The following is a 66468-nucleotide window of genomic DNA, read 5'->3' as shown; positions in this document are numbered from 1 at the left end:
CATCTTCCATTTCTTCCGCTAGAATATAGTTTTTTTTTAATTCATCAATCTCTCCTTTTGATAAATTTCTAAGCTTTTTTTTCGTCATTAGTATTTCTGGTGGTAGTGGTTTTGCAGCTATTTCAATCTTTTCTCTTCCATAATCTTCTAATCTCTTAAATTCATCTTCTCTTCTCTTAAGTTCATCTTCAGGAACCTCAACAAGTTTATCTTCCCAATCTACCGAATGAAAATAAGGAGACGATTTTAAAGCTTGTTGTTTTCTGGATTCTTCTTGTATTCCTTTAGTTAATTTAGTAATACCCTGTGTCAGATCTTCTGATAAACTTTTTGGAAGTAACGCTAATTGCTCCTTAATTCCAGGTAATGCTTTTAACTGACTTGATAATTGTTCTTTTTGGCTTTCTATTTCTTCAGTAATTGGCTTATAAATCTCATTATACATATCCCGATTTGTAGCTTTTTTAATTTTTTCTCTCATTATTTCTTCTTTTAAATTTCTCATCTTTTGTCCGACTAAATTTTTTCTTATTCTTATTTCATTAAGTTTTGAATGCATTTATATAATAATGTAAGATAATGTAAGATATTGTAAGATAATGTAAGATAATGTAAGATATTGTAAAATAATGTAAGATAATGTAAGATAGTGTAATATTATTATATAATGGAAATTCCAAATTATGATGCAAAAAGTGATAAATCTAATAACTTTAAGCAAATTAAGCAATATCCTTTTATGCCGGATTCATGTTTTAGAATGTTAATATGTGGATCTTCTGGATCTGGAAAAACAAATACACTAATGCATATGCGACGAAAACCTCTTATATATTATGATAAATTATACCTATATGCTAAAAACCTAGAACAATCTAAATATCAGGATTTAATAGACCGCTTAAATGAAATTACAGAAAAAAAATAAATTAGATCCAAATGAAATACTTGAATATTCGGCTGATCCCAACCAAATTGAACCCTGTGATGATCTTGAATCAGAAAAACAAAAAGTAGTAATATTTGATGATTTTGTATGTGAAGATAAAAAGGTTCAAAATGAAATAACGAAATACTTTATTCAAGGACGTCACAAAAACTTTTGCGTTATTTATTTAAGTCAGTCTTACTATAAAACACCAAAAGATATTCGGATTAACTGTTCACCTTATATTTTATTTGAAAGTCCAGGTAAAAGGGAAAATGATATGATTTGTAATGAACAAAATATTAACCCTAACTCTTTTACTAATGCAACAAAACAAAAAATATGATTTCTTATATATTGACAAACCAAGGAAGTTTTTAAGAAGAAACTTTACAGGAATTATATAATTATTATATAATGGGAGTTTTTATGCCCCCGAAGGGAGGCATATAGTTTTTGAACCGTCTGTCAGTCTGTCAATCTGTCAGTCTGTCGGTTTGTCCGCAATTTTCGTGTCCGGTCCATATCTTTGTCATCGATGGATGGATTTTCAAATAACTTGGCATGAACGTGTACCACAGTAAGACGACGTGTCGCGTGCAAGACCCAGGTCCGTAGCTCAAAGGTCAAGGTCACACTTAGACGTTAAAGGATAGTGCATTGATGGGCGTGTCCGGTCCATATCTTTGTCATCGATGGATATATTTTCAAATAACTTGGCATGAATGTGTACCACAGTAAGACGACGTGTCGCGCGCAAGACCCAGGTCCGTAGCTCAAAGGTCAAGGTCACACTTAGACGTTAAAGGATAGTGCATTGATGGGCGTGTCCGGTCCATATCTTTGTCATCCATGGATGGATTTTCAAATAACTTGGCATGAATGTGTACCACAGTAAGGCGACGTGTCGCGCGCAAGACCCAGGTCCGTAGCTCAAAGGTCAAGGTCACACTTAGACGTTAAAGGATAGTGCATTGATGGGCGTGTCCGGTCCATATCTTTGTCATCCATGGATGGATTTTCAAATAACTTGGCATGAATGTGTACCACAGTAAGACGACGTGTCACACGCAAGACTCAGGTCTGTAGCTCAAAGGTCAAGGTCACACTTAGACGTTAAAGGATAGTGCATTGATGGGCGTGTCCAGTCCATATCTTTGTCATCCATGGATGGATTTTCAAATAACTTGGCATGAATGTGTACCACAGTAAGACGACGTGTCGCACGCAAGACCCAGGTCCGTAGCTCAAAGGTCAAGGTCACACTTAGGCGTTAAAGTTCATTTTTCATGATAGTGCATTGATGGGCGTGTCCGGTCCATATCTTTGTCATTCATGCATGGATTTTAAAATAACTACGCATGAATGTGTGACACAGTAAGACGACGTGTCGCGCGCAAGACCCAGCTCCGTAGGTCAAAGGTCCTAAACTCTAACATCGGCCATAACTATTCATTCAAAGTGCCACCGGGGGCATGTGTCATCCTATGGAGACAGCTCTTGTTAATGATGTAAAACAAATTAATCAACCTGATAGTATAAGTAAAGTTAAATTTGATATTGATTTAAGTGATTATGCTACTAAAAAACAATTCAAAAAACTTAAAAAGGAAACGGAATCGTATCTTCACAGAAATAAGGAACTTGATAACACAATGAACAGAGCATTAGATATGGGAGGTAATAACCTTATTAACCTAGAAAATCCGGATAAACCCAACGATGCAGTTTCAAGACGGTTTATGTTTAAAAAAGTTCAAAGTGTAATAGATGACTATAGTCTTGAAGATATTAAAAGTATAAAACAGACACTAGAAGCAGAAGTAAAGAATATTGAAGATTTAACAAAAGGTTTCAAAAAGAATTCATTATTAATAGTTCAATTACTAGATAAAATTGAAAAAGAAATGAAAGCTATGGTTGATTCTATTAAAGAACTTGAAGAGAAATCTGATTTGACAGATGAAAACATAAAAGAAGTATTTCGAGTCAATTTAAACATTTTATTCACTCAAATTCAAGAATTAAAAGATAGTATGATTAAACACGAAGAACTAAAAGACAAGATTATTGAAGCTGAGAAAAAGTTACAAAATATGTATCAGTTAGAAATCAGAACAGAAATAAATAAACTAAATACTGAAATGGTAAAGGGGAATCAAGATTTACTCAATACATTTTCAAATAAGTTTGCAGAATATAAATCTGAACTGGAAAAGGCAGCTTCACAAAGAGGTGATGACCATGACACTGCATTAAATAACCTTAAAAAAGAGCTCAATTCTAAAATAGAAAACTTTAAGAAACAACTTCGGATCTTGATTAGTAATGTCGACACACGTCACAATTTAAAATATGCAGACATAAGTAATATCACAGGTTTAATACAAAAAATTATCAATGAATTTAATGATAAAATTAAAACAATAATAAATGATCTGGACTTTGTAGTTGAAATATCAGCTAAACAAGGAGAATCAGTCACTGCTAATACCCAAGCAATTTCCAATAATGCTGAAGAAATTACAAAAGTAAAAAATGTTTTTCTAAAACAAGAAACACAATTAGCTAGAACAAAAAATACTCTTGACAATTTATCTGCTTCTGAAGTTGCTACAACAAAACGATTTGATGATTTAGCTGAAGTAATTCTTGAACTAAATGAAAATTATAAAGCAATAGAAGAAGAACTAGAAACAGTAAGACGTGAAGTATTTCTTTTTGAATATTATAATAGCAGACAACTTCATGTAAATCTTTTTTATACTCACGTTCAAACTCAGACATATGACATTGAAGATAAACAGTTACAACAAAAGGCATTAAATACCACAGATTTATTTGAATTATTTGGATTACGAGTTAATAAGATTACAGATTATAAAAGTTTTATTAAAACAAATCATATATATTCAGAAAATAATCGTAAAGATAGGGAAAGAGATGTTTTTCAAATCCAACAAGGTGGGGATTACATAATCGAAATAAATATTATCATTAGCAACTCTGATAGAACATTTGATATAATTGTTTTTGATTGGTGGGACGATCGCACAAGTGGAAGAGAGTATATAAAACCTGAGGTTAAAAATACAAAATTGGTTTTCAAGAAAAAAATTAAAATTAATTTAAAAAAAAAGAATGATGTTTACAATTCAACCAAATATTATTTTACCAATACCATTTGAAGGTTCTGGTAAATTTATCATAGAACCTGGCAGTTATGTCAGATTCTGTCTAGTTAATTAAAACTTAAATTACTATGTTTTATATAATGGGAATATTCAATAATATAAACGAAAAAGTAAGTAAAATAGAAAGACAATTATTAAGAAAACCTCCATTGTTTTTAACATGTTATACCGAAGATACCGATAGTGGATTATTTCAATGGAAAACTGTAAATGCTAGTCTTGGTTTAGTTCAAAATGGTAATAATGTAACAATTAATTTTAATTGTATTTTAATTATTCTTGTTGATGCAATTAAATTAGATAAAGAAGAAGCTAAATTACAACTAAAAAAAAAAGAAAATATAATTCTTCAAAGTTACGATGTAAAAAATAACAGAAAAAATGAATCTATTTCTATTAATTATGCTAATGAATTTAAAATGAATGATGTTATTTATATTAATTCTTTAAACGTTAAAAATATTCAGTTAACAATTTATGGTTCTATTATTTAAGAATAAGCTAATGTATCAATACCATTATCAAGAATATATCTTTTATCGTCGTAACATGATAAAGATGTTTTATTATAACATAACTGGAAAGATTATGCTTATCAGAACGAATAACTTTAAAGGTGTGATTACTTCGGGTTGAATTAAACAAAGTATCTTTATAATTTTCATGAACTATTGTTTTCTTTACAACATGTTTTTTAATTCCTTTACATTTTTTAATCTCCTGGTTTTCCTTCCCAGGCGAATTTTGTAATAAATATGAATACATTTTACTACGTAATCCAACAAATTCAACGATTGGAATGCCAGCAGCTTCATCTTTAAATCCAATTACTTTTTTATTATTGTCGAAATAAAATTTTGAATTACTATCGTAATCACTATTATCAAATAAATCTTTGTCCTTATAAAAATCTTTATATGCATCTTTGGTTTTTATTTCATAACATAATGAATCAGTGTCAGTGAATATAGCTTTGCTGAACTTCCGTACTTTTCCTTAATATAATTATAATGAAAATCATACATTAAATATTTTGATAAATCTAGAATGCACATTCCAACATAACAAGGTCTGTTTAATAACAAGCTTTCTTTTATTCTATGAATACCAAACAAATTCTTGTTAAACATCGTTGAACTAACAAATGAAGGTTTGGCAATATATTTTAATAAAAGGTTTTCATCATGAGTTAATTTAATATTAACCCTCTTGCGTAAATTCTCCATCGTCTTGCCGAATACAGAAATGTTCATTAACTTAAAAACGTCCTTTTCAAATGAATTTTTTGCTTTAGATCTTTTTTGAGTATTAAAATCAATATATTTTTTTAACCAAGGACTTTCGTCAAAAGTTAATATTCTATGTATTTTTGTTACTTTTAACCCTAATTGTGTATATAGTTCAAGATTTTTAAAATGAACAACATAATTTTGTTTTTTCATTAAAGTTGGAATTAATTTTTTTACATTACTTTTTCCTATTTCAAATTCTGTTTTAATATTTTTACTATAATTTGAAAGCCATATGTCTGGTATTTTAACTTTTTCAGGAGCCAAAGGATAATCATTATGTACAGTATGTAATTCTTTTGGATATTCAAGATCACATTCAACTATAAAGTTAGTTTTACCTTTTGCAATTAATTTCTTGAATTGTTTTTCGGATATGAATTTAAAGTTTCCAGAGGGCAAAGGTCGACACATGGCCCAACCGTAAAGATTATTGGCGTCGAGGTAAATAATGTATTTAGATTCTAATTCAGGATCATAATCTTTCATATATTTATTGTTTGCTTTACTGTATCTGTTTGAAATATAACTTATTCCTCCCCTCAATCCCTTTTCAATAAAACGATACATATCAATATCAGTTATTAAATCTAACTGAATTCCAGTCATTTTTAACATTGCATCCCAAGCTAAACCAGGACTACTAAAATAATGGCAAGGATCTAATTTGTAGTACTCTAAACATAGTTTACTAAATTTTCGAATTTCATCAGCTAAAAGTAATACGTCAGTTTTTAAATATAGATCGTGATATTCTCCCATTGTTTTATTTAAATTTATTCCAAACGTTTTTAGCATGCTCATATTCTTCATTAGATATGTGTGTTTCATTTAAAATTGAATAAAACTCTTCTTTAGGAGGTAATTCTGTTTCTTTGAATCTTTTAAATGAATCCATGTAATCATATGGATAAATACCTTTTGTTTTTAATAAATTAATGTTTTCGCAATTAAATTCTTGAGATAGATATTTAAATTCTGGAATATTTTTTACTAAGTTATCCAATGATTGAGACATAAATTGAAATGAATCAATAAAGACCAAGTCGGAAATCATAAATGCCATATATCTTTCCATATTGTTAGGAATAACATTAATTTCTTTTTTGAATTTTCCTATTTGTTGCATAATAAAATGACCGTCATAACCTCTTAAATTATGAAAAATAACAGGAATTTTGTGTGTTAGTCTAAAATTAATATTACATTCTGAGTGAGCACTTCCTCTGAATTTTCCTGTTATATGACAGTGATCACGTACTTTGATTGAATCTTCTATATATTCTTTTTCACAGATATGACAAACTTCTGTTTTTTAAATTCAATTTCGTCTTTTTTAGACATTCTTAGTTCTTTGTTAAAGTTAACTCTAAATATTTCCTTACAATATTCCTCTTCCTCAAGCATTTTTTCAATAAATTTGTAGACGGCGCCGGGGCCTCTGTAAATCTGGGTTGGTTTAGTATAACTGTTAACATAACAACAAACAACTTTATAGCCATAACCACAATCTACATGTATATGATTTTGATATGGTTCAGTAAATGAAGATTCAGGTGATGGTAAAGCAGTTAAAACTTTCTTAGTTATTGATTCAAAATCAGCATAAATTACAAAAGGTACTGCTAAACCCTTATGATAATTTTTAAATTGTACTTTACTTCCATCTTTTGGCATTTTTACGCCTTGGGTACCATTAATAGCTAAACAATTTGGTATGTGTTCGTTTAATATTCTTTCTTGAGAAAAACATTGTAAACATGATTTGCAGAAATGCTTTTTTTCTTTATGTTTTGTTTTGTTAAACATTAATCTATTAAAGTCTTTTATCCAAACATAATGGTTTATTTTATCTTTATTGATTAATAACATGTCACAGTGTTCTTCGTATTGATATTTTGATACGTACAATGGATAAATTCCCGTAGGTTCTTCATAACCAAATATATTAAACGAAATATCATTTAAAACTTCTATTTTAGGTATTTGATTTAATGTAACAGGAAATTTAATTCCAGTATAATTGAGTTATTCTATATGTTTTTTATATTTTGAACTTCTTTAGGGTTATTTTTAACAGGAAATTTATAAGCTAAATGACAACCATCTAAAACATTTATTATCATCATTCTTTTATTTATCAATCCTTCTTGGATTTTGAAATAATTTGGTTAATTTAAAATAACTTGAAGCAGCCCGTGGTGTATATTTATATCTATTTATATTAATGAGCATCAACTGACTCTATTCTCCAGCCACTTCCTTCTGAAATCCAGTTGCCAATTCTATTTATTATTTCATCAAAAGCTTGACATAAAGTTTTTTTTTATTTCGTTTGTGTTAATAATTTCTAAAGCCTTTGATTGAAAATAAGCTGATTTATATATTGTATCTGTTTTACTCATTTTCACAAAAGTTATTTTTAGTACGATATTTATTTTTATTCCTTTTAAAGTTTTAAGTTCAGATTTAAGTATTTCATAAGAGTCGTTTATAGTTAAATATAATTGATTCTTTGGATCTTGTCTATATTCAATCTTAATTTCGAATTTCTTATAATATTGCTTTGTAGATCTCTCAATTTCCATCTATTTATTATATTTAGAAAAAAATCTTCAAGCAAAATGAAATAAAATTAATAATATTTAAATTTATATCTCTTCCATTAACTTTTGATATTCCACATTTTACTCGGTTTGTCCCTTCACAACACATTTTTATTAACCCAGCATTAATACCAAGTTCTTTGGATGCTTTGTAAGTGCTTTTATATATGTTTTCTTCATTAGTGTCACAATCGGTTGCAATAACTCTTTTAGGGTTGTTTCGATGATTATTTGGTCTGGGACAATCACATAACCTTTCGACATTTTCTTCTTCAGTTAATAGACAACCACAGTCCCATTCAAATAAATTCCTTTCTAATAGATAAGGATCTATAACATTTTGTAATTTATCAATGACATGATTTTTATATTCATCACTAACTATTTGATCAAGTTTTGATTTAATAACGTTTCTTCTTTTGAGTACTTTTTTATATGAATTATTGTCTAGATTTATTATTTCTCCTAAAGTACTAGATAATTTTGACATAATCATTCTATCTACCTTTTTATTAACCATCTATATATAATATACTTATAGAAAAAATCTTTAAAAAACACACCTAAAGAACATTTAAAAAATGGTTAATATTATCTATATCTTTTGAATAAGATTTTAAAGTTATTTTTTCTAAATTGTTATCAACTGTTAAAATTTTAATACCTTATTGAAACATTCTGTTTAACCATTCTTCCTGTAATTTGTGTAGTTTTTCTAAATAATCTAAACCAACTCTGTTTTCTTCAGTTCTGTTTCTTTTTTGAAGTCTTTGAAAACATATTTTAGATTTAACATAAATAAAAGCATCAATTGGGGTTTTTCCATGTATTTTAATAACATGATCAATTAAGAAAAGATTGTATACTGCCCACTCGGGGTCATTTATAACATCGTTGTCGTGATATTGTTTTGTAAAAACATTGCTGTTAGTTAAATAACATCGTTCAAGAAAAGAAACACCATCAAAGTTTTAAGCAGAATTTAACATTTTTATGTGACTGTTTAAAGTTGCTAATTGAAAAGGAAATGAATATTTTAGAGGTTCTTGAGCAGCAAGTTCAAAAAGGTTATATGAATTTCCGCTTGGGTTCATAACATTTTGCCATTCATGAATTGGTTCTGGAATTATATTAAAATTAGGATTATATTCTTTAATAATATCTAAAAACGTACTTTTTCCTGATGCAATATTACCTTCAACTGATATAATTTTTCTCATTTATATAAAATACTCATAGAAAAAATCTTTAATATAACTCTTCTTCTTTTTTACTTTTATATCCGTTAAGTTTAAATTCCTTCATATATGTTTCAAAAGGCATTGAATCATTTTTTCTTTCTGCATGTCTAACAGTATTGTAAAAATATCCTGAATAACTTTTATCTCTTCTTTATTTACTTTTCCAATGTGTGCTTTTGTTATAAGTTGTTTTATTTTGTGGTGATGCAATTTTAAAATAGTTTTTTTGTCTTCAACTTTTAGTCTATTAACAAGTATAGTAATTATTGATGGAACAGCACCAGCAACTGCTACAAATATAGAAATGGCTGGAACAAGTGCTAATGCAGCTGAGCAACCAAAGATGCCTGCTGTAATCTGTAATCCTGTATTTACTCTTCCACAAAACTTATAACTTTTTCTGTAAGCGGCAGCTAGTTTAGTTAAGTGAATAATTAATTGATCTATTGTTTCTATTCCATTATTAGAAATTAGCATTTTTATTACTCACTTATATAATATATTTTCAATTTAAATTTCTTCCAATTCATTAAATGGTACCCAACTATTAAATTTTTCATTATAACCTTTCCATTTTACTAAAGCTTGTTTTTTCTTATAGTCTCGTCTAATAACTTTTTCTATTCTAAAAACTTCTTGTGCAGTAGGTAAAAGTTCTTGTTCATAAAATGAACCTTGAATTATTTCATTATTTAAATCTTTTATAGTGTATGTTCTGGGATTTGTATTATTAATTCCATGAATTATAAATATTTCTTCAGTCCAGTTTGGTGTATATCCTTTTTCAAAATGTCGTTTGAGTTTGCTTAAGCGAACACGATCATCAATTTTAAATTTTGCTTTACTCTTTGGTATCTTTAAATTACCATATAAATTAAAGTAAACAGTACCTTTATTTAAGTTTTTACTAGCTTCAGTCGGTGTCATTTTTATACTAGAATGTTTTCTTTTGTTATATTTGTCAACCATATCCTGTAAATTATCTAAATAAGTGTAAGTATTATTTGCTGTAAACTATTTCCACATTATTCTTTTTAAACTTCTATTAAATCTCTCGATTACTACAGCTTTTCCTTCATTAAATGTATGATACATGTTAATCTTATTTTTATTCAAAAATGATTCAAACTTTTTATTATAAAATTCTTTTCCTTCATCTACCCATAAATTTGTTGGTGTTCAACCTTCTGAAACTATTTTTTAAATGCTTCAGTAACAGATTCTCCAGTTTTATTCTTTAATGGAATAACCCAAGCATATTTACTGAATATATCAATAACGGTTAGCAAGTACTTTACTCCTTTATTATATTTTGAAAAAGCTTGCATGTCAACTAAATCAGCTGACCAAGTATCATCAATGTCATGGACAATCACTCTTCGTTTCCTAAATTTTCTTTTAATTGGTTTGTGTAATTCTTCTGCTAATTCATCACTCCAGCGGTAGCTCAGAGTTACCGGCTCTGTAGTTATTTCGGGGGCCTTTTTGAGTAAGCTCTTAGCTTCCAAGGACTTACGTCCAAGTAAATACTCTACCCCCTTTTCCCGTTTTTTGACTTTTGTCCAAGCCCAAGTTTGTATTTCGTTTTAATTGCAGGTTTTACAACTAAATGTTTTGCAATCTTTTCTCCGAATGTTTTTGATTTAGTGTTCTTTAAATTGGAAAGCATTTGCTTGTCACATGTACCTTTTCTTACACCGCTGTCGTAGCAAAAGTCATGGTCCATACATACTGCGTCTAGTTCATTAACAGGAGGTTCATTATCTAAAGGATTTCCCGGCCCACAATAGTTATATCCTGGAAGTGTCAAACCTTCCTAAGGTAATAAAGGTAACATTGTTTTGTGAATATCTAAATTGCCCCCTGTACTTTTAACAAACTTTGATTTCATTCTTCCACAAGATGAACAGGTAGCCATTATCATTCTTTTCCCGTTTTTTGTTGTAACATAATGAGGATTTATATTATCAGTAAATCTTCTTTCTTTTAAACAATATATTTTATTTTGTAAACTCATCTATATTATATGTATTTAAATTTAAATCATACAATATCAAGACAAAACAAGTACACTTTGTGGATATTATTGTTTATTTTTCATAAATATGTTACAAGACAAAGTACCGTTGTATGATTTACTATATAAAATACTAAAAATTAACAATCAAAGAGCAAATGAACAAACAATTATAAATTATTTTAATTAATAAGGACATTTTCTTCCGGATTTTTTTCTGTTTAAGTGTTGTTTTCAATTTGAGTGGACCTTGGTTTTCATTTTATCCCTTCAACCTTACGTCCATCAAAGATTTTCAGGGTATAAATGCACCGAGTTAGTATTTTAAGACAGAAACTTAGGGTAAGATCAAAGTGTGCTTAGTGAATCGGGCAGGCTAATTAAAATTGAAAAAATTGGGCCAGAACCCCCATTTCTTATACTACTTGTGCCTTCCGAAAAATCGTCTTAAACACTTAGAATATTCTAGAAATTAAAAACAAAAATCAAACCGATTGATTTTACATTTATTTTTAGAATTAGGGTCAATCTTTTTTTCAGTCCAAAAGAAAGTGCATGTTCCCGGTTCTATTTTGACCGTGTTATACATGATAGCGGTCGAGGACCTCTATATGTGGAAACCTTTTCACAAATGTTTTTAATGTCATTTATATCTCCTTTAGGAAGATATAAATGTTTCTAAGTCACATAATGATGTAGGAACAGCACTGATTAATATATTGAAACAATGTAATATAAAAAGGAATTAATTAGATCAATACATTCGTCAAGCTTAATAATAGACAGTCAAAAGATGTACCGTTTATCATACCATGACCATTTGTCATGTGCAACCGCCACTATGTTATAGGTCATATGGCGACTTTGTAGAAACAAAAACCTTCCTTAAGCCAGCTGTATGACTTCCTCACATGAAGAATTAAACACTCCGAGTGAGGCTCGAACCCACATAGATGAGAAGCAAGTGATTTGAAGTCAACGATCTTAACCACTCGGTCGCGGAGGCCCCGCAGCCGCTAATAGGTTATTAATTAAGAAATTGTATGCAGGTCAAAGATGAAATATTGTTACAGACGCCATTCATCCTTATAATATTTGAATACATTCTGTAACATACATACGGAAACAAAATTTCTGAATAATTTATTCCGTTTGTTCAATTAATTATTATCAATTAAACTTCACAGTAACACACTTACATATTAGCTTGAAACGTTTTAAAATCTTTTATCATTGGCACATGTATGTCTTAGATATAATTAGGCCAGAGTTCTTTGATTTTTCGTTACTCAGACCCGCCGACCCTATTTTCCGTCATTTTCGAAAAAAAAAATTAAATTTCAAAAAATTTCAAAATTATTTTCGGGCGACGATCGATGTTTTGCTTCATTCTGACGACAACAACGTCGATATTCGTCAGCGCATTATTCATCAGAGTCATATAGGCGCAATTTCCGCTCAAATGGAAGCGTCTCCCGTACGTAAACAAAACTTGTGTGAAATTTAAGATTGTCTTTGAACGATTTATGCGCGATGGAAAAACGGAATATTTGGTTTGTAACCTAGTATTTAGACAATAAAACAACGAAAAACAAATTTTGTAAAGGCCAAGAAGATGAAAGCTAGAAAATCTTAGCAAAATTTAGGTAACGAAACGGTTACGGTCAATATAACGGAGCCTCCAAAATTACAAAATGCTAGGAAAACATAGATTTTCCCGACGTAAATAACAACGGCAACATTGAATGTGAATTTGACATGCCTTTGGCAGTTATATATTACATGGGGATGAGGTATGGGAGCAACAAAGTGCTGCCAAACAAAGGAGTCTTCCGTTTCAGATTTTGGGTTGTTTTTTTTTTACCAGGAGGGAAAGTGGCCCAGGTCTGTGATTTGGAGTAAAAATAGCTTGGTATTTGGGCAAAGGGGAATAAAAAAACCCTGATATAATGTCAGTTTTTGGGGAAAACAACATGATTTAAAAGATTTTATTGAGAGAAGGACCCTATTTAACATGAAGGGGAAAAACATGTGATATGCTTATGAAAACATATTATAAGTTGCCTGATTAGAGGTATTTATCTATATATATTCCATTGCATACAAATCCTCTTCAGGGACCTATCTAGCTACTTATGCTTTCAGTCTTTTTCTGACCAGCGAATTTAAAATAAAGAGTGGCCAGACTTTGAATCACTTGCCCCTAACCACTGTGGGATCGAGCCCCACTCAGGTCAATATGTGAAAAAAGATTCCAGCTGGCTGACGGAAGGTAGGCCGTTCTACCCAGATGCTAATTCTTGACCGAGGTGATGCCCGAAGGGATACCCGGGGTCTTTCTGCACTATTTAAGTCTGGAAAGTCACCATATGATCTATAAAATTGTGTCAGTGTGACTTAAAACACAACAAATAAATATCAAAATGTAATAAAGATCTTGGTCAGAAAAGTTTGTGAATTAAAAGTATGTACATGCTAAAAATGAAACCAGCCGATCAGACCATTGAAAATTGAAAAGACAGATGGTTTGCTATTCTATCATCAATTTAATACTCGCTGGAGATGTTATAACCAAGGGCAAATAGTACTCATGCCCTAAGAGTGATTTAGTTAATGTTTTCATCAATTTTATGTTCAAGATAGTAAAAAAGTTAAACACAGAATGGTAATTTTCTTTGTATTACAGGTTAAATGCGTAATAAAGTAGTGTTAACATCCTTTCAGGCAACACATTTGAAGTGATCACACATATTGTCTGTTTTAGTAAATTTTACTGCCTTTTTTTCCCTCCTCCTGCCAACATTTTTCTGCCCAGAATCCGAGTAACAAAAATTTTTTAAAAATCTGGCCTTACATGAACGAAAACATTTTAAACGTGTGAAGAGAAATATGTTTCTATATAACTGAAGAACTTTCATGTATTCATCTATTTCTGCTATCTTTCAGTAAAATAAGTGTTACATTTTAAGTATTTTAAGGTTTTCACTAAATGGAATCTGAAACTGTCTCCATAAAATCATCATCAGTCATAATGCTTAATCATTATCATTCATCTATCGTCATTCACTTATTGGTCAAAGGTATTTCATTAATCGCGATTCATTCCTTATCATAATTAACTATTATTATTCATCATCAGTCATCATATCCATCCATCATCACTAGCAGCAGCAGCAGCAGCAGCAACAGCTGTTATTCAGTTATTTGACAAAAATGATAAGTAATAGCATTTAACAGAAGAACGTCATAAATTTGTATTTACCTTCTATCTCGGAATACTAGATAATACGCTATGGCAAGTCAAAAATTTTATATCAATATAGTTTAAAAATTAAAAAATAAGACAAAGAATGGAACACTGTTTTAAGTTATTTTTAAGAAAATTCAATTAACTTGATATATAATTTAAAAAGTCGCATGTTTGGCATTAGAATATATCATGCCCACATTTAACATTGTAGAAAAGTCCCATTTTCTAAGCTGGATATTTTTCCCAGTTAAATTTTAAAAGCGGAAGAAAAAAAATCAGTATTATCATCAACGTTTGATGTATGAGCGTTCATTGATTCCTTTTTTTTTTCACCGCCAGCAATAAATCTGATTTGTTTTTCTGAAAATGCCCAATCGGAATTTTTCAGTTTTTAAAATGTGCTCATGGTGAGGTATTGTGATCATTGTGATCACGCTGTGTCCGTCGTCTGTGCGTGCGTCTGTCCGAGCGTCAAATCGTCCGTCCTCAACATTTGTGTCCTCCAAAACCACTGAATGGATTTTGATGAAACTTGGCCATGATGTTTCTTGGGTGGTCCTCTACCAAAGTTTTTAAAACGGTTCCGCTTGGTTGCACATAGGGGCTGCCATAGCTAAAAATATAACAAAACTTCAAACGATATCTCCTCTTGAACCGATGGACCGATTATTATGAAATAATTTCACACAAATGGTCTTTATATCACCTTCGACCAAGATTAAAAACATGGCCGCTAGAGGGCGTGGTTACTTTTCCCTATATGAATATAGTGGAAATTTTAATAATCTTCTTGTATTAAACTGCTAGCCTGATTTTAGAATAAGTTTACACAAGTGGTCTTTGAGTGACCCTCTACCAAGATTGTTCAAATGATTGTTTTTGTTTTTTGTTTGTTTGTTTTTTTTTTTTGTTGTTTTTTTATTTGTCAAAAATAACATGGCCACTAGAGGGCGTTGTCACTTTTCCCTATACAAAATGTTTGTATATAGTGGAAACTTTAAAAATCTTCTTGTGTAAAACAGCTGGCCTGATTTTAGAATAATTTTATACAAATGGTCGTTGTGTGACCCTCTACCAAGATTGTTAAAAACATTTTGATTTGTCAAAAACATGGCCACTAGAGGGCGTTGTCACTTTTCCCTATATGTATATAGTGGAAATTTAAAAACCGTCTTGTGTTAAACTGCTGGCCTGATTTTAGAATAATTTTACACAAATGGTCCTTGTGTGACCCTCTACCAAAATTGTTCAATTTTTTTTATTTGTCAAAAATCATGGCCGCCAGAGGGCGTGGTCACTTTTCCCTTTAAGTATATAATGGAAATTTAAAAATCTTCTTGTGTGAAACTGCTGGCCTGCAAATCGTATTGTCCGAAAGCACAGGGCCTAGGACTTGGTATGTAGAATCATCTAGTGGTCCTCTACCAGGGTCAAATATCGCTCCGCCTCGGGGGTCACATGATTTATATTGACTTATATAGGGAAAATCTTTGAAAATCATTTTGTCCAAAACCACAGGGCCTAGGGCTTTGGTATTTTGTTTGTGACATTATCTAGTGGTCCTCTTTTAAGACTGTTCAAATTATTCCCCTAGGGTCAAATATGGCCCCGCCCTGGAGGTCACATGGTTTACATAGACTTATATAGGGAAAACTTTTTTAAAAATCTTCTTGTTCAAAACCACATAACCTAGGGCTTTAATATTTGTAATGTAGCATCATCCGTTGGTTCAAATTATTTACATAGAGTCAAATATGTCCCGCCCTGGGGGTCACATGGTTTATATAGACTTGTATAGGTAAAAATCCTTTAAAACCTTCTTGTTCATATCCTACAAAATTCAAATTTGGACGACATGTATAGTTTTGTGTGTCTAGATGAACCTTGACATGAGTTGACCTTGATCTTGACCTACTGACCTACTTTCACATTTCTGTAGCTACAGTCTTTAGATTTGGACCACATGCATAGATTTGTGTACTGAAATCAACTTTGACCTTGACATTGACCTAGTGACCTACTTTCACATGTTTGAATTACAGGCTTTAAATTTGGACCACATGCATACTTTTGTGCTCTGAAATGAAATTTAACCTATATTTTGACCTAGTGACCTACTTTCACATTTCTTAAGCTACAGCCTCAAATTTGGACCACATGGCAAAGTTTTGTGTACTGAATTGAACGTTGACCTTGATCTGTACTTAGTTACCTACTTTAACATTTCTGTAGCAACAGCCTTCAGATTTAGATCACATGCATAGGTTTGTATACCGAAAAAAACTGACCTTTACATTGACCTAGTGACCTAATTTCACATTTTAGTAGATACAGGCTTCAAATTTGGATCACATGCATACTTTTGTGTTCCAAAATGAAATTGGACCTTTATTTTGATTTAGTGACCTACTTTCACATTTCTCAAGCTACAGCCTTCAAATTTGGACCACATGCAAAGTTTTGTGTACCAAAATGAACTTTAACCTTGATCTTTACTAAGTGACCTACTTTCACATTTCTGTAGCTACAGCCTTCGAATTAGTACCACATGCATAGGTTTGTGTACCAAAATCAACATTGACCTTGACATTGACCTAGTGACCTACATTCACATTTTTGTAGGTACAGGCTTCAAATTTTGACCAAATGCATAGTTTTGTTTTCCAAAATGAAATTTGACATTGATTTTGACCTTGTGACCTACTTTCAAAATTCTCAAGCTGCAACCTTAAAATTTGGACCACATTGAAAGTTTTGTGTACCGAAATGAACTTTGATCTTGATCTTTACTTAGTGACCTACTTTCACATTTCTGTAGCTACAGCCTTCAAATTTTGATCAGATGCATAGTTTTGTGAACCGAAATATAAAACTAAAACCTGACCTTGACATTGACCTAGTGACCTACTTTCACATTTTTGAAGATACAGCTTCAAACTTGGACTACATGCATCTTCTTCTCTGAACCAATAATAGCTAGAGCCTTGATTTTTGGTGTGTGATATCAGAGTTATACTGTCTAACTTTTGCCCTAGGCTAAAGAATTGTGTGACGGCTAACATAGAAGAAACCTATCAATACTTGTACCGTTACGTTATACAAACACACTTAAAACCTTATAGTCAAGTGAGCGCTTTAGGGTATTTGACCCTCTTCTTTAAATTTTGTATTTAATTTATCTCGAACCCAGACAAAATTATGACACAATACAAAACTAAGTTAAATATTCCATTTAATTCGTTAATAGAAATTAACTCTTTCCACCCGGAACAAAACCAGCACGTCAAAATATTTAAAAAAAACACAAATTGATTTTCAAAAATCCGATCGGACATCATATATTCAATCGGATTTCGGAAAAATCCAATCGGACATTTTTATTCCAATTTTTTGTATAAAAAAATTACATTAACTCAGTCATTTTTTGCTCCGTGGTCACTAAAGTACGAACTAAACTAAAGCAAAATTATAGCAGACTTGATTGAGTTTGTTCGTGAAATGTGCAACACCTCTCACACAACCTACCACCGGCTAAAGCGGAACTCTATTACAGTGATATTGAATGACCTCCATGATTCTGAAGGACAAAAAATATAACAACATGAATCCAAGTACGTGGAAACATTTTACAGCAACCACACGGCACTTAGAGATTGCTGTTGTGATAGTTAATAAAATCAATATTTATATCCTTAGAAACGGCAGTGAAGTTTGCCAAAGTCCTGGTTTGCAAAGATATCATGGTGGCTGTTATTTATATATCTTACATCGGGCACAGGCCACATTGCCGTAATATTTCTTATCACAAAGACACTCTGTGTAGTTTATTTTTCCGTCAACGTTACCGAAGAAAAACATAATTGAACTTCTCGGATGTAGATCCGGTCTAGATAACAAAATTGTTCTAACTGGCTAATATAGATATGTATGTCAATCGTCGTTTAAATACACATTTACGATTGAATGTGTATATGCAGCTTAAAGGCACTCGCTACAGTTTTTCCGGACGGGTCGATATTTACCCCAACACCGTGCCAATTTCTGATCGATGTAGCTCACTGCAGTGTTGAAGCGGTCTTCTGCGCATGCCCGGAAGTGATTATCTAATGTCACGTACGGCAAAACTTCGCAGATTATTGTATGTTCGCATGCATTTAAGGTATAATATGTATAATATACTGATTAAAGGTTAGGGTAAGTATCACCGTGGTTACAAAATGTATACATTTAAAGTACTTTTAGTTCAAATTGCTTCAATCCGACATATACTGGAGTCTGTAATTTATACCGGCGCTCCAACTCTGCATTGAGTCACAGCTGTTTCTAATTCCGTACCGTACCCATACCGTACGTCCGTATTCGTAAACTATAGGTTTTGTTCGGAGAAAGGTGGAAACTTTCATCGTTCTATGCCATCAACATGATTCAGAAACATCTTAAAATCCGCTTATTAAGAAATCTGCCGTTTGATAATTTGATATATCTCTAAGTCATTTGTTCAAACACTGAAAGAGTATTTCGTACCAACCTGCGTTGTATAAATGCCCGCCCCACCCCTCCTTGTTGTAATTTGATTTAAGCGGAATCTAATATGGTGACCTATCAATTTTGTTTTTGTTTTTAATTAGGTAGACATAACCGAAGGTATGTGCAGAGTTTGATTAAATTCTATTATGTGAAACTCGATAAAATAGCAGAAGTACCAACTTAAAATTGACAAAAATATGCAAAACCCTTGGGTTGTAAAGAAAATCATTTTCTTTTGATTTCTCTAAGCATGTTTCAAATAGATATATTGTTTTCCGTTATAAAAATGCATAGATATCAAATTTATGCTGATTACTGTACTTTACTGAAATATATTTTAGGATTCTATAATTTTGAAAAATGTTAAAAATAGCACTATATCGAGGGGCAAATTAAATTGAAACAAAGCTGGTGACCTAGTATTTTTATTTCATTTTTCAATACACCATAACATGATCTTTTAATACAAAACATTTCATCAAAATCTATTATGGAGAAAAGAATACGAAACTGTAGCGAGCGTCCTTAAACATGCAATGGGAATGTAATTTCAAATTTAAAACCATTTCTATGATGACTTTTATTCATCATTTCGAGTTCTTTTGTACAACTGTGAATAATATACATTCTGTTTTGTTTGTTTACACTTTGCTTGACATATGCACACGACCGTGTCCTATAGACAGGAAGTTAATTTGGGGCAGACCATTTGATACTCTGGAGAGGATGGAGGGTGGAGTCTTAGATTTTTTTTTAAGTTTTTGATAATTGTTTGAAAAAATAGTCTGGCTTCAACAAAATGACAAAATGAAAACTACCATACCACTGAAAAATGAGTCTGGCTCCATGTCAAGTTAATATAAATATTTTCTAAAACTCTTAAAGAAATATTTTGAATGATTTTAGATTTAAAATATCTTAGAAGGCTGGCATATATATGTAAGGTAAGATGTAGTTTTGACTACATTGTTTCAAGGTAAGAACAGTAACTAAGTTGTTGCAGGAAGCAAAACAGTGTATTTCAATAACTGAATTATCTTCAGTGTAATATCGAAAGAAAGTACAAGGTAAATGGAAAGCAAATAATTCTCAAAATTAATTTAACACTTTAGTAACCAAAGTAAGTATTAAAAAGTTATTCAGATATCTGTCATTTGGAATATTTCAGAAAGTATTGGAGAAATATCCCGTTCTGAGGAAGTTGCACACAGGCATTTAGAAATTTCTTCGGAAAATAAAATTGACGACACAAACGATCATGCAAAACAGATGCAAGGATCAGAAGAGGAGTTCAGTCAGAAGGCAGAAAGTAAACAACCGCTTAAGCTTGGTGTTGAATGCACATCAAAGGACGGTCTTCTTCATATTTTGAATTGCTTCCAGAAAGATGAATTCTCTGGTCACCTTAAAGTTGTAGCGGACGCACTGTCAGACCATTTTGGGAAAAATATTACATTGAAGGCATCTTTAGATATTGACGATGTCATGGCAGCTATTGAAGAAACAGGTATGAACCATCATGAATGATACTTTTTGTGTTTTATAAACTCTGTAGTATTAAAAATACAATATATTAGACTTGTTTATCAAATATATCTTCTGTAAGTTTAAACAACTTCTTTATTTGTGTTCTTCTCACTGAAGAAAAAAAAAACGCTAAGGGATATCTATCATGTAAGTTTTAAAGTATTTTATATTGACGCGTGTTTTTATTTCAAGTATCCAAAGACAGTGCACGGTGCATGGGTATACAACACGACTCAGGAGCAACAGACTTACATGAAAACGAAACAGAATTAGATTCTTTCGCAGGTACATAATCTTTTAACTTCCCGTTTTGGTGATTCGTTGTTTTATGTGTTATTCTTTTTCAGTAAACTCCGGTTATAGCAAACGCACTGGGACCAGAAAAATATGTTCGTTATATTCGGCGCATCTGTTAAACATCTATACAACTAAATCTTTATAAGCGCATTTGTATATCAAGCAAATTTATATAACAAACTGACTGATCGTGCCGTGAATTTCGTCGTTTTGTCTAAAATGTAGTTATAGAATGAAGCAGTTATCAGTTCCAGTTATCAAAATATTGCACATCCCAAGATAATATTTCCACTTACTGTCCTTGAAAAGCCATTAGAACATGTAATAAGTTTGATAACTAGATTAGGTTTTGAAATTCTATGGGATGGTAAACCTGAGTACATTGCAAGAAACTTCTTCTTTAGATAAATAAGACGTAAGAATAAGAATGGTTCATATGGGGTAGTACATTGCTTCAGTTAAGAATAGCTGGTTAAAGTGAATATTATTATAGAAGATGCTGCAATGCAATGCGGAAACAAATTCATCTAACGAACTTAATGCATATGGTAAAATTGATTTGTCTGAAAGAAGCTGCTTAAAACATTATTTGATACAAAGAATAAACAACAGAATAAAAAATACAGTCACAGGTTAAGCAGAAAACGTTGAAGCAGACGTTACAGAGGTGAACAATCAGATTGTCAGAACTAATAATCATGAAACAATCTACCACAAAACACGCCATTCTAAAGGCATATAAGACATATATGATATAGATAATAAAGCGCTTGATATATCCGATACATTAAAAAGAGTTTATGGTTCCTATATACATTGTAACTGATTACCAAAATCATTTCTCTCGACTTTCAAGCATCCCTAGATAATGGAAGGATTAATAATGATATAAAACACTCAACATTCAACAGGTTATTAAAGTACGTATACCAAATAAGGTTTTGTACTTGTCACATCAGAGTCGAAATAAAGAAACAAATGTAACAATAAATAAAATAGTTTATATGAGAATAGTCTCACACCAGGTTAAGAGCGTTCCAGTACAAATTCATAAAACGCATCCTGCCTACAAACGGCTTCCTACATGAATATAAAATTGTGAATTTACTTCTTTGTAGCCTTATAATATGCACACTACACTGAAACACTTATTCACTTATTGTGGAAATGCCCAGTAAATCGTGCATTCTCATCAGGCGTCACACGTTTCTTATATGGCAACAATATAGATACACAACTTTACTACAGAAGAACAGCTTTTTGTAAAAACAAGACTTAGTGATATTGCCAATTTTATATTAATAATTGCCAATCATTTTACATATAAATGCAAACTAAATAAAATCAATCCGCATTTTGGCAAATTTCATATCAGAAATAAAACAACGACAACAAACTAAAAGTATCATAGCACAAACTAACCTAGCTATGCATGATGCCAAATAGAGGAATATAAATATTTAACAGTGAACACGTATACTCGTCCCAAATCGCACTGATAACGCTCAGCTTGGAAATTCACATAAACGCCATCATCCTTTTACTATCCTCTCCTACATCCTGTGCTATTTGTCTTCATTATTCTGTACATCTATTTCGATATTTTGCTTTGAAATTATACCAACTTTCATTCTGTTCAACATTTCAAATAATATTATCATGTACATGTATGTCAGGTATTAAAATTTGTGTAATGCTTTATATGTGTAAAAAAAACTAATAAAATAAAACAAATGTAGTTTACTTGGTTGGGCTACGATTGATTGTTAATATTTGCCCAATCTCCTCAGTGAAACGCTGATTACAAAATGTATAGTTATCAGTAACTCATGTTTTGCATTTTAATAAAGATTGCCTTTTCTCCACTTTGAAAGAAGTAGACGGCTTACATAACTGAAATAACTGGAAATACATATCGTAAAGCGAAACATATATTATTATATGTTCTGTTTTGTTCTGTTCCGTAATAATAGCGAACTTTCAAGTGAAATATCAAAATATCATACTCTTTATGATGACGGGTTATAAAAATATCTATCAAGACTAAGCTTTATAATGTAACTGTTTGAAGATATATTCTAGCATAAAACTGCTGTTCTTGTCACTTTTCGGGAGTGTTTTAACAGGAGAGAAAGAGAAAACGTGTGTTAACAGAGAGATTCTCGCGCTCGCGTGCTGTTATAACACCTTTTTATATACGCGCGTTCCGTGGCAAAGCGTAAACGTCATTCGGCCCCAAAACGGATCATTCAAAACGAAATGACGTCAACGTTAAAAACAACTTAGACATTCCCGCGCATTTGGTGGAAAATTAATGACGTTGAGAGACATTTTATCCATTTATCAGCAGTTTCTATGCGTTCTATGCAGATGTTATAACACGAAAAAACATGCGTTATCCCTACATTATGCACCACCTTTTATTGTTATTGGCTTCGCCGTCTGTCTATCTTTCTATTTGTCTGTCCGCATTTAGCTTGTCTGCAGTTTTTTTAAAACCCTGTCTGGACTTCAATGAAACTTCAAGAAGTGATTGGTATGATATCATTGGCCCAATAACTTTCCACTAATTTGTCTATACTTCTCCTGTACGATTAGTAGTAATAGAATGAAATTTTATAAAATGATCAGTAGAAAGCTCAGTAACGTATATATTACGCGTTTAACAGTTGGATGATTTATAATGCATTATAACTACAAAGCATCTTTGATAATGTACTGTATATGCTTCTCCGAAATACAGGTATCAGTCTTAATTGACTTTTTCGTCTCTGGTCCATTTCTCATGTCTGTTGGTTATATTTATAAGGACAATGTCTAGCAGCTCAATTTGCTGGGTTTTGGTCATAATTGTTGTTTTTATGCAAGCTCAAGGTCAATGAGCGCCTATATTTTCCAAGGTGGAAATCTGATTGTCTGTTCATTATTATACACATGATTGACCTTTGAAGCTTTAACACTATGAAAATCAATTTGTATGTAAATATGAATATTTCATTTCAGGTAAACAAGAACCGACTCAAAAACCTGCAATATGTAGCATGAGAGAAGAATTGGACGAAGATTTCGACACGAATCTGATTTTCAAACCCGACAGCTCAAGTGAAAACAGGTTTGGCGAAATATTGAACATGTCATTAATTCTTCTCGTTATTAAGGTAACAATGATAGAGGGATTGAAATTTGTTCATAGTATATAGATTAATACTCAGATCAAATAAATGAACTGAGAAATGTTTATAAAGATATGGTCGGTAAGTAAGAATTTTAAACTCACTGGAGGGAGGAGCTTTTACAATGCACTTTTAGGGTTCTTAAAGTATAAATGCTATAATATATCACTTTATACGCCTTTTTTGACACAAAATACAAATACTCAAAACTTCATTAACATACTGAATGTATCGATATGATGAAATTTCAAAACAATCCTTTTTAAAATAAGTTCGAAAACTACACATTTCAGCCGAAGGCCACATTGCAGTATGTCCAAAAACCAACACCTGTGTGTAAAGTGTCAAATTTTAGATGAACGAATTTACTGTAAAAAGAGAGAAAAACGCATTTCATTTTAAGGGCTAATCTCCCATGTTATATATTTGATGCCCTGTTGTGAAAAATCAACAATCGTAAATTCCAGTTCTATTACATACTCACAATATACTATTAGTTTATATGTGTATCTTTTGAATATATCAAATTACAAAAAGGTCCGATTTCATAATCAGTTTACTACAAAGATCACCAGAGTAACAGTTCTTGAATCAATCCAAAATTTCATATCATGAACTCATTATAAAGTATGATTTTTGAATATTCACCAAGAAACTTAGTTTCGTAAGGCTTGAAATAGTAGATTAAACAGATGAAACAGCTGTCCAAATAGATGTTATGCATTATGGGGGCAAGGGACAGTAAATTTGAAAATTCCACAACTCTGCGCTGATACCAGTGCAAAAAAATCATAAAAAATGCAATTTTGATAAATTCAAGGCAATTTTTGAGCGAATGTCTTGCATAGACATAGCACTTTATTATGTGACATTTTCAGCCTGCCGGTTCTGTTGATTCTGTGATAAAAACGAGTAAAACGCAGGTTTCAGGACACTAAATTTTGAGACAAAATGGCCCAAAATGCACACCTTGCGCGGCCTGTACCGTATTATCTGCAAATGACTGACCTAAAACACACACATATTTTTAAAGCATGTAGCCAGAAAAAAATAATGGTGGGAAGAAAAGTGTCTCATAACCGTTTACTTTTTCCGCAAATTTGAGCTGAAGTTGGATGGATGGATGACCGTTTCCAATTCGTCTGACTTCCGTTACCTCAGGTTTTAGACCCGGCCGTCTACATGGAGCTAGGAAAATCGATACAAGCACATATTTATTTTACACAATAATCACTCGTACACAGGAATCCTTAGTTCTATAAACATCATAAATAACCAGTTGAATATATATGCCTGTAAAGTACATATGTCTGTTTTATTTTAAAAACGTACCCAGGCCAAATGCGAAACTGGCCCCTGCCACTATAATTACATGGTGAGAAAATCACTTTTAATACTGCACGTGAACTTGTACACTTAGAGCCATAATGGGAGGTAAGCAAAAACAGTGACTTAAATGATACTTTCTGCTGTGTTAATCAATATTAAAACCATGGAAGAATATTAGAGGTAATGTTTATCAGAAATAGTATACAACAATAAATTCTAATACTTTATGTTCACAACGAAAGATGTTGCAGCCATATTATAAACAAAGCCATTAACCGCCTCAGTAGCCTAGTGGTAGAGCGTCCGCTTCGAGTGCAAGAGGTCGTGGGTTCGATCCTCGGCCGCGTCATACCAAAAACATGAAAAATGGTACCAGTAGCTCCCTTGCATTGCGCTCAGAATTAAGAAAGGGAAACTGAGCTCTTCTCTCATACCCACGTGGCGGTGCATTCCATCTGGAAAGAGGTGTCGAGAGTGATTAATATAAGTTGTAGAACTTCCTTCACAATCGACCTAAAATAAATTATGTATAAACAAAACCATTATGAGCCTTTAAAGATCAAAACTCTCTATCATTTTTTGTCTAGAAGCATAACTAAATAACCATGCAAGTTATTGAATTGTTATGTAGGAAGGTGGCAATGACGATGTGCAGAGCACATGAACCAGGTTTTTAGGTTAAAGGTCAAGGTCACAAATTAAAAAAAAAGAGTTCAAAACTGACCATTGTATTTTGTGTCTGGAGCATAACTAAATAACTGTGCAAGGTATTGACTTTAAACTTGGCATGTAAGTTACTAAGGTGGTGATGAGATGGTTAGCAGAGCTCATGAACAGTCTTTAGGTCAAAGGTTAAGGTCACAAATTTAGCTCTGTGGCCAAATCTATCAGTCATATTTTGTGTCAGGAGCACAACTTATTTACCATTCAAGGTATTGACTTCAAACTTGACATGTAGGCGGATGGTGATGAGACAATGTGCAGAATGCATGAACCTGGTCTGTAGATTAAAGGTCAAGGTCACAAAATGAGCTTAAAAGTAAAATCTGCCCATCATATTTAGTGTCCGGAGCATAACTTATGAACCATTCAAGGTATTTACTTCAAACTTGGCATTTAAGTAGGTGACGATGTGCAGAGTACATGCACTAGGGTGGTAGTTCAAAGGTTAAGGTCACAACAAGGTCAAATCTGTCCATCATATTTCATATCCACAGAATGACTTAAAATATTATGGGTATTGACTTAAAACTTTGAATATAGGCAGGTGGTGATGCGACTATTTTCAGACTGCAACAATCTACACTACAACCCCACCCCCATTAAGAGTCTTGCCCTTTAATATCCTGTCACTACCACCACACACAGACCCTGATACTCCGCCCCTTCCCACCTCCCATCAAAATAAATATCTTTACATTTTGCTTTTTCTTTAAATTTTGCTTCCTCTTCTAATATAACTCTTTTGGGCTTATATTACCCGGCTTAGCAGAGTTCCTTTCCATTGTTATGATATTGGCATATAGTGTTTATCAATAAAGAAAATGCTCAGTTGTTTTCAGTCAAGTCATAAAGTCATAAGTTGTTTATCTTAGGTCAAAAACTAGGGCACTCTGTGAACTAAAAGAAAAACTCTGTAAACTGAATAATATAAATTAGTCTAAATTTGCGCAAATAATATAATATTCAAAATATTATTGCATATAAAAATAACAATAAAAACATTATTTTGACCATATTAAAAAAACAAGTCATACTGTTTAACAGTATTTACAGGTTGAAATATACTTCAAATGTTTCAATTAGAAATGCATCGTAAGAGTTGAGTGGCCCTTAACACAAGTTTGACTGTACTTAATAAATGCTCGATTATAATCAACAAATGAAGTTGAAACATATGAAAAAGAACTTGCAGAGAAACAAATGCAAAATGATAATACTATTCAAGTTCAGGAAAATACCAGAAAGAAACTATCTCACAGCTTTACTATATATTAGTAAGTACCTTTCCACTATCCACAATCAAAATAGTTCAGTGTGCCGGCTGTTTAGACAGGTATTGTTTATTTCACTGCAGTCAAAGTAGAAATTTTTGTGCTTCAGGAAAATGATGGAGCCAATGGAACCGAGGACAGAGCAGAGCACAGAGCCTCCGATAGAATGCTATGCTATGAACAATATGTTTAGAGGACATGCTGTTATTATCGCCAATGAGAATTTTATTGTGTGGCCAAACTGTCCTGGAGCAAAAGGGGATGCGTTTAAAATGGAAACTTTATTCAGATCTCTCGATTTCCATGTGACAGTATTCACGGATTGCAATGCATCAGAGATGAAACACATAATAAAGCAAGGTAGTTATTTTTTATGTAATAATATTCAGTTTAAACATGCCTTGAGTCTGTGTTGAGAAATCATGTTTGAATATTTTAACAAAAAATAACTTATGACGTTGAAGTCATTCTTTCTTTACTGTAACCGTACGAAAATGGTTATTTTCTTCTGTGAGTTTATTCCGACTAGCCCTTTATGTTAAAATCACGAAGGCCCCAGGTGATGAGGTAATGGATTAAATCCTAGATGGGGCGTTTGTTATCTATGACAAATTTCTTTAAAGATTTTAATTAGTCTCTGGCAAAAGAAATCTATTGCACCGGTTCCAATCATGTCTATCCCATTGCAAAGTCTGCTTCTGAAGCAAAAGAAAGTAAAATGAATATGTTTGTAAGTAGATGTAATTAATCATTTTGATAAAAACAACAGAATAATTCAGACAAAGTGTAATACAATTCAAAACTAGAAAAAGGTTTTGCAAATCCCTACCTTTTGTTTGCACTTAGCAATCTATAGCAGAGAGATTAATATGTTTTTATCTCACGTAGTGACAGGGTGACAGGGTGCGCTTTTGTGACCGCCTTTCTTCCGTCGTCCGTCGGTCCTTCCAAAATTGCTTGTGAACATGATAGAAAACACATCTTACATTCAATTTTAATCAACCTTGCACATAACTTGTATTGGCATAATATCTTGGTTCCTTTCGAAAACTGGCTAGATCCCATCATGGGTTCAAAAGCTATGGCCCCTTCAAGAGCCAAAATTTGCTCTCTTTTTTGGCTAGTGAACACGATAGAGACCACATTTTGCAATCAACTTTAATCAAACTTGCACACAATTTGAATGGGCATAATATCTCGGTTTCTTTAGAAAACTGGCCAGATTCCGTCATGGGTTCTAGAGTTATGGCCTCTTAAAGGGCCTAAATTTGCTATTTTTGGCTTGTGAACGCTATAGAAACCATATTTTGCAATCAACTTTAATAACACTTACACATAACTTGTATAGGCATAATATCTCGGTTTCTGTCGAAAACTGGCCAGATCCCGTCATGGGTTCTAGAGTTATGGCCCCTTCAAGAGCCTAAATCTGCTATTTGTGGCTTGTGAACAATATAGAGACTACATTTTGCAATTAACTTCAATCACACTTGCACACAACTTGTATTGGCATAATATCTCTCTTCCTTTCGAAAACTGGCCAGATCCTATTATGGGCTCCAGAGTTATGGCCCCTTAAAGCGCCAACTTTGCTATGTTTGGCTTGTGAACACGATAGAGACCACATATTGCAATAAACTTTAATCAGACTTGCACACAGCTTGTATAGGCATAATAGCTCGGTTCCTCTCGAAAACTGGCGAGATCTTATCATTGGTTCTAGAGTTTTGGCCCCTTAAAGGGCCAAAATGTGCTATTTTGGCTTTTGCAGCCATATAGAGACTTCATTTATGGTTTGATTTGATACAAACTTGCACAATATCTCTAAGAACAATAAATCTTTAATTTCTTGATGAATCTGTCAGATCCAGTCATAGGTTCTGGAGTTACGGCCCCTGATTGACCCCTGAAAGAGCCAAAATGTGTTAATGATTATCTTGTGATCACGATAGAAGTGACATTTTATATTTCATTTTAACCACACTTGCACACAACTTAAGTCACAATAAGATCTATATTCTTTTCGAAAATTTTCTAGATTCCATCATAGGTTCTAGAGTTACTGCCCCTGAAAGGGTAAAATTTTCTATTACGGTCCTTTTCAGCCTATAGAGGTTTTATTTATGCTTTGATTTGTAACAAACTTGCACAGAATGATTACCTTGGTGATCTCTAGGCCTGGATCGAAACTAGATCATGTTGGGTCGAAAACTAGGTCATCAGGTCAAATCAAATGAAAAGCTTGTTACACCTTAGATGCAACATTTATGACCCTTTCTTCTTGAAACTTGGTCAGAATGTTTATCTTGATGATACCGAGGCCATATTCGAACTTGGTTATATGGGGTCAAAAACAAGGCCGCCAGGTCAAATCAAATTAAAAGCTTGTTAACACTCTTGTTCATTTGATGTGCATGACACTTGGTCGGAATGTTTGTCTGCATGAAATATCGTATGAATTTTTATCTGGGTCATGTAGGGTCAGAAACTAGGTCACCAGGTCAAATCAAAGACAATGCTTGCTTAAACTCAACAGGCCACGATGTTTTGGTCCAGTCTTTCTGAAAATTTGTCAGAATATTTGTCTCCATGAAATCTCTAGGTAAAACATGTTTACACTGTTATGGTTTGTTATTCAGGTGAGCGACCTAGGGCCATTTTGGCCCTCTAATTTTTCTTTCTTTGCAATTCAAAGATGATATGGTTTATTGCTTTGCTCATCTCAATGTTTAATCTTGTTATTTGAGTTCTTTCTATAAATAATCAAGTCAAGAACTCATTGTTAGAACCAGAGAAGCATTGTCTATACACTTTGCTCATCTCGTTAACCTTCACCCTGCTAAATTAAAAAAAATGGGCTGTCATTCAATTTGGGCAGTACCATTTATCATTTGAATGGGTGTTCACTGAAAATTTACTAACTGAATAGCGAAAAGTGCAGACCAAGATGAGCCTACACAGATGTGCAGGCTCATTTTGGTCTGTACTGGTCGCAAAGGCAGAATCATTTGCTGCCAGTATGCTAAAGAATAAAGTATAATTTGGTACAGATGTTTCTTTGCTGAATGTATTTTTGGCCATTTTGGTTCAAGACCATAGTCCTAAATTGAGACTAAATGCCAAATAGGCGACATTTATTTCCATATCATAGCTTTCAAAGCCCCTGAAGAATGATTTTAGCTTTACTTTTTTAAATAATAATTAAATAAATTGTCACCCTTTTATAAACACCAGCATTACAAAAATTGTGAATGTAAGCAAGATTCTCTAAACCTTCTTGACAGAATGCTTTTATGCCATACATATATTTAGCATCATTAAATGATTTAAGAGGACAGCTTTCAGAAATGTTCTCATGTACAGACGCAAGCGAATCGAGTCCGCTAGGTTACATTTTGTGCTTCCAAATGATTTTATTAAAACTTTTGTTAACTATCACAACAGAAGCAGTAAAATGTCTCCCCATACCAATTTATTTTAGCACAGTTGTGAGTCCGAGTCCGCTTCTTGGAAAGAACAGTACTGTTGACATATGAGAAGGTATGGTTGTGACCCCAGTAGGATTTGAACCCACGACTTGATTGAGTGGCCGACACCTAAACTACTGGACCATTGCTTCACATCCTTGGACTTTTGCAGTGATGCTATATATAATCTGGTCTTTTGTGGTCATGGAGCGTATTCAATGTCCATGTGTATTAGAGTTCTACTTAGGCAGATGTTAGGGGGCTTGAGCGATGTTGCAAATTTCATTACCTCTCATGAACAAATTTAATCAAACTGAATCTGCTACGAATTTGTTGAACATACATTTGTTTATGCCTTTTTATACTTATTCGTTTTAGCTCACCTGTCACGTAGTGACAGGATGACAGGATGAGCTTTTGTGATCACCCTTCGTCCGTTGATCGTCCGTCCGTCGTCCGTCCATAATTTCAAGTGAATACGATAGAGACAACATTTTGCAATAGATTTTAATCAAACTTGCACACAACTTGTATTGGCATAATATAGTGACATTTTACATTCGATTCTAACCACACTTACAAAGAACTGAAGTCACAATAAGACCTAGGTTCCTTTCGATTCATGGATTCTAGAATTACTGCCCGTGAAAGGGGCAAAAGTTTCTATTCTGGCCCTTTCAGCCATATAGATGTTTCATTTTTACTTTGATTTCATACAAACTTGCTCAGAATGTTTATCTTGATGATCTCTAGGCCAAGTTTGAAACTAGGTCAAAAGCTAGGTCACCAGGTCAAATCAAAGGAAAAGCTTGTTACACCATAAAGGCTACATTTATGACCATATCTTAATGAAACATAGTCAGAATGTTTATCCTGATGATTCATATACCAAGGTTCAAACTGGGTCATCTAGCATCAAAAACTAGGTCACCCGCTCAAATCAGAAGAAAAGCTTGTTTACACCCTTGAGGCCATATTTATGACCCTATCTTGATGATTCATTGGCCAAGTTCGAAACTGGGTCATGTGGGGTAAAAAGTTAGGTCCTGCGCAAATCAAAGGTAAAACTGTTTAACACTAGGGGCCATATTTATGAGCCTAACTTTATGAAACTAAGTAAGAACGTTTATCTTGATGATTCCTATGTCAAGTTCGAAACTGGGTTATATGGTGTCAAAAACTAGGCCTCCACTCAATTCAAGGGGAAAGATTGTTTACACTGTAGAGGCTACATATATGACCATATCTTCTGAATGTTTATCTTAATAATAACAAGGCCAAGTTTAACAGGTGGGCGATATAGGGTCATCATGACCCTCTTGTTAAAAGTTCTGCTTACATTTTTTTTTGTCAGTGATTTTGTATCCCACTAACAACACATTACAACACAATTAGACTTTCTATAGCTTTCCTTCATGACAGTACCAACTGAATTACCAAGGAAACAACATTTGATTTCCATTTTGGTTCTCTATATTGTTTCATGGGTAGAGTACCTTCACCCCCCCCCCCCCCCCCCCCCCCTCCAATAACACTTTTGCCTTGAACCCCAAATCGTTACCTGCAAATATGCTTTTGGTATCTTGTGTTATGGCTCTCCCATGCAGTCAGTAATATATAATTATGATTATTATGTTTCATGACCAAAGACTTTTAATATGTGCCACTGTGAGACAGCAGGGTGCAACTTCAAATGTTCATGGTATTACCCACAGTCATAAAGCCACTATGAAGGTCCCAAATAAGATTTATATTTTCCCAGATACATGCCAAATGTTGTCAAATATATATGTCAAGAGTTTTAATAATAATTGCGAGTAAGTGTTAAGAATTAAATCATTTTAAATGTGGATATACTAATGTCAAATGAACCGCACCATGAGAAAACCAACATAGTGCGATTGCGACCAGCATGGATCCAGATCAGCCTGCGCATCCACGCAGTCTGGTCATGATCCATTCTGTTCGCTTTCAAAGCCTACTGCAATTAAAGAAACCGTTAGCGAACAGCATGGATCCTGACTTGACTGCGTGGATGCTGGTCGCAAACGCACTATGTTGGTTTTCTCATGGCGCGGCTCAAATTATTCTGTTTGACCTTTACTTCAGAACTGACCTTCTCAACAAAGGTCATTTGCATGCTAGTAAGTACTTTCTATTAACAAAACTTAAGTGTGCATGATGTTCCTTTATGTTTGTCAATAAAACGTCTAATCATATGATCACATGCCGTCTACCTATAGTAAAATATATTATGTCAATCTCCAATAGATATGTGAACAACCTTTGTCACATGTCATTAAAATGTAAACAAACACAGTTGAAATTACTGGTCAACAAAAACAAAAGTGAAAACTTGCTTCATTGAAAGTATTCTGATAATAGTTTGAGCGTAAATAACTTTGGATCGACAATGTTTTTAGTCAAAATTAACTTCTGTATAATCATAATATAATAAGTACCTCAATAAGTACTTCTAAAATTATCTTAACACACTTCAGGATTGGCTTTGAGTTTGGACAGTTTTGCAGACAATTCTTTGCATAAAAAACAACTATTTGACTCCCTTTTTTTATTCCGCAGCCAGTAAATCACCAATGAATTTGGATGCGGATTGTTTCGTCCTTGTATTGAGTACACACGGGTATGAGGAGCAGGTAACAGAAACCCCAGTGCATATGCAGGATGCTACGATCTGGCGTCAAACTGTACTTGGGGTTGACGGACTGCCAGTGTACGTGGATGATATTCTAGAACTCTTTGATAGCAAGAGTGGAGAGAGTTTTCTAAATGGGAAACCAAAACTATTTTTCCTACAGGTAATTTGTTTGAGGTTATTTAGTGTTTCTTCCATTTTATTGTGCATACTCTGAAATGTTACTGAAAACTACTCATTCTCTTACAAGGGATAAGGTTTGAATGCAGACAACATTTTATGTAACAGTTTTCTCTAACAATATGTATATAACAGTTACATTATTTAACTGTAGTGTCTGGTGACCATGTTGTTATTTTTTGGCTTCGATCCCGGCTGACACAATTTTTGTTATATGGCAACTTGTTTTCGTCTTTTACTGGTGGAGGAAAATCCCAGTTACCACTCTGTGCAACGTTTCAGGCATGGGTGGGTACATGCTTAAAACCACCTATCTTCCTAAGCCAGCTTCATGGCTCCCTTACGTGAAGAATTCTACAACCCAAGTGTGGTTTAAAAGGTACATTGATGTGACGAGTAATTCATTCAGAAGGCATAATCATTCCACTATAGAAGTCCCTCCATAATGGTGTTACTGAATTCTGAAAACAATAGAGAATGGCTATAGATATCATCAAATTATTTAAAAGCCTAAGTTTATTGTGCTCCCAAAAATGTTTGCTGGTGGCACATAGATGTGCCTTTGTTCTTACATCTGTTTATCAGTCTGAATTTTTGCTGGGCATATATATTTCATAAAGTATTTGACCTAGGGTTATTAAAGAAAATAACCGACACATTTTAAGGGAAATAAAAGGTCTCTCAAAAGTCCCTTAAAGGTGTATACTGTGAAAGTGACTAGTCGTACAAAGTTATTGACATTAAGATTTTTGCAAGATATTCTTATAAATAACCAACAATATCGTGCAGAAATTAGTAAATTATTGCAGCAGTTTTAAATAATACAGAAAATCTCTAACTTTTATTTCCACTCACTTAATAATTATTCAGTGTCAATGTTCCTAATTTGTTGGAAATGAACATGTTGGAAAATTCCACCCAAACTGTGGGTGAGTGTGTGTGTGTGCGTCCGTATGTGCGTGTGTGTGTGTGTTCGGGGTTAAGCATCTTTTTCAACAATTTTTCAGTTATATAAATGACGGCGTCTACTCAATGCCCAATTTTATAGTGCTGCCTTTGGAATATCATGCGGTAGACATGTGACATGATACCCCACCCAGTCACAATATACTGACCAGGCTGACCAGTCCAAGCACTTAATTCTCTTAATACTGAGCACCATGCGAGGGAGCTACTAGTACTATTTTTACATCTTTTGGATTACGTGGCTAGGGATAGAACCCACGACCTTCAACACTCAAAGCGGGTGCTCTACCACTAAGTGAGGTGTTACACTGTGGATGAGTCCATTTTTAAGTTGAGTTAAACGTCGCAGGATTGTAATTTTGCATGTGAAGTTGTGCACCTGGTGTTTTGTCTAAGATTTCACAGAACTATACCAGAATAATGTACTCTGACTGACCGCTAGTCAAAAATATGCATTCAGTGACAGGAGTGGAGGCAGTAGTGTCGTATGGACACACATCTAGTTTTGTTTGGTTATATGGAGAGATGATTTTCAATATTTTGATGATCATACATGTTGGGTGCTTATCAGATGCAATACTGGAGAAGGTCATATTGGTTTTAAATTTCAGGCTTCTAGATCACGTCATTTTGCAGACAGGGGTAGAGCCTTGGAAAGTTATGAGACAGATGCGAAAATTAAAGTGTCCATTTCAAACATTCAACCATCAGATGCTGAGCTACACGATGACAAATTCGCTGATCTAGTGATCTCTCTGTCCTCTTGTAGAATCAGCCCAGAATGTGTTAACGGTTAGTCCTTTTTTATGTCTTGTGTATGTATGTTGTCTGTTAGATCTTCTGTTTGTTTTCAAGTACTTTATTAAAAAAATTTATGTGCGTATTCTTTCATTTGATCCTGTTTGTGTACATAGTCATTCTTATATCTTGTGTTATGTCTTGTGTAGTTTTCGTTTTTTCAGTTTTTTGTACTTACGTTGTGTTTGATAGATCTTTTCTGCAAAGGTATTCTTTTGTCAGGTCTTTTTTTCTGTATAAAGTCTTTGTTCAATTATGAGTGTGCCTACAGAGCTTAATTTAAATGTTGGATATGTACAAAGTCTTTGTTAGATCTTATGTATGTCTTTGTTAGTTCCAGAGAATTTGATTATGAGATTCCCATATATGTATGTAGTTATTGTTAGATCCTGAGTATGCATGTAGTCTTTGTTAAATCTTCTGTAGCTTCTGTTAGATCCTGTGTATGTTAATGGTCTTTGTCAGTTCCTGTTTTTATTCGTAACCTTTGTTAGATCCTGTGTAAATACGAGAAAGTGTTGAATGTGCTGAACGCAATTCCCAAAGATGATTATCGTAATTCACTTCTACCCTGGGTAATTAACCCGTTGGCAAAATGTATTAATGTAAAAGGAGAGTATTTCGAGAAGTTTTTAAAAATGTGTGACATTTACTACAGTAAAGTTAAATTAAAAACGTTGAACTCGGTTGTACGTCAATTAGCGCGTAAATGACGTTGCCCCGCCTATGGGTTTCATAGGTTGGCAAAATTGTTGTCAGTTGTTAATTTTTCAATATATTTTCACACTATTTCGTGTGATTTTTTCTAATATATGTATTTACCTCAGTATAAAATATCTCTGAAAAATGATTATTACAAACAAATTTATAAGCATTTTCCCGTTATATATTGATCATCCCTCGTATGTTGCTTTTGTTAGATCCTGTGTATAAAGGTAGTCTTTCTTAGATCATGTCTATGTTTGTAGCCTATGTTAGATCCTGTGTATGTATGTATCATTTGATGGATCCTGTGTATGTACCTAGTCTTTCTTAGGTCATGTGAATGTATGTAGCCTATGTAAGATCCTATGTATGTATGTAGCATTATGATAGATCCTGTGTATGTACCTAGCCTCTATTAAATCCTGTGTATGTACCTAGCCTTTATTAGATCCTGTATATGAAATCTATGATAGATCCTGTGTATGTATCAAGTCTGTCTTATATCCTGTGAATGAATGTATGTATGTAGCATTTGATAGATCCTGTGTATGTACCTAGCCTTTATCAGATCCTGTCTATGTACCTAGCCTTTATCAGATCCTGTGTATGTACCTAGCCTTTATCAGATCCTGTGTATGTATAAAGTCTATGATAGATCATGTGTATGTACCTAGCCTTTATTAAATGCTGTGTATGTACCTAGCCTTTATTAAATGCTGTGTATGTACCTAGCCTTTATTAGATCCTGTGTATGTACATAGCCTTTATTAGATCCTGTGTATGTACCTATCCTTTATTTGATCCTGTGTATGTATGAAGTCTATGATAGATCCTGTGAATGTACCTAGCCTGTCTTAGACACTGTGAATGTATGTAGCCTATGTAAGATCCTGTGTATGTATGTAGCATTTTGATAGATCCTATGTATGTACCTGGTCTTTTTTAGATACTGTGTATATAGTCTTTGATAGATCCTGGGTATGTATGTAGCATTTGATAGATCCTGTGTATAATTGTTAGTAGTCTTTGTTAGATCCCGTCTATGTATGTAGCCTATGTTAGATCCTGTGTATATATGTAGCATTTGATAGATACTGTAGCCTATGTTAGATCCTGTGTACATAACATTTGGTAAATCCTGTGTATGTCCCTAGCCTTTATTAGATCCTGTTTATGTAATGTAGTCTTTGTTAGGTCCTGTGTATATATGGAGGATATGTTAGATGCTGTGTATGTGTGTTGCCAGTTGAGCTTCTGAATACCTGACCTTCCATAATCTGGAAACTTCTGAAAATTGAACGATTTTCTCGGTCCAAATTTTTAGCTCACCTGTCACATAGTGACAAGTTGAGCTTTTGTGATCACACTTCATTTGTCGTCTGTCATCTGTCCTTCTACCAAGATTGTTCAAATCATGACCCTGGGGTCAAGATAGGCCATGCCTGGTAGGTCCCTTGTTTTACATAGTTTTATTTTTAGCTCATCTGTCACAGAGTGACAAGGTGAGCTTTTGTGATCGCACTTCGTCCGGCGTCAGTAAACTTTTACTTTAAACGACATCTTCTCATAAACCGCTAGCCCAATTTCATCAAAACTTCACAGAAATGTTCCTTGGGTGAAGCTCTACAAAAATTGTTCAAAGAATTGAATTCCATGCATAATTCTGAGAACTCTGGTTGTCATGGCAACCGAAAGGAAAAACTTTCTTCTCAAAAACCAGAAGCCCTAGACCTTAGATATTTGGTGTGAAGCATTGCCTTGTGGACCTCTACCAAGTTTGTTCAGATGCCCTAGGGTCATATGATTTTACATAGGAAAATCTTCAAAAATCTTTTTCTCAAAAACCAGAAGCCCTAGAGCTTAGGTATTTGACATGTAGCATTGCCTAGTAGACCTCTACTAAAGTTGTTCAAGTCATGACCCCGGTGTCAAAATAGACACTGCCCCAGGGGTCACTTGATTTTACATAGACTTCTATAGGAAAATCTTCAAAAGTTTTTAAAAAATAAACCAGAAGGCCTAGAGCTTAGATATTAGACATATAGCATTGCCTAGTGGACCTCTACAAAATTTGTTCAAATCTTAATCCCCTGGGGTCAAATTGAGCCCCTCCCCAGGGGTCACTTGATTTTACATAGGAAAATCTTCAAAAAAATTCTAAAGATAAACCAGAAGGCCTAGAGCTTAGATAATTAATATGTAGCATTGCCTAGTAGACCTCTACAAAATTTGTTCAAATCTTAATCCCCTGGGGTTAAAATTGACCCCGCCCCAGGGGTCACTTGATTACATAGGAAAATCTTCAAAAATTTTCAAAAAATAAACCAGAAGGCCTAGATCTTAGATATTTGACTTGTAGCATTGCACAGTAGATTTCTACAAAATTTGTTTAAATCATGACCCCGGGGTCAAACTGACCCCGCCCCATGGTGTACTTGATTGTACATAGAAAAATCTTCAAAATATTCTATAAACAAACCAGAAGGCCTAGAGCTTAGATATTTGACATGTAGCATTGCCTAGTGGACTTCTACAAAAAAATTCAAATCATGACCCCCAGGGTCAAAATTGACCACGCCCCAGGGGTCACTTGATTTTACATAGGAAAATCTTCAAATATATTCTAAAAATAAACCAGAAGGCCTAGAGCTTAGATATATGACATGTACCATTGCCTAGTAGACTTACATATAATTTGTTTAAATCATGACCTCGGGGGTCAAATTGACCCCGCCCCATGGGGTTACTTGATTGCACATAGAAATCTCTTCAAAATTGTCTATAAATAAACCAGAAGGCATAGAGCTTAGATATGTGACATGTAGCATTGCCTAGTGGACCTCTACAAAATTTACTCAAATCAGAACCCTCCCCCACCCCCCGGGTCAAATTGTGCCCTCCCAGGGGTTACTTGATTGAACATAGTGAAATCTTCATAAATTTGCTAAAAATAAATCAGAAGACCTAGATCTTAGATATTTGATATGTAACATTGGCCCTGGGGTAAAATTTACCCGCCCCAGGGGTTACTTGATTGTACATCAGAAAACCTTCCAAAAACTTTCTAAAAATCATCAGTTTGACATTTGAAACATGTAGCTCATATTACTGAGGTGAGTAATCCAGGGTCATCATGACCCTCTTGTTTCATGTTATAACATCTGCAGAAACCTGAGGGATTGCTTCTGGTGCCCAAGCCCGTAGGGCACGTCTACCAATGTATCCCGAAAGATTCTGGAGATGTTATAACGAAAAGAAGCTGCGCTAACACTATTCTAGCAAAAAACATAAAAAAGTAATATATCAATACATCATCCCTCAGCATCATTTAATTTCAATGAAATCTGCGGGCACATCTGAGTTGTTTTCAAAGAATAGTCTAGTTATTCTACTCAACTAAGCGTCGACGTCGGGGTCACACCTTGGTTAAATTTTTACATGCAAGTACATGCAGCTATCATTTAAACGTATATAGCTTTAAAACTTATTTTTTCTTTTTTTCTAAGTCAATTACCAACCTCACTGGGTCAAGTTCCATAACTCTGACATGTATTTTGAGCAAATTATGCCCCCTTTTGGACTTAGAAAATTCTGGTTAAAGTTTTACATGCAAGTTTTTTTATCTCCAAAACTAATGCAGATATTGAATTGAAACTTCACATGTGTCTTCGGGGTTATAAAACTAGTTGATAGTACCAAGTCCCATAACTCTGACCTGCATTTTGGCCAATTATGCCCCCTTTTGGACTTAAAAAATCCTGGTTGAAGTTTTGCGTACATGTACATACAGCTATTACTAAAAGGCATATAGATTTGAAACTTACTTTTTCTTTTTCCAGATCAATTACCAACCTCACTTGGTGAAGTTCCATAACTCTTACATGTATTTTGAGCAAATTATGCCCCCTTTTGGACTTAGAAAATTCTGGTTAAAGTTTTACATGCAAGTTGCTATCTCCAAAACTAATGCAGATATTGAATTGAAACTTCACATGTGTCTTTGGGGTTATAAAACTAGTTGATAGCAGTCCCATAACTCTGATATGCATTTTGGTCAAATTATGTCCCCATTTGAACTTAAAACTCTTTTGATATTTAACCTTTTTGGGTAATATTTTCCTGCTTCTGGGACAATATTTCGAATAGTCGAGCTTAGCCGTCTTACGGACAGCTCTTGTTTCACGTTGACGTCATTTTCTTTTGAATTATCCGTTTTGGGGCTGCAGCACGTTTGCACTTTGTCGTGGAACATGCATATACAAAAAGGTATTTGAACAGCATGTGAGTGCGAAAATCTCTCTGTTAACACGCCCACCCGCTTAGCTCAATAGGCGTTTGTCTATGGATCTCGGGGTCGCGAGTTCAATCCTCGGGTGGGACATATGTTCTCCGTGACTATTTGATAAACAACATTGTGTCTGATATCATTAGTCTTCCACCTCTGATTCATGTGGGGAAGTTGGCAGTTACTTGCGGAGAACAGGTTTGTACTGGTACAGAATCCAAGAGCACTGGTTAGGTTAACTGCCCGCCGTTACATGACTGAAATACTGTTGATAAACGGCGTTAAACCCAAAACAAACAAACAAAACTCTCTGTTACTACACGTTTTCTCTCCTGTTAAAACGAACCTGAAAAGTGACAAGAACAGCAATTTTATGCTAGAGTATTTCAGAAAGACACTGCTTCAGTATTTCTGTACCTACAGATGACATTTGTTTTATGAAATTCATGAATAATTATCTCGTAAATGTTTCACTCATTTTCGTATACCTGTGAGTTCTAGTATTACTGTTGGACTTAGCTTATTGTTTTATATATTGACAGAAACAGACAGCTGGTTACCTAGAAGGGATCTGCCACAACAAAATGTTACAGTATCTGTTGAAACAGACCCCCCAAACCCAGTGCCAGTACGACCTGTTCGGCAGTCAACATACGATATTGTTCCATTAACATGTCCAGATGATTGTCTTATCATGTACCCTGTTGCATCAGGTATGTATGTTATACGCAAGGGATATTTATAATTCCTGTATGATAGGGAATTCAAAGAACATAAAGCATGATGTCAGATATATGATTTTTGTTGATCCTGTTTGCAGTGAGCTCAACTTAGTCGTCACTTTTGGCGGGTCGGTGTATGTGCATCCGTGCATGCATTCGTGCGTGCAATTTTGTCCGAACCATAACTTTGACATGCATGGAGCAATCTTTTTATGCCCCCGGCATCTACTGATGCGGGAGGCATATAATGATCGTCCTGTCCGTCCGTCCGTTCGTACGAGGTTAACCAAATGGGACCGTTTCGTCTAGCATCAATACCCCTTACTAGAATGACTTGATACTAATGCAGATGTAACCTGTGACCATTCCTCATCTTCAGACATCACCTGACCTCAGTTTGACCTTGACCTTGACCTCATTTTGGACTTAGGTTGCTTTATATGGGCCATCTCTTGGTTAACCAAATTCGACCGTTTCGTCTAGCATCAATACCGCTTACAAGAATGAATCGATACTAATACAGATGTAACCTGTGACCATTCCTCATCTTCAAACATCACCTGACCTCAGTTTGATCTTGACCTTGACCGCATTTTGGACTTTGGTTGCTTTATATGGGCCATCTCTTTGACCGTTTCGTCTAGCATCAATACCGCTTACAAGAATGAATCGATACTAATACAGATGTAACCTGTGACCATTCCTCATCTTCAAACATCACCTGACCTCAGTTTGACCTTGACCTTGACCTCATTTTGGACTTAGGTTGTTTTATATGGGCCATCTCTTGGACCGTTTCGTATAGCATTAATACCACTTACAAGAATGAATTGATACTAATACAGATGTAACCTGTGACCATTCCTCATCTTCAAACATCACCAGACCTCAGTTTGACCTTGACCTCGTTTTGAACTTAGGTTGCTTTGTATCGACAAGGATGCCACCGGGGGCATCAAGCGTTTATTGAACGCAGCTCCTTGTTTATATTTGGCATAAATGTTTGCCTCAATGAGAAGGAATGTCCCATGCAAACCCCATGTTCCTATCTCAAACGTCAAGGTCACAGTTGGAGGTCTAAGGTCAAATTGAAGTCCAGAGCATTTCTTCTTCATGCATGGTGGGGTTTTGATGTTGCTTGGCATGAATGTTCACCATTATGAGATCGAGTGTCCTGCACAAGAACCAGGTTCCTAGGTCTAAGGTCAAGGTCACACTTGATAGCTGGCGGGCTCGACATTCTGCCCGTGGACATAATTGTATTATATGTATAAATTCTGTCAAAAATTTTGAATGTATTTCACAAGTAAATTTGACCAGGCAGAAAAAAAATCCATATTGTACCTTTTGTATTATATGTTGCTGGACTACTTTGATATTCATTGAATATCCATTACCTGACATAGTTATATAAATAGCGCACACAAAAACATCACTCATTTCATTTTAACATGAACAAACATTTAAGATTTCTTTAAATTACAAATAAACAAACAAAAAGGTTGAGGTATATAATAAAAGGGTCATTACAACAGTAGCTAGATCTGGGATTTTGTGTTCAGTTGTCGCGGATTTTGCAAGGAGGGATCACACTCTGCATGTGCGCTCCTTCGCAAGATCTGATCTGGCAAAATCCACTCGAGCAGAATACTGCATCCCAGATTGACCTACTGGTATGATAACCCTATTTAATATGTCTGGATTTAATGTCAGATTTATGATTAATATTTTATGTCAAGGTAGCCAGTATAATATAGGGAATATCAGGAACATAAAACAAAGTGTCAGATATATAATTTTTTATGTTGTGTATAAAAGTATCAGGTATATTATAGAAAATGTCAGTAATATAAAACATTAAGATGAAAATTGATAGAAATTAGAATGTTTATGTTCAGAATGTCTTCTAAATGATACATTTCTCTGGAGTGATAACACTTTATAGGAATGTTACTCAGTATGTGGATTTTAGCAGTTTATATTTCTTCAGCAATTGCATTTTAACGAACTGTTTTGTTACAAAATTATCTTTATAAACTTTAATTATAATTAAGTTCCTGCTAAGGTTTTTTTCTTCATTTCATCTTTCTGTGATGTTATGATTTTTTAAGTGGTTTATGTAACTTTACATTGATAATATTTATTTCAGGGAAATTTGCATTTCGTTTAAAAGGTGTTGGATCCTATATGCTTCACTACATGTACCAAGAAATAAACCGCACGTTGCTTCTGCAGGGTCGTGACATATTACAGTATTTGACGTCGGTGAATAATTCTATGGCAAGCACCGAAATTTACTATGAACCTACTGGCCTTAATGTCGATGATCCAGTTGAAATGGAGTACTTGAAACAAAACATGCCATTAAAGATGACACCTAGTATTGTGCATAGACTTACAAAGAGTTTGATGTTCAAGCCAAAACCTCAAAACTCAGTAATGGAAAACCTCATGAATGAACTCAGAATTAATTAGTAAAAGAAAATCCTTATCACTGTTATTAAAGGTTAAAGGGCAGTTACGGTGTAAGGAATAAGTATACATGTATATGATGTGTTTACACTTGTCTTGAAATTTTGTTGAAACTTTATACACATAAATTTTGTTGGTTCTGCTTGTTTTAAAGTTTACTTGTACCGAATGCAGCATATTTTTTACAAAGGTGGCTAAGTGTAAATAGCATATGTGTAAAAAAGAATGTATACTTTGTGTGTATTTAAGCATATTTGTAGCTGCCAAGGTATCCCATATTGGCAACTCCCCAAGAAGATCATTAGTATTTTTAGTGGGAGGATAGTGCAAGTTATAGAATATGCTCCAGTTCCATAAGCTGCCCTGGTCCTTTAGCATGCCAGGTGTAAAGCATCAATACACGAGACTCTTATCCCAATACTAGTAATTTCTAGTTAGATGAGTGGGGTCTCTGACTCACAACCCCTTGGAATAAAGTTTCAAGCTGCCTGCTGACTGAACGAACATGATTATGCTAGCCAGATGCTTGCTTCTTTTTGATGTAATGCCAGGAGTGTCAACTAGGGTCTTTGCTATATGCATATCATTATGAGCCCGCCCGCTTAGCGCAGTAGGTAAGAGCTTCGGTCTACGGATCGCGGGGTCGCGAGTTCGATCCTGGGGCGGGACGTATGTTCTCCGTGACTATTTGATAAACGACATTGTGTCTGAAATCATTAGTCCTCCACCTCTGATAATTCATGTGGGGAAGTTGGCAGTTACTTGCAGAGAACAGGTTTGTACTGGTACAGAATCCAGGAACACTGGTTAGGTTAAATGCCCGCCGTTACATGACTGAAATACTGTTGAAAAATGGCGTTAAACCCAAAACAAAGCAGATCATTATGTCTCCCCCAACCGATGGAGGCATATTGTTTTTGCCCTGTCCGTCCAATAACTTGAGAACCATTTGACCTAGAATCTTCAAACTTCATAGGATGGCAGGGCTTATGGAGTAGACGACTCATATTGCTTTTGGGGTCACTCCATCAAAGGTCAAGGTCACAGGGGCCTGAACATGGAAAGCCATTTCCGATCAATAACTTGAGAACCACTTGACCCGGAATGTTGACACTTGATAGGGTGATTGGTCATGCAGAGTAGAATGACCCCTGTTGATTTTGGGGGTCACTGTTTAAAGGTCAAGGTCACAGGGGCCTGAACAAGGAAGTCCATTTCCAATCAGTAACTTAAAAACCACTTGACCCAGAATGTTGAAATTTCATAGGATAATTGGTCATGGAGAGTAGATGAACTCTATTTATTTTGGGGTCACTCTGTTAAAGGTCAAGGTCACAGGGGCCTGAACATGAAAAACCATTTCTGATCAATAACTTGAGAACGGCTAGGCCCAGAATGTTGGAACTTCATAGGATGATTGGACATGCAGAGTAGATGAGCCCTATTGATTCTGGGGGTCACTCCAATAAAGGTCAAGGTCACAGGGGCCTGAACATGGAAAACCGTTTCCGGTCAGTATCTTGAGAACCACCTGGCCCAGATTGTTGAAACTTCATAGGATGATTGGTCATGCAAAGATGACCCCTATTGATTTAGGGTCACTCTATTAAAGGTCAAGGTCACAGGGGCCTGAACAAGGAAAACCATTTCCGGTCAGTAACTCGAGAACCACTTGACCCAGAAAGTTGAAACTTCATAAGATGATTGGACATGCAGAGTAGATGGCCCGTATTGATTTTGGGGTGACTCTGTTAAAGGTCAGGTCGCAGTGGATAAAAAATGGAAATCTATTTCCGGTTTATAACTTGAGAACCATTTGACCTAGAACCTTCGAACTTCATAGGGAGATAGGAATTACAGACAAGGTGACCCCTATTGTTTTTGGGGGTCACTCCATCAAAGGTCAAGGTCACAGGGGGCTGAACATGGAAAACACTTTTCAAACAATAACTTTGGAACCACTTAACCCAGAATGTTGAAACTTAATAGGATAATTGAGCATGCAGAGTAGATGACCCCTAATGATTTTGGGGTCACTTGATTAAAGGTCAAGGTCACAGGAGTCTGAACATGGAAAACCGTATCTAATTCATAACTTGAGAAACACTAGGCTCAGAATGTTGAAACTTAGTAGGATGATTGGACATGCCAAGTAGGGGATCCTTTTGCAGCCAACCATCAGTGTCTCTTTGACTTTCGCTCTTGTCCCTTATTGACTTCTTGCATATAAACTATGCATTGGAGGAGACATGCGCTTTTTTATAAAAGCATCTTCTAGTTAAATTATATCAATATATTAAAAATAGAGCAAAAAAAGTACAGTATCCTTTGTGGCATTGGCAGGTCTTGTATTACCCATGTAATTTCTTTTTATCAACATTGTATTATAACCATTTTCCATAAAACAATGACTCTGTACTATCACCTATTTGTCAGATATTACATTACATTTTATAATGTTGTATATGTATTTTTGATACATTTATTTTTAATGTTAACAGGAATTTTAGTTCATCTGTGTATATGGCGCTCTGCATGTGCTATTATGATTGTCCTGTGTCTGTCGTGTGTTATGTGTCATTGACAGATTTACTGTTTACACTCTTACAGTTAGTGTGCTGGTTAATCAGAGTGTAGATGATTCATGAATAGATGACTTATGACATAATCATTTACAAATTTTTCATACTTTATGAATTTTAATGTCCTTATAATGACCCAAAACAAGCTAATTTTAATCAATTTAGATAACTCTTGGTTTGTGTTGTTGACCAATTTACTGTCAACACTCTAACAAGTCAGTATTTTGTGGTGTTGTGCTAATTATTCATGGTGTAGATGATTCATGAATAGATGGTTTATGACAAGTCATGATCATTTACAAAATTATGTCACCCCCACCCCCCTCTGGGGGGACATATTGTTTTTGCCCTGTCCGTCCGTACGTACGTCACACTTCATTTCCGATCAATAACTGGAGAACCATTTGATCTAGAACCTTCAGCCTTCATAGGGTTGTAGGGCTGCTGGAGTAGACGACTCCTGTTATTTTTGGGTCACTCCGTCAAAGGTCAAGGTCACAGGGGCCTGAACATTAAAAACTATTTCCGATCAATAACTAGAGAACCACTTGACCCAGAATATTGAAATTTCATGGGAGGATTGTACATGAAAACAAAAGTAGATGACCCCTATCATTTTTGGGGTCACTCCGTCAAAGGTCAAGGTCACAGGGGCCTGAACATTGAAAACAATTTCCGACCAATAACTTGAGTACCACTTGACCCAGAATGTTGAAACTTCATAGGATGATTCATTGATTGTACATGCAAAGTAGATGACACCTATTGATTTTGGGGTCACTCTATTAAAGGTCAAGGTCACAGGAGCCTAAACAAGGAAAACCGTTTCCGGCCAGTAACTTGAAAACCACTCTACCCAGAATGTTGAAACTTCATAAGATGATTGGACATGCAGAGTAAATGATGCCTATTGCTTTTGGGGTCACTCCATTAAAGGTCAAGGTCACAGGGGCCTGATCATTGATAACCATTTCCGATCAATAACTTTAGAACCTCTTGATCCAGAATGTTGAAACTTCATAGGATGATTCAACATGCAGAGTGGATGACCCCTATTGATTTTTGGGTCAGTCTGTTAAAGGTCAAGGTCACAGGGGCCTGGTCATGTAAAATCATTTCCGGAAAATATACTCAGCGTCACTGAAAAGTTACCACCTAATATATACCTCTTTACTATTTTATACAATATTGACGCCACTTTTTCATGGCCTGTGCGCGCTCTATTAATCATAGACCCTGTCTGATCATGTCTCCTAACCCATTTCATGACTGTCAGGTGAGAACAGCATATACGGCGTGCAATTTCGTGACATGAAAGTTCGGCGTCAACCATGCCAATGGCCTGATGGCGTTGATCGTGCCTTAAACGTGGCATTCTTAGCAAGGATATTCTAGTTTTTTAACGTATTCCTTTTAGTCTGTCGACTTACTTTCAAGTGCGATGAGTGATTTGCGATAGAAAATTCGTACATGTCGACATCGTTGGAAAAATGGAAGACTTCAGTATTTGGCTTAATTTGCAAGAAAGTTAGAATGTTTACATATATAAAATAGCTGATATTGGGTCCAAAACTAGCTCACTAGGCAAAATCATAGAAAAAACTTTTTTTCACTGTAAATAGCACAGTTTTACCTAATTTTCATGTAACCTGGTCAAAATGCTTGTCTGCATGAAATCTAGGTCAAGTTTGAAACTTGGTTGGATCAAACATGAATTCATTAGGTCAGATTACAGACAGAAACATGTCAACACTCTCATACAAAGGTGGTTACATTATTTGATTTTTAGTTCACCTGTCACAAAGTGACAAGGTGAGCTTTTCTGACCGCGCAGCGTCCGTCGTCCGTCGTCCATGCGTCCGTCCGTGCGTAAACTTTTGCTTGTGACCAATCTAGAGGTCACATTTTTCATGAGGTCTTTATGAAAATTGGTCAGAATGTTTACCTTGATGATATCTATGTCAAGTTCGAAACTGGGTCATGTTCGGTCAAAAACTAGGTCAGTAGGTCTAAAAATAGAAAAACCTTGTGACCTCTCTAGAGGCCATATATTTCACAAGATCTTCATGAAAATTGGTCTAAAGGCCATATTTTTCAGGGATCTGTATGAAAGTTGGACTAAATGTTCATCTTGATGATATCTAGGTCAAGTTCAAAACTGGGTCATGTGCCTTGAAAAAGGTCAGTAGGTCAAATAATAGAAAAACCTTGTGACCTCTCTGAAGGCCATATTTTTCATGGGATCTGTATGAAAGGTGGTCTGAATGTTCATCTTTGACGTGCGGTCAAAAACTAGGTCAGTAGGTCTAAAAATAGAAAAACCTTGTGACCTCTCTAGAGGCCATACTTGTGAATGGATCTTTATAAAAATTGGTCAGAATGTTCATGTTGATAATATCTAGGTCAAGTTCGAAACTGGGTCACATGTCTCAAAAAGTAGGTCAGTTAGGTCAAATAATGAAAAAACCTTGTGACCTCTCTAGCGGTCATATTTTTCATGGGATCTGTATGAAAAGTGGTTTGAATGTTGACCTTGATGATATATAGGTCAAATTCGAAACTGGGTCATGTGCGGTCAAAAACTAGGTCAGTAGATCTAAAAATATAAAAACTTTGTGACCTCTCTAGAGGCCATATATTTCACAAGATCTTCATGAAAATTGGACAGAATGTCAACTTGATGATATCTAGGTCAAGTTCGAAACTGGGTCACGTGCCGTCAAAATCTAGGTCAGTAGGTCAAATACAGTGTAACTTCCGAAAACCGAACGACCTCCGGACCAGCCTAAAAGTTCGGTTTTTGGAAGTTTCCGGAATTCAGAAGTTTGAAAGTTTGTAGGCAAAGTGGACGTGGTGCACAAGAGTTAGGTTTTCTTACACGTAGGATGAAGGAGTTTTTTATCCTTTTTAATTTTATAATTTCATATTAATTAATTATATAAATAAATAATTAATTATTTACAAACATTAAGGATAATAAATACATAAATAACAAGTATAAAAAGAAACAACAGAACTTTAATAATAGCATTTACGCAAACATTTTCCACTTTACAAACATTAAGGATAATAAATACATAAATAACAAGTATAAAAAGAAACAACAGAACTTTAATAATAGCATTTACGCAAACATTTTCCACTTACATTTTACCATCTTTGGAGTCCCGAGTTCGTCAACATTAAATTTTAATTAATGTTGATATTGCATAGTTTAATCGATGTAACTAATCATTTAAAACATCTATCTTTCTTTTGTTCAAACATTAAGAAAGTTTTTAACACATAAGATACTTAATTCATCACGTTTTCATAAATTGAATACAAATGAAAATAATCGCTAATTACTTTCTTACTTTTGCATCAAATGATCATTTTGATTATATAGCGTGTCAAAATAAATGCGCACCGCTAATAAATAATCAAAAGAACATGTTGACAGCGTTTCTGGATTATCAGGTGACACTTTTAATCCTGTAAATATTTTGCTGTTCGGTTTTCGGAAGTCAAATTTAGAGTTAAAATATAAACGGTGCTTCAAAAATCGTCCGGTTTTCAGAATTCGGAAGTTCCAGTTTTCAGAGGTTAAAAATATATAGAAATAAGAACAGAAAAAAACGGGACATTGACTTTCGTGCGGATTTCAAAGGTTTCCGGTTTTCAGAAGGTCCGGTTTTCGGAAGTTACACTGTAATAGTAAAACCTTGTGACCTCTCTTAAGGTCATATTTTTCATGGGATCTTTATGAAAGTTGGTCTGAATATTCATCTTGATGATATCTAGGTCAGTTTCGAAACTGGGTCACGTGCAGTCAAAAACTAGGTCAGTAGGTCTAAAAATAGAAAAACCTTATGACCTCTCTAGAGGCCATACTTATGAATGGATCTTTATAAAAATTGGTCAGAATGTTCATCTTGTGATATTTAGGTCAAGTTCGAAACTGGGTCACGTGTCGTCAAAAAGTAGGTCAGTTAGGTCAAATAATGAAAAAACCTTGTGACCTCTCTAGCGGTCATATTGTTCATGGGATCTGTATGAAAGTTAGTCTGAATGTTTATTTTGATAATATATAGGTCAAGTTTGAAACTGGGTCAACTGCGATCAAAAACTAGGTCAGTAGGTCTTAAAATAGAAAAACTTTGTGACCTCTCTAGAGGCCATACCCTTGAATGGATCTTCATGAAAATTGGTCAGAATGTTCATCTTGATGATATCTAGGTTATGTTTGAAACTTAGTCACGTGCCTTCAAAAACTAGGTCAGTAGATAAAATAATAAAAAAAAACATTGTGACCTCTCTAGAGGCCATACTTTTCATGGGATCTGTATGACAGTTGGTCTGAATGTTCATCTTGGTGATATCTAGTTCAAGTTTGAAACTGGGTCAACTGCAGTCTAAAACTAGGTCAGTAGGTCTAAAATTAGAAAAATCTTGTGACCTCTCTAGAGGCCATATTTTTCAATGGATCTTCATAAAAATTGGTCAGAATTTTTATCTTGATGATATCTGGGTCAAGTTCAAAACTGGATCACATTCGCTCAAAAACTAGGTCACTATGTCAAATAATAGAAAAAAAACGACGTCATACTCCAAACTGGGTCATGTGGGAACAGGTGAGCGATTCAGGACCATCATGGTCCTCTTGTTAATTTACATAGGCAGTAGTAGGCACACCTTTTTTGTTAATAGTATTTAATATGTGTTATATCTGATTTCTGTTTGTTATTTAAGTTAATACAGATGTATTGAAATGACATTTTGAAGATAATGAAAGAATTTTGCACTTTTACACTAAATGACCTCAAAAATGCTCCATCTACACGTTTGGAACATTTGATCCAGGAAGCTTTTTGTAATGCATATATCTGTGAAATATGCACAATAAATGTGTATTAGGAAAGTAATTTTTCTGTGCTGAATGAAGTGTGAGTAACGCTCATGAAGCTCATATTCAGATTACTTTTATTCTCACATATAGAGATTCTGATGTTATTGAATATCCATTTATTAGCTTACCTCTCACAAAGTGACAAGGTGAGCTTTTGTGATCGCGCAGCGTCTGTCGTCCGTCGTCCATCTGTTAATCCGTCCGTAAACTTTTGCTTGTGACCACTCTAGAGGTCACATTTTTCATAGGGTCTTTATGAAAATTGGTCAGAATGTTCACTTTGATGATATCTAGGTCAAGTTCGAAACTGGGTCACGTGCGGTCAAAAACTAGGTCAGTAGGTCTAAAAATAGAAAAACTTTATGAATCTCTAGAGGCCATATTTTTCATAAGATCTTCATGAAAATTGGTCAGAATGTTCACCTCGATGATATCTAGGTCAAGTTCGAAACTGGGTCAGGTGCCGTCAAAAACTAGGTCAGTAGGTTAAATAATAAAAAACCTTGTGACCTCTCTAGAGGCCATATTTTTCATGGGATCTGTATGAAAATTGGTCCGAATGTTTATTTTGATGATATCTAGGTCAAGTTTGAAACTGGGTCACGTGCGTTTAAAAACTAGGTCAATAGGTCTAAAAATAGAAAAACCTTGTGACCTCTCTAGAGGCCATATTTGTAAATGGATCTGTATGAAAATTGGTCAAAAAACCTATGAATCTCTAGAGGCCATATTTTTCACAAGATCTTCATGAAAATTGGTCAGAATGTTCACCTCGATGATATCTTGGCTAAGTTTGAAACTGGGTCACGTGCCTCAAAAACTAGGTCAGAAGTTAAATAATAGAAAAACCTTGTGACCTCTCCAAAGGCCATATTTTTCATGGGATATGTATGAAAATTGGTCTGAATGTTCATCTTGATGATATCTAGGTCAAGTTTGAAACTGGGTCACGTGCGTTTGAAAACTAGGTCAATTGGTCTAAAAATAGATAAACCTTGTGACCTCTCTAGAGGCCATATTTGTAAATGGATCTTTATGAAAATTGGTCAGAATGTTTACCTTGATAATATCTAGATCAATTTCAAAAATGGGTCACGTTTCCTCAATAACTAGGTCAGTAGGTCAAATAATGAAAAAACCTTATGACCTCTCTAGAGGCCGTATTTCTCATGAGATCTGTATGAAAGTTGGTCTGAATGTTCATCTTGGTAGTATCTAGGTCAAGTTTGAACTGGGTCAACTGTGGTCAAAAACTAGGTCAGTATGTCTAAATATAGAAAAACCTTGTGACCTCTCTAGAGGCCATACTTTCGAATGGATCTTCATAAAAAAAATTTCAGAATGTTCACCTTGATGATTTCTAGGTCAAGTTTGAAACTGGGTCACGTGCCGTCAATAACTAGGTCAGTAGGTCAAATAATAGAAAACCTTGTGACCTCTCTATAGACGATATTTTTTTCATGGGATCTGTATGAAAGTTGGTCTGAATGTTGATCTTGATGATATCTAGGTCAAGTTCGAAACTGGATCAACTGCAATCAAAAACTAGGTCAGTAGGTCTAAAAATAGAAAAACATTGTGACTTCTCTAGAGGCCATACTTTTGAATGGATCTTCATGAAAATTGGTCAGAATGTTCACCTTGATGATATCTATGTCAAATTTGAAACTGGGTCACATGCCGTCAATAACTAGGTCAGTAGGTTAAATAATAAATAACCTTGTGACCTCTCTAGAGGCCATATTTTTCAATGGATCTTTATGAAAATTGGTCAGAATTTTTATCTTGATGATATCTAGGTCAGGTTCAAAACAGGGTCACATGAGCTCAAAAACTAGGACACTATGTCAAATAATAGAAAAAACAGTGTCATACTCAGTCCAAAACTGGGTCATGTGTGGACAGGTGAGCGGTTCAGGACCATCATGATCCTCTTGTTAGTATAGGTGGATGGTCCGCATCTGTTGTCAGTTTTTCATTGTCTAATATATACATTAACATCTTTCTCTTTGAAACTACTGGTTGAAATTACACCAGACATGGTCTTTAGCATCCAGGGACTCTTGGCCCCTTTTAGCGGCTACTAGTACTTATAATAGAAAAAAACTTTTTTAACAACTTTTTCTCATGAATGACCTGATAGATCTTCATCAAACTTGGTCAGTAGTATTGTTATTAGGTTCTCTTCCAAGTTTTTAAAATGGGGACACTTGTCTTCTTTTAAGGGTCACATTGCTAAATATAAACAATCATCTAAACAACTTCTTTTCATGAACTGTTAGATGGATCTTCATTAAACTTAGTCTGTAGCATCAGAATAAGTTACTCTCTAAAGTTTGTTCAAATGAGGATGCTTGGCCCCTTTTAGATAGTGCTTGAGCTAAAAATAGAAAATCTTTTAGACAACTTCTTCTCTTAGTCTTTACATCATTATAAGGTCCACTCCTAAATTTATTCAAATCAGGACACCTGGCTTAGTGCTAGTGCTAACAATAGAAATAACTATTAAGCAACTTCCTCAGCTCTTTGTTCCGTTTTAGGAGCTGCTAGAACTAAAAAAAGAAATACCTTTAAAAGACTTGTTATCATGAACTGCTTGTATAATCATTTTCAAGTACTCTCCCAAGTTTGGCAAGATCAAACAGTCAAGGTCAAGTGAGCAACTTTGGGCCGCTATGTATATAATTTGCTACACCTTCGTTAAAAGATAAATAAATTTACTAGTTTTTACAATGTTAAAAGGTTTAGTTGCTTTTACGTTGAAAAATGCCAACGTAGGTTACGTGGAATTAATTTAAAACATTAAAATGTGGAGGTGTAAAACATGGAACGCTTGAGCTGCAGCTTGTCCAGTATATTTTTGGTTGCTCTCCCATATCGAAATAACTGGATAGCGTGCGTTAGATGTTTCACTTTATAGCATTTTTATAAAAGATTTTTATATTATAATCACGTAATTTTGAGAAGAATTAAAATGAAGACTGATTAAGAATATACGTATAATTTAATAGAACTCCGGAATTTTTGAAGAAATGGTTGTTTGTGAGATTGTACATAATCAACTTCAACATGTAATGAAATTGAATTTTTATAAATTGCACACTGAGAAATGTATTCGACTTGAATTATGAGTCACACGTGCACATTGGTCATGCTTCAAGTATCACGAAAGAAACCACCATTATATTGGATAAGATTTAATGACTAGTAATTAATGAATATAAACATATTTGAATACAAGTTGCAAGAGTGAAAGAATGGCCATATATTGATGAATTGTTTTAAAAGAGTTTAAGTCCTCAGGTTGTTAGCATTCGAATTATATCTTGCTTAAAGATTCTGGTTTGAATGGTCTAGTACAGTGGGTAAGGTGATATAAATATGATGTGAAGGAAATAATAATGTATGTAACAGATTGAACAACCGGCATTACTTAAGTCTCCTATTTGTGTTTCATAGGTAGTGAATACCCATCCAGTCTGGCTGTCATTAAGTCAGTCACACAAAGTGGGATCCTGCAATAACTTTAAAAGTGCAGCAATAAGGACTATATACACACCCATTTATTTAGTTTCTGTGCCAAAATACAGTTGCTATGGAAACAGGTGGCAAAGTGGTATCCTGTGACAACTCACAAAGTACAGGAGATTTTCTCGTATTTCATGAAATATGGATTAGTAGCAGACACCTCATGTTAGTCGAAACAAGCTGGATTTGAAAAATATATGTTCTGAGGTGGTGAAATGTGAAACGGTCAATTTCTGTCTAAAGGAAAGGCAAATGCAATGAAAACAGAGATGCTATTGACAAAGTAAGAGGAGGGAAAGTAAAGAAAATGCATATAATGGAAATTTTATTGTTGTTTTTTGTATGCGGGATGTATGCATGTTATAACAGTAGTTTACTTATACTGTTGTTATGTTTGTAGGAAATGTTAATTACAATATAATCTGTCAGGGATAATGGAAAAAAATTATTTGTCTAAAAATGAGTTAATTTAAAAACATGAGCCTAAATCCAAGTAATTAAACTTAAATATCTAAGAAAGAAGTATGGAATACCATATTTGAATAGTTTCTTTTGTTTATGATTTCAGCTTCAAAAAGTTGTCCACTGAAAGATGTGCCAATTTTGTTTTGTATATTGGAGAATTTTTTTCAGAAAGTTAAATGCAGTTTTTTCTTCATTTGAATTTTGGAATTATGTAACATTCTATGTCCTAAAATGAAAGTTTAAGAAAATTAAATCAATTTGTCATGTTTTGCTTCAGTTCTTGGTTTCATATTTGAATATCAGTTTCACATTGGTCATGAGCTTATCCTGTCCATACCTTAAAACGGGCCTGGTTAATACATACACTAATGATAGTTGAAATTGGTAAGGGTATCAAATGAAACCGGAGCCACACACTGCAGAGTATGCATGCATCCCCCAAGTTGACGCTTTAGTGCATTGATATAGCTGAACACTCGTTCCAACAGCTTTTTTAGTCTTTTTATTATCTCTTTTTATTTTGGACAAAAAACGGGTGATGATTCAGTGTATTTTCAACATCGCCTTGACCTTGTCACTAAAACTTTCTGATCTCTGTCTTTTATAGTCTTTGGAATTATTGTTATCCGATTCGGTATCTATGTATTTGTAGATAAGCACGGGTACATCTGACTGAAAAGCGATGAAGTTCGTTGTAGCACCAAGGTCGTTTGACTTTCCATGTTTCCGACCTATAATAATCATGTCAACATTTTGTTGTTTGGCAGCCTTCAACACTGATTCGCCAAGTGGTTCGTGTAAAAGTTGTAGCATATGTTTAACCTGAAACAGCAATTCAAAATTTGTGTGTAATATAGAGCTTTCCGCTTTAAAGACATTGAAGGTTTAGTTAACTTATCGGACATGTCTTACTTTTTAAGCATCGGAGGTATTAAAAAGTTTATAGATTTATATATTTCATTTAAATACTAGACATCGGAATGAAATGAGAATGAAATTCAATACTCTTGTCAGGAGTCCTTAGAATATCATTGTTTTAATCAGATTCATCTAGATAACTGCCAATCTAGCGGTTACGAGCCAATATTTTGTGACGATGTGAAAAAAACAATTCGTTTTATGTCATTCGTCTTCAACAACCTCCAACTCGTGTTTGGAAATTATTAGTTACTTGTGGAATACTTACTTGAATTAAATTGATCTCAGTGAAGTCAAGAGAATCTCCATATATATACTAAAACGTACTAAAACAGCATGAAACATTTTTTAATTTCTTACTCTATATCTGTTTGCAATTTCATCAATGGCTCTAAACACTTTTCTTGTTTGATCTTCAGGGCGTTCGAACGCTGAATCTTCATCTGCTGACGACGGACCTGCATCATAGGAAATATTTATTTTAAAGTACAAAAGTATGTTGCTTAAAGAATATGAAACTACATGAACATTAACATAAGCTAACTTAAGGCATGTCATTTCTTCTTTGCATTGACAATTAAAGAATGATACAATTTTATGCTGCTTTGTTACTTTCGAAGTCACGATTAAGAACTTTAAAGATGACGATAGTTCTCAAAGTGATTGATAGAAAATGATGTCAGGTGTATATACATGGGCTGAACATGTTTATGAAGGGAAGAAAAATGCGTGAACCGTTTTTTGGGGTTTTTTTTAGATCACCTGTCACATAGTGACAGGGTGAGTTTTTGTGATCACCCTTCGCCCGTCGTCCGTTTTTCTGCCCGTCGCCCGCCCCGCCCAACCAATTTCTTGTGAAAAGATGGAGCCAATTTTGAACCCAATTTTGATCAAACTTTAAAAAACAGTTTTGGGGCTGATATCTCATTTCCCTTTCAAAAACGGGCCCGGGTTCCCATATGGGTTTTTAGGTTATTCCCCCTTAAAGGGCCGGGAATTTGCTTTTTTTGTGGGGAAAAGGAATTTTTGTCTGCACGATAGGGTTTCATTTATGTTTTTATTTTAACCAAATTTGCACCCCAACTTGTTCCCCATAAGATCTGGTTCCTTTTAAAATGGCCAGTTTCCATTTTTGGGTTCCAGGTTATGGCCCTAAAAGGGGCCCAAAATTAGTTTTTAAACCTTGTCGCAAAATTTGGGCGGCTTCATTTTTGATTTTATTTTAAAAACTTGCCAAAACTTGTATCCCATAAGACTGGGTTTCCCTTTTTTTAAAACTGGCGAGATTCCATTAGGGGTTTTCCAGGGGGAGGCCCTAAAAAGGGCCAAAATTAGCTTTTTTTGGCCCTTGTCTGCACAATAGCAGCTTCTTTTTGATTTAAATTTCAATAAAAAACTTCCCAAAAAAACTTGTGTCATAAAAAGTTTTGGGGTTCCCTTTCTTAAACCCGGCCAAACCCCATAATGGGTTCCAGAGTTAGGGCCCCCTTAAAAGGGGCCCAAAATTAGCTATTTTGACCTTGTCTGCACAATAGCGCTTCATTTATGATTTGGGATTTTAAAAAAATTGCACACAAAATTGTATCCCCACAAGTTTCTTTTTTCCCTTTTTTGGGAAAGGGCCCGTTCCCTTAGGGGTTCCAGAGTTATGGTCCAAAAAATGCCCTAAAATTTGCTTTTTTGCTTTTGCAGCCTTATAGAAAATTTAAAATTTTTAAAAGTTTTTTTTTTTACAAACGTCCAAAAATATCTTCAACAACAAAAAAATTTTGGATTCCATGACAAATCAGACCCAAATTTGGGTAGGTTCCAAAAGTTATTTTATATTGATTATCCCCTGATTGAAATTCAAAATAGTTTTATTTTCGAAAGTACTTAAAAGGGACTTTTTTTGAAATTTTTATTGTTATTTTTGGAAATGAGAAAATCGGGGAGAATTAAACTGGGACTGTTTTAGTAAAATTTAACCCCCCTTTTTTAAATTTTAAAAATTTTGTAATTCCATAATAATGAAGATACGGATCTGAAATTTCATTTATATCAACGATTTTTTTGGGCAGATCCTTCTTTTGTTCACTTAAAAATATGTTTTTTTTTTTTTTTAAACTTCCCTTTTACGTTACTAAAAAATAGCTTATTTTTATTTAACTTTTTTATTATTGGCCATAGGGAAAAACCGAGCCCATTTTTTCTGGGGTTTCAACATAGTTTGGTACCCCCCAATTTTTAGGTGTATTTTAAATTATCATCCCTTATAAGATTTTTTTTTTTTTTTGGGTTTAAATTTTTTCGTTCCTTTTTTGGGTTCCGGGCCTTTGGACTTAGATTTTTTTTTGGGGGACCTTCTTCCTCAAGTGCAATGTAACAGGGTGAGCGTTTAAAAGGGCCATCATGGCCTCTTTTTTCCCACATTTAGCTAAACAGTTTTACCTTTAAAATGGGGGACCTTTTCCCCTTTTTTCTTAGAACGCTTAAGCGAAAAGGGAAGGTTTTGTAGTAAAACCCCTGCTAAAACATTTTACAATTTTGGGAAAACCCCAAAACCATTATAAGTCACAAAGTTACACTTCTCGTGTTCGGATTTTGGACAGACTTGGGAGAGGGGGGAGGGGGTCAATGACCAAGAGGTTAAGAAGGCTGACAAAAGCGTTTTACACCTAACCGGCTCAGACGGGGGTTCAGATTTCTGTTCTGTGGAGAAAGCTCATAGAGGGTCTGGGGGAAGGCCCTTTAGCATTGCCTAGTGCGTCCCAAAAATGTTGGAAGAAACCCAGGGGGTTTTTTTTTTACCCTTTTAAAGTGGTAAGGACCATGTAAAACTCCCATTATATCATATAAAAAACCCGAACGGAATAAAAATTTTTGACAGACATTTTGAAACAAAATACTTGTCATGACTCTAAAAAAATTAAAATCGTGGATAAAAAAAAAAAAAGGGAAAAACAAGATTCTGCGGGAAAATAATTTTCCCGGGAAAAGTTTATGTCTGGGGGTCGGCACTGTACCCCAAGCCCCTGTGTCTGGTTCCTTGTGTTTTTCTTCTCCCTTACCCAAGTAAAAATTTATATTCAAAAATGGTAAATAAGACAAAATTCGTCCATGTTCAGATCAGTTTTAAAATGTTTTTAAAAAATACCTGCGTAGTTTTTACTTTAAAGACCATAGCTCCCTTTTTCTCTAGTTTAACTTAGTGCACGGGCGGGCAGGGTTTTAACAAACCCAAACCCCAGGGAACCCTTCGAAAGGGACATTGGATACCTTTCAACTTTTAAAATTTTATTTTGGGGTTTGGGCGGGAAAACCAAAAAGTGATTGAAGACCTAAGACGAGGAATATGGGCCCCCAAAAACCTTTTTAATCAAGCAGAAAGATTTTTTCCATGAAAAATTTGTAAAAAAAAAAAATTAAAAAAAAACAGCATTTTCGATTTTTAAAAATTTTATTTTCATGATTTGAGGTATTTGTTAGCCGTGGAAGTACTTTAAATTTTTTTTTCCCCTTTCAGTTTAAAAAAAAAAAAACAATCCCGATTTTAATTTTGTCAAAAATCTTTTAGCAAAAATTCCAGCGAAGTATCAGTAGCCCTGAAAATGAAAAGTCCAAAAAAAAACCCACTCCCCCCCCCCCCCCCCCACACACCCCACCACCCCCACCACTCCCCTCCAAAAAAAACCCCACGAAAAAAAAGCAAAAGAAATTGTCCAAAGTTTTTCCCGGTAAAAGTTTAGTGTTCACCTCAGCTTTTCAGTGAAGTTTTGGGATGTTCAGACGGGAAAGTTTGAAACATTTTTTCCCTTTGAAAGAAATATATTTTAAATGAAAATTGGGCCCATCTTTTTGAAACCAGCGGGAAAAGTCTTTTTTTCCTTTCATTTGTGGGCTATAAAAAGGACAGTCTTTTTTATACACGGGTTTTTAAAACTGTATATTGAAAATTTATAAATTAGCAAATGGTTGTCAAAATTTTGTTTTAAGTTTACCAAGTTTTTTTTTTTTTTTTCTATTTTATGAAACTGACTTGGGACAATTTAAGAGGGCTACTTTTTTTTCTCCCACCCCAAACATATTGTTTTTTAAACAGAGCGAAACTAGAATGTATATATTTTTCGGGTAGAAATTGCCCCGGCCCCTTCTATGGAAGGGCCTTACCGGATTAACCGGATATAAAAAAAGTTGTCTTTATGAATGATGTAGATTTAGTTTTTTCTAAATTTGTTTAGCTCTTTTGTTGATGAATGTTTAAAACCCTTTTGAAAACCCAACTTCGCGTCAGCCCCCGGGAAAAAAAAAAAAAGTACTTGTTCTTTGAGGTTTTGGGTCATGCCCCCAATTTTGGGCCCCAAACCCCAAAGGGCCCCCCGGTTGAACGCCCAAACCCCCTTTAAAAAAAAAGATCATACCCTCTACTTTACTTTAACAAAAAACCTCACCTTAGGGGAAATTTACTGAGTGTTTATTTTTTTTTTAAAAATTAGTTGATACAAAAATCTTTTTTCGCTTTTAAATCAATTAAAAAACGAGGTATTTTTTTTAAATTTTGTTGTTTTTAACATCTTTTTTTAAGGGCCTTTTAAAATTTTACAGCAAGTGACACTATAAAAAAAACTGAAAAAAAATCTATTGTTTGAAAAATTAATTTTTCCTTTAATGTATCTTCTTTCTGTGAAAAGTAGGAAAATTTAAAAAATGTAAAAATACATACTTTTTCAAAAGCTTCTAGGGAAATTTTTTACTTCCATCCATAGCCAGCAAGATTTTTTCTTCCCCTTTTTCGCTGTCGGCATGTAAACCCTGTCATCCATTTTGTTTTTAGTTTTAAAAAGCTCCTCAAATCGGGCACTGTCCTTTATGTAATTACATTTTAAATTAAATTTTTGAAAAAACGTTTTACTGAAATTAACATAAGCTTGACAAGTTGGACTTTTGTAGCGTGATGAAAAAATGATAAAACAGACCCTTTTTTTTGGTTGTATTATTATTACTTTATATTCCCGCCCGCCCGGGTCTCACAAAAAAACGATAAACATTAAAATCATTTAAAATCCTTTAATTTTTTATACGATTTCTACGGTGTTCCGTTTGGACAATCGCGACTTTAATTGAATCCTAAACCGCGATACACAAAAGCTAGACGGCGTGATGGCGCTATAATGAAACAACGAGGGTTTCCGGATGGCCGATGATAAATCAGGATGGTAAAATTTTGTTCATTTTAACCCGCGTGTTTTCATCATTTTTTCCCATTGCGTTTTCACCATCTTACCATCGTTGTTCATCATCAAAGTTGTTTATTGTATTTTATTTCACGTTTTTTTAATCATTTATGAACACAATCAATACCGTAACAAAAAAAAAATTGTGTTATAAAAAAAAATTTTTTCGTTTTGTAAGTACGGCAAAAATTTTTTTGGCAAACCAAAACAGTTTTTTTTAATTTTAAAAAATGATGAAATTTTCTTGTTTACTCTTTGTTGTCTTTAAGGAAAAACATTCTTTAAATTATCCCGAGTTCATCCCAACGATGTTTTGCATGTATACAGAAAAAATATTTTTATGAAAATTTTATTTTAAAATACTGCAATATATTGCCCCTTTTAAATTAGGGAGTTTCTATCGAAAATTTTTAAAAGAGCGGGGCAATGGGGAAAACCAAAATGGGGGCTTTGCGACCGAAGGGTTTCCAGACCACCCTGCGCACCCGGGCGCAGTTGGTCGGGGCCCAAATGTGTTCGTTTTCCCAAAGCCCATTTCAATTAGAAAAAACCCGTTAGCGAAAGCATGGATCAGGGACCAGACTGGGGGATGCGCAGGTAGTCTGGATCCATGTGGTCGCAAAGCATTAATTTGGGTTTTTTCTCATGGTGCGGTTTAAAATTGTTTTTTTTTAAATTTACTTGGGCTTTTGGGTAAAAAGTCTCAGTTGATTTATATACATGTTTTTTAAAAAAATAAAACTTTCAAAATTTTTGATTTTTTTAAACACGACTAAATTTTTAAAAAAAAAAACCAAAACTACATAATGTTTAGGGATGAAGATTTTTTCCACACAAAAAAAAATAAATAAAGATAAAAGGTAATTGTAGTTTCCTAAAAAAAAAAACCCAATTGCGAAGTTAAAAGCAGTTTTTTATACATTCACGGTTTTAAACAAAAAAAAATTTTAAAAGGGTGTAAAGAAGGGTGGGGCGAGTCCCCGGAACTTTTTTGGGGGGTAGTGTTTTGGTTTTGGAAAACTGATACAGTAAAACTTTAACTTTGGTTTAAATTTGCATCTTTTTTATTGTAAAGAGGGGAAATATTATGGAAGAATGAAGACGCAGATACCAGAGGGTAAATCTACGCGGGAAATTCATATACTAAACCCCTGACAAAGAATTTCAAAAATAGAAATCATGTTTTTAAAGCACGTGAATTGTTTTTTGAACCCCCGTTTTTTTCTCCCGTTTTTACAGGGCGGATCTACGGGGGCCTAGGGGGAAATAGGGAAATTTTATTTTTTCCGTGCGCACGTTTTAGTGACACGTGCGCAGGGATAAATAAAATTTTTTCCCTATGCAAAACGTGTTTGTATTTGCGCGCGAACGTGATAAAAAAAAATATTTCCTATGCAAAACGTTTTTGCTACCCCCGTGCAAAGTGATAGTTATCACTTTGCGCATTGTTTTTAAAAATTTTCGCACTTGGAAGCTAACACGTGCGACGTGATAAAAAAATTTTTTTCCTATGCCCCCTCTATGCCCCGTGAGAACCCCAAGGGGTTAAAAAAAAAATTTGTTTTATGCAAGAATTCCCGGGAAAGCACAGAGCACCCTAACACACAGAAATCTTGCTTTGCGGGGGAAGGCCGCAACAAAAAGCTGTAACAGAAAAATTTGTGAAAAAGCCGTTGCTTAAAAAATCTAAAAAAAGTACATTATAAATATATGCCAAATCAAAAAAATTGGGTTGGGGGGGCCCAAGGGGTAGATAAAATTTGGGGGGTTGTGGGGGAAAGGGTTTGAGGAAAAAGGTTAAATTTTCAAGGGGAAAAGCCAGGGCCCTTAAACGCATTTTTCCCTACAACGTAAACCCAGCAGCGCGGGACACCCCGGTACAAAAAGAAAAAAGCAGAAAACGCTATCAAGCATTTCATTTATTTTTCCCTTTCCCAGCCTTAAAATTATTCAGGCTTTAAAAAACCAATTTTCATTTATTCATACAAACCGAATGTTGTTTTTTTTAATTAAAACAGTGCTGTGTTTGTTTAGGGGCCCACCTCTTTTTGGTACAAACAATAAACCTTTTCAAATTTTTTTTAAATTTTGATTACAGCAGGGGTTTTTTACTTCGAAAAGAAAATTTTTTTTAAAGGGTTTAACACTAAAAACTTTAAGTTTAAATTTTATTGAATGTAGATGATGGTCGTTCCCGTTGCAATAATGGAAAGTAATATATTCCCCGTCATTTGTCATAAAAAAATAATTAACTATAAAAGTATTTTTTAAATTGAATTTTACAGGGCTGTTAGGCTTGCCCAAAAAATCAAAAATATTTTTGAAAGTTCTGATTCTTTTTAAAGCATTTTTTTTAACATAAAAATGGTATTCATTTCCAAAAGCATTGACTTAATCCCATTTTTTTTAAAAGGGGATTTAACTTATTTAGAAAATTTAACTTTTTTTATTTTTAAAACGTTGGGGGAAATCTTTTTCTTAATTCATTGTATAGTTATCCCATTTAAAATGACATGAGAAATTGTCAGTTACGATGTTGAAACGCGAATTATTTGTATTGTTTTACCTTCCCTGTGATTTTCGCGCTTCATCATGTGATCCTTTTCCTTTAGTATACCCTTTTGTGAGTGTGAAGCAAAAGCGCGGATCCCTTTGCTAAACGCAGACCCCCAAAAATGAAACTCAAAAATTTATTTTTTTTATTTTTTTCGCACTTCGCAGTCTTTGATCTCGCGCGAATTTGGGCGGGATCACTTTTTGCAAAACGAAAAATTTGGGCGACTTCGCACTTCGCCATTTTGTAACCCCGCGCTTCCTTAAATCACTGGGAGAAAGAAATGCACTTTGGTTAGAAAAACAATTGCGAAGGGGGAAAGCGAAAAGGCCCCACGACCACGAAAAAAAAGTGCGAAATTTTTTTGCGCTCCGCCCATCATGTCTGCGCTTTTCCATTGGGGACCTCTTTTCTTCGCGTACAACCTTTACAGTCTTTTTTAAGGGGGAGATGATGGCTTAAATAAAAACTCTATATTCAAAACCATCATGGTCAAACTACGAAGGGAAAAAATTATAAAACGGGGCCCAAAGGTACAAGGATTAATTAAACACAAATACCCCATTTGTTTAAATATTTTTTATTATGAAAAAGGGAAAAACCCAAAAAAATTCCTTAATTTTAAATGAAAATTTGTTTTCTTTTCTTTAAAAACAATCCTCTAAAATTCGCTTTGTACGTTAAAAAATGATTCCCCCTTTAATTGCTAATTATTGAGGTAACTTTTTCAATTTTGGGCTACTAGGAGGGGTCCCTTTGCGAATGGTGAACAATGTTTCACTCAGGGCTACCTATGAAGTCCCCTTTATCACCCCCCAAAACCGAGTGCAATAAAATGATATCAGCTTTGTGGTTTAGCTCCCTTTCACTATCGACTCCCCCAGGGGGCGGGTGTAAACTTTCCCACTGTAGGTTCAACCAAATTTTTATAAATTTAATATCAACTTCAAAAAAGCTTTTTTGTTCAGTTAAGGGAAAATTGTTGAAGTAGAGAAAAAACATAATTTATCCCATTTTTATCACGTTTTAATTCATAAAAAAACTGTTTTGTAAAAACTCCCTACTAAAGGCTGCACTGTGGAGTTATGCGAAAGGACTAGGAAACTTTTAAAGAGGCCATACACCAAAATTTTTCAAAAGGGGAAATTTTGGACAACGTTGTGAAATGATCTCTTTAAATTATTTAGGATTCCGGAAGTATTGAACGACATCAATAAAATTTAAAATTTAATGAACGGAAAAAAGGTGCAACACTGTTATTGTGGGAAGGGCGCTTCACAAAAATTTAAAAAAATGCTGTGACAAAGGGAATTTCCCAAAGCGGGCCCCCACTTTGTTTTTTTTGGTTATCAAAAAGGGCCCCTAGTTGATTTATAAAACTAGTTTGGGAAAGGTTAAAAAAGTTTTAAGGTCGCCACACTGCATTTAAAGACAGTTGCTGTTGCGAAGGTAAAACCACATGGCCACCACAATGCTATATTAGTTGTAGTTGCAAAGTTTTAATCCCCTTTATCAGAAAAACGCCCCAAACAAACTTATTTCAGACTCGGGGTTTTAAAAAATTTTAAAATATTTTAAGAGGTTTTGCAAGAATGCAAATGATTGTGGTTTGGGGGGATTTTTGTCTTTAATTTATGCAATTTTGACTTAAGTACTTGTTTCCCCTTTTTAAAAGAAATTGAGAACGACCCCCTTCCATTTGCCTTCTGTTAATTTTGGATTTCCAATATTTTATTTTTATTTTAAACCCAATTTAGACGAAATTTTTCGAATGTCCCAAAAAAATAAAAAAAATTTTTGCAAATATTCCCGGGGTCGAACCCCGGGGCCCCTCGCTTTCAAGCAAGTGGCCTACCGAAAGGAGCTAACCGGTATTGACCATTCCCACATAAAATTTTTAAATATAAAAGTCAAAAGGGTACAGGCAGTTTTCAAAATGTTGTAAGTTAAGCTCTGATTGGGGTAGCGAAAGGGTCGTCAGAACGAGGCTATGAATAGGTCTTTTCAGATCCCATGCCCTTAAAAGGGATGTTTCTTTAGTCAGTTTTCTAATCCCTGGAATTACTGCAAGCAGACATACTAATATCGACTCGGTTTAAATCAGTCTGTAATTTGGAAAATAATGCAACTAAGCATATTTACAGAAAACTCGGTTTTAAAATTTGGGGATGTTTTGAGAAGTAACAAAACCAGGCAAAGTAATCATATATCGGCTGACTGCGTAATGCCCAAACAAAAAAAGACTAAAGTGAAAATGGTTTTAAAAAATTATCAGAGAAACGCAAATAAGAATTTATAGAGACTCTGTTTTTTTCAGTGGTTACGCAAATGAACGCAACCAAACACGAAAAAAACTGACCCCGGTTTTTGAGTATGTCAAATTTGAAAAATAAATGCAAACAGAACCCTAAACCCTTTTAATTTGCAGACTCGGTTTTTTTTTGAGTCTGTTAGATGGGGTTTTTTGCAAAAGCAAAAATAGCAGCAGGGCTCGTTTGATTAATTAACTGGTTTTTATGAGAGGTTAAAAAGCAGGCAAAATTTTCGTTTTTACCCGGGTTTTAGGGGCTTTTTATAGTTGGTTAACTAAAAGTGAAAAGCGGTTCAAATTTTTATAAAAGTAAAGAAAAACCCAAGGGTATCATTAAAAAACTCTGTTTCTCTGTGATTACGAACCAAGCTTGGGAATAACTGACT

General features: G+C 34.4%; 2 protein-coding genes and 1 long non-coding RNA gene across 3 annotated transcripts; 2 read left to right on the top strand and 1 right to left on the bottom strand.

Moving 5' to 3' along the window:
* Positions 1-27485: 27485 nt before the first annotated feature.
* On the top strand, positions 27486-33874 carry LOC128554110 (caspase-9-like). The gene is made up of 3 exons (XM_053535352.1): positions 27486-27732; positions 33423-33658; positions 33830-33874. The coding sequence occupies exons 1-3, from the start codon at positions 27486-27488 to the stop codon at positions 33872-33874; spliced, it is 528 nt and encodes a 175-aa protein (XP_053391327.1).
* Positions 33875-35295: 1421 nt separating this feature from the next.
* On the top strand, positions 35296-49562 carry LOC128554109 (uncharacterized). Its single transcript, XR_008369525.1, has 3 exons — positions 35296-35433; positions 40972-41142; positions 43301-49562. It is a non-coding gene; the product is annotated as an uncharacterized LOC128554109 (long non-coding RNA).
* Positions 49563-55569: 6007 nt separating this feature from the next.
* On the bottom strand, positions 55570-56596 carry LOC128554108 (uncharacterized). Its single transcript, XM_053535351.1, has 2 exons — positions 56365-56596; positions 55570-55908 (listed from the first exon to the last, which is right to left on the bottom strand). The coding sequence occupies exons 1-2, from the start codon at positions 56560-56562 to the stop codon at positions 55630-55632; spliced, it is 477 nt and encodes a 158-aa protein (XP_053391326.1). The 5' UTR covers positions 56563-56596; the 3' UTR covers positions 55570-55629.
* Positions 56597-66468: the final 9872 nt, after the last annotated feature.

Source organism: Mercenaria mercenaria, unplaced genomic scaffold (assembly GCF_021730395.1).
Source record: "Mercenaria mercenaria strain notata unplaced genomic scaffold, MADL_Memer_1 contig_4723, whole genome shotgun sequence".
NCBI classification, from domain to species: Eukaryota; Metazoa; Mollusca; class Bivalvia; order Venerida; family Veneridae; genus Mercenaria; species Mercenaria mercenaria.
The sequence above is the reverse complement of the archived record's forward strand: the minus strand, read 5'-3'. Positions and strand labels throughout refer to the sequence as shown.

Excerpts from the sequence above, each read along its gene's own strand:
- LOC128554110 (XM_053535352.1), top strand. The coding sequence starts at position 27,486 with ATGATGGAGCCAATGGAACCGAGGACAGAGCAGAGCACAGAGCCTCCG. Across the intron at positions 27,733-33,422 it reads GAAACACATAATAAAGCAAG|CCAGTAAATCACCAATGAAT; the intron begins GTAGTTATTTTT and ends TTTATTCCGCAG. Across the intron at positions 33,659-33,829 it reads CAAAACTATTTTTCCTACAG|TGTCTGGTGACCATGTTGTT; the intron begins GTAATTTGTTTG and ends ATTTAACTGTAG.
- LOC128554108 (XM_053535351.1), bottom strand. The coding sequence starts at position 56,562 with ATGACATGCCTTAAGTTAGCTTATGTTAATGTTCATGTAGTTTCATAT. Across the intron at positions 55,909-56,364 it reads AAATTGCAAACAGATATAGA|GTTAAACATATGCTACAACT; the intron begins GTAAGAAATTAA and ends TTGCTGTTTCAG.